Raw genomic sequence first — 72,089 nt, 5'->3', positions numbered from 1 at the left:
GTACATTTGACTGTAGCTCCAGTAAATGCTGCAGCGCTGTGGAGATATCCAACCTAGAAATTTTGACTTGGGGTGCCTTGGAAAAAAATTTGAAATATTAAGGGCGCCTTGAACCTAAAAAGTTTGGGAACCATTGGTCTAGCAAATTTTGTAATCTTTCTGTTGTTCCTTTGTTGATTTTTTTTTCCATTATAGTTCTTCCTATCTTTTAAAGATTTTATTACGCAGTTGAAATCACCCATAATTAATAGCACGCCCTATTTGATCTGATCGATTTTCTTCAAAAAATTAGTTATACATTTTATTGTAGACTTATTTGCTTCGTATATGATAGCTAATGTAAAATTTATTACTGTATATACTCGAGTATAAGCCGAGTTTTTCAGCACATTTTTTGTGCTGAAAAACCCCAACTCGACTTATACTCGAGTCAGTGTCTGTATTATGGCAATTTGCATTGCCATAATACAGACAGAGGGCTGTGGGGGCTGCAGAGCTCTTACTTACCTCTCCTGCAGCTCCTGTCAGCTCCCTCCTCCTCCGTGCCGGTCTGGTCAGCACCTCTGTCAGCTCCCACTGTAAGTCTTGCGAGAGCCGCGGGGTCATAGTGCGGCTCTCGCAAGACTTACATTGTGACCTGGCAGAGGGAGCTGCACAGAGCGGCGCGGAGGAGAAGGGAGCTGACAGGAGCTGCAGTAGGAGCTCTGCCAGCCCCCTCCTACACAGCCCATCCACTGGACCACCAGGGAGTGAGAGCCCCCCTCCCTGCCATGTATCAAGCAGGGAGGGGGGACGAAAAAAATTAATAATATATAAATAATAATAATAATAATAATACAAATAAATAATAAAAAAAATTACAAATAATTTAACAACATTTTTTTTAATTAAAATAATAATAATAAAAAATAATAATAAAAATGCCCACCCCCCACCAAGGCTCTGCAACACACACACACACACACTGCATTCATACACACACACTGCACTCATATACACACACTGCACTCATATACACACACTGCATTCATACACACACTGCACTCATATACACACACTGCATTCATTATATACACACACTGTAAATAAATATTCAATTAATATAATTTTTTTAGGATCTAGTTTTATTTAGAAATTTACCAGTAGCTGCTGCATTTCCCACCCTAGTCTTATACTCGAGTCAATAAGTTTTCCCAGTTTTTTGTGGTAAAATTAGGGGCCTCGGCTTATATTCGGGTCGGCTTATACTCGAGTATATACGGTATTTATTTTGCACACCAAGATGAAAAATCTTCCTTTAATGTTTAAGGATATATTTTTGGAAAACATAAAGGCCACCCCTTTTTTTTTTATATATCTTCCAGAGCCGCAGATAATTTATAGAATTTATGTTAATTTTGTCAGTTTTCTTCCAGTGTGTTTCTTGTAACGTGCAAATTTGTATTTGATTTTTCTTCAGGAAATCTAGAATCAGGGATCTTTTAAATGGTGAATTACCGTAACATACCGAGTATAAGACGCCCCCTATTTTTTGAGCCACAAATTAAGAAATCAGTATTTTAAACATCAAATAGAACAACTTTAATATTTTGGAGGTGACTTCTGAGGAGATCTACACACTTATGATTCCCATGCCTCCCCTGTGCTACGGTACTGTCACGCTGCCAGCTGGGTCCACTCCTTCCAGAGAGCAGTCTGGGACCGGCAGGCGCGTCTTATTGTGGCGGCATTCCCACATCGCAAGGGGAATGCCACCAAATACTTACCTTGTGATACGGCGCCCGCCGGGTCCGCTCCTGCCAGAGAGTGGACTGGGACCTGGGGGGTGCATTTTGTTGCAATGGCAATGCTGCCGATTACTCACGTCCTCTTGCGGCGCCCGTTTGCCCCACTCTGAAAAGTCTCGGAGCTGACAGACGCCCCTCCCTTCACACAGCGGCCAGGTCTACAAACATTAGAGATGCCAGCCACTGTAAGTCTGAATCTTTTAAGGTTCTTACTTAACCCCTGCAATGCCTTACTACTGATCATATGTTTCACTTTCACATGCTCCTCTACATCCAATCAAGGAGCACCTCCGGCTATTAAAACCTTTTTTGTCCATTTCTCTGTGCCCTGTTGTGGTTTCCATTCTGGTTATCCAAGAACGTGTTTCTGGTATTGATTCTTGTGTATTTTGACCTGGGCTTTCTCACTAACTATTCAGATTTCTGTATCCCTTGGACTTTTGCTTATTTCCTGACTATTCTGACTTTTGTATTCCTTGACCTTTGGCTTACCTAACAGTTTACGTATACTCTGTATTTCTGACCTCAGCCTGTATTGTACTTTTCTTTTTATACATTAAATATGGCCGTTTTAGGCTCATAATATGCCCTAGGATTTTCTTTATTATTTTTACTTAAGTTCTGCATGCTGGGGCTATTACTGTATCCTGACAGATACTCTGTGAAGTTACTGGCTCTATAGTGCATGCTGGGAGACCATAGCTCCCACAATACAGTGAGGGCATGATGGGACATCAAAGTACTATTCCCTTAATATAGCTGTTCCTTTTATGGTGTGTCATGTCTCTGGAGCTCCGTAGGTGGTGGTAAGTGCTGTCTGCTGCAGCTCCCACACATTTAGGGACCTCTTCCTCCTTGCCACAGCATTCCGAAGTAGATCGACGGGATAACTTTGTAGCCCTTTGCCAGCCTCTTCTCTGATTCTTAAGAATAAATCATTAGCACCAATTTCTTTTTTTTTTTTTTCTCTTTTCTCTCTTCTTTCTCTTTTCTCTTTTTGTCTTTCTTCCCTCTTATTTCCTAGAGTTGTAGTTATTATAATGAGTTGGTTATGTATGTCTCTTTAATCAAAGTCAACCATCTTTTGAGATGCTGGAATATCTTTAGTGTTTCATACTTTCCTTAAGGATTCATTCTAAGAGAGCTCAGCATCTGTAACTTGAGTTTAAAAGAGGAACGGCAAACCAATATATCTCTTTGGAGGTGATCTGGTACACCTTTGTTAACTCTATGACACCGTTCCATCATTGGGTTTTTGGTGTCCATTCCACTTTCATATATTTTATAAATTCTTCCAAATATGTTTCCAGTTCTATTGTCTTTATTTGTTCTGATACGCCTCTGATTCTTAAGTTGTTCCTCCTTGATCTATCCTCCAAATCTAGAATTTTATTTTCCACATCCGCCATTCTTCTATCCAAAACAGCATGTTCTTCCTTTTCGGAGTTTCTCATGTGTTCTATCATTTCTAGTTTTTCATCTATGCCTTGATTCTGTGGGGTTAATAGAGAGAGATCTCTCTTGATGTCCAGTGTGTTTGTTTGAGCACAACTTCTCTTTGCTCTCCTTTTGTGAGTATACCTCCTTTTATCCTTTTTATTTCCTATTTATCCATATAGAGAGCACTAATTTCTGTTTTTATATTTCTCTGCTGGTGTACCTTTGCTGCTGAAATACAATGCACTGAAAGAAAACATCCCCAGCTACTGGTAATTTCTGCCCACCACTGACAGGCCTGAAAATATCTCCTAACAGAGACCAGGGCCAATACCAGCATATCTATAGACGGGGATCATACCTTCCAAGCGAATACATCTGGGACTGATTTCAGAAAATTGTAAGTGTATTTCTTTCTTTTCATCTAATATCACCAGCAATGAAAATACTGCACTATATTTTGTTTTATTGTCTAATTATCATTTCATATCACCCTATACTCAATTGGATATGAGGTAATTACTGAAGGCACTGCACCCCTACATCACCTTTACACATTTATCTACAGCCAGAAGGAAGAGACTCTGGTTTGGGAAATCCGAACAGCCATTGCACAAGCGCTAGAAATCCAATTTCTTCTATCCATATATAGAGTTGTGCCTTAAAATCAAACAATGCAGCTAGAAGCTCAAAATCAAGTAAAGGCCAGGGGTATATCCACTAAATAGAGCTGAGACTAGTTATAACAGCATATGAGTCTATCAGGACATTCGATAAATATTGTCTCCTTCTTATTTTTGAAATACACTGTTAAAATGGAAATATATTGTACTCTCTAGTGGGGATAATAAATAGATGTGTTATCACATCTTTGTTGTAGTTTCTCTTTTAAAATATGCTACTATACTTTGTTATTTACCAATAGTTATTATGGAGCTAATTTATCATCGTTTTGGATTTTGAATTTACCCCCATGTCTTCTTGTGTATATTTATTATTTCTGTTTTTATTTCTATTTGTATGTATACATTTTGTATCAGGGTGTTTACTTTGTGTGTGCACTGTTGCTTGTGTCCATTATTATTATTATTATCTTTTATAATATTTTTCTTTTTTATATGTATGTTATGCATTTACTATATGTTCCGATTTTGTTTATGTCTTAGGTGCTATTTAGTGGATATGTCCTTGGCCTTTAATTGATTTTGAGGTTCTAGTTGCATAGCTTGATTTTCAGGCACAACCCATATATTTTCAGGTACTTTGCATTATGCATCTTGTGAGGAGCATTATCCATTATGGGGCTATAAGTGGAGCTTGGTTAAAGGTTAAAAGTACTAAACATGTATAAAGCTGTTATCTATCAGTTTGTATGGCGCATATTACCCAATTAATTTTTATACCCATACTTGGTTGTATAAAGATTAACTTTTTATTTTGAAATCCGATTGCTGTTATTCATCTATTTTGTGCATTCCTTTGTGTGTTTGGACCACCACATTCCATACAGCAAAGGATTGAGGTCACCACAGAAAACCAGGTATGAGCTGCTTGTGCACTTAAGTCCTGTGTACATATATCACTCCAGCGTTTGCAGATAATGTTTTATATTTGAAGATTGTTATGAAATTGACTACTTGTTTCAGGTTAATCACTACCAGGAAACAGAATATATGAGTCAGGACCACCCTATTTAAAGAGAGCTCTTTGACGCGTCTAGTTTTTAGTCTAGTCCTGTTACTTCTTATCCCTCTGTATTTGCCTTTGTTAGGTCGCTCCCTCTCTCACCAAGAATCCTCTAGCCAACCCTGACAGTGACAAAGTCATTGAAACACAGTTTGGGATTAAAATTAAACACATTAAACATTTTATTATGTGTGTTTGTAAAAAAAAAAAAACACAAAACCCTCAAATTTGCTACAATTTTAAACACATTAAACATTTTATTATAAGTGTGTTTGTAAAAAAAAAAACACAAAACCCTCAAATTTGCTACAATTTTAAAGTAGATAGGTAGTTAAATAGCTATGTAAAAATTCTCAAAATAGCTAAATACCCTGTGATTTTGTTTTCTGAAATGGCTATTAAGTGTAAAAAAAAACCACAAAACCCTCAAATTTACTACAATTTTAAAGTAGATTGGTAGTTAAATAGCTATTTAAAAACAGACACCAGCCTTGATTTTCTTCTTAACCATGTTGATAAAATAAAACTGGGGGTAGACAATGCCAAGGTAATGATTTATTAATCATTAGACATAGTATCTAAGTATCCTGTGATTCTGTTTTCTGACATGGTTATTAAACTCAAAAGACAAACATACCAAATTCTAAAACTGTTCCGTATTGAAAATTAATTTTACTTGTATTTTGTGACCTGTAACTACCAAAAATAAACTGAAATCCTAGACATATGTTGTACTCTATAGCCAGGACAAATAAATTAATTTATTTTGAATTCCTTTTCTTTAGCTGCACTAATTATGTACACATCATTATTGCCAAAACTGTAAAAAAAAGATATAATGTGTGCTGCTGCAATAAATGCGAAACATGAAGTTGTGGCTTAAAACACAAATAGCCAAACTTATAAAATTGCTTTTGTTATTAAGTAAACTGAAGCTGTGTCACTAAGAGGTTAAATAATATTCCGTGACAATACAGTACAATTCAGTTGCTACACCTTAAAAACAAACGTTTCTGTTTAATCAATAATCTGATTGAGGTGTGTAAAATGCAAGCATTACTTGTGATGATTATATATCAGATATGGTATATGTTCAGCTATATCTTCTTCGTGCAAAACACGTCAGAGGTTCCGTAAGTAGTTTCTGTATATTTTGTGTCATGATCTTAATGTAATAGTTTTAATGTATTGATATAATTATTGGCTATTGATGAGAGAAGCAGACCTTTAACTTCAGCTCAGGCTTCAAGCTATTGCTGTAGTTTTAGATTAACTGGTGAGTTGTCATTTATATCTATCTATGCTTGTTTCTTAGTGAATGAACTGTGGGTTTTTTTCAATCATTTTTATAGTTTCCTGAATATGTGGGTCTTTGTTGAGTTTAATTCTCTTCATGGAAAGTGCATCAATTGGGTTGATGGCTTTCCAAACTCTTAGTACCTTGGTGGAGTTGACTGTGACATTTGCATTCACCTCAGGTTGTTTAATTTCCATGTTTACAAATGAAGCACCCAATATTTACTACTAAGTTAACAAAAACTGGCCACATAGATTTTTCTGAATCACCAATCTAATAATTATCAGGATTTCAAAAGCTAATTTCGGTCTCAATTTAATATGCTTGGACAAGCTTTTCAAATGATCTTGTTCAGGAGAAATAGGGCTTTCATTCCACATAATATATATATATATATATTTAAGTATAAATTTACAACAAATAAGAATTGTACATTCTTACAACAAACACACAAATAAACATGACAGTAATCAAACACTATCTGCGGGGTCAGGGAAGGGGGAAGGCTTTGTCTGAGCTCAGGTGATGTTATAGTGACCAAATAACTTTTCCACTTCATTCTATCTTATTGACCCAACCTTGCCAGAGGTCGTGTCTGTTTGGGACATTCAAATGCTTAAATCTCTTTCCATCTTAATTTCTACTACTATTTGTTCACTGATAAGTGTCCAGTTTACTTCGTGGTTAGTTTTCCATTTCCGTGCGAGTATAATTTTATATGCAATGAAACAATGGATTATAAAACTCTGAATCTTATGGGACATGTCTGGCCGATGCATATGCAGTAAAGGCACTTCTGGCTTCCTGTCTAGTTTTACTCCAGTCATGTCCCTAATGAATCTAAACAGTGAATTAATTACGTTCTGAATGCCTGAACAACTCCACCATATATGAAGTAATGATCCCTCTTCCTTGTCACATCTCCAGCATCTAGATGAAACCCCTGGATACATCTGTGACAATCGAATTGGCACCAGGTACCACCTATAGATAACTTTATAGTATGTTTCTAGTAAACTCAAGCATTGAACTTGTTACGAGTATTATTAATAGCTTTACACCATTCCTGCTGCTCTAATGAGCAGTTTAACTCCTTTTCACATTTGAGCTTCTGAGGAAAAAATATTGAATAGTTGATATTTCTGACAACCTCTATTGCTTTAGCTAAAGCCTTAGAAATAACCTCATTCGAAAAAAGAGATTTTAGCAGCTTTGAGGGGTTGTTAGTAACAACAATAAGGTGTTTCTGCAGAAAAAATGTAAGTCTTAAGGAATGAAAACGCCTCAGCCATGGGAAGATTGAACCTTTGCACAATAGCTTCAAATGTCATTACCTTATCCTGATGTAATATCTGTGACACCCTATTTATACCATATGCTTTCCATCTAGCTAGGGATGCATGTTTAAGACCGATTTTCTTTTTAATTTCCTCCCAAACCGGGAATAGCTGGGACCAAATCTTGTAATTATTGATATCAATACCCATTTTATCTGTTTTTTTAGTATTCCATATAAAGCCTTCTGGGTTTATTAACTCTAGGTCTTCCATTTCAATTTTATTACAGGACTCTTCTTTAGCTGTTACAGTCTGGGATCTATAAATATGAGCTATCACTCACTGCTAATTCTATTTTTTTTTCCTCTATTAATAAAGCTTTCCAGATTTTTTTGCTATATTGTTAGCCAGTTGTCCGGAATTTTAAGGGGTATTATTTGGAGTAAATTATTCCATTTGGGAATTAATAACGTTGATGCGGCCCCACCATGTAATCTGCGAGTGTCTCCAATCCCTAAGTAATGAATTTGTAGATTTTAACAGATTTAAAAAATTTACTTCCATCATTCTGTCTATGTTCTTAGTAATAGATACCCCTAAACAGTCAGATTTCTGTGATGTCCAAGCAAATGAAAATGTATTTTTAATCTCTGCTATAACCTTCTTATCTACCTCAATGCTCATCACCGTTGTTTTTTCGTTGTTTAACTTATAATTAGCTAATCGGCTATATTCCATAAACTCCTTCAGCAAATAATTCAAAGAGTTTATAGGGTCCGTTATTGATAAAAGGATATCATCTGCATAAAGACTGATTTTAAAATTAGTATCTCTTATCTTATATCCCTTTATTCTTGCGTTTTTCCTAATATTTGCGGCTAAAGGTTCAATGGAAAGTATGTAGAACAAGGGGGATAATGAGCATCCTTGTCTAACTCCATTATTTATTGATACCCAGTCTGAGCAAACATTAGGTCCCACAGTTCTAGCTGATGGATTTTTATATAGGGCTATAATTCCCCTTAGTATCCAACCCTCTATTCCATATACTTCTAAAGTTGATTCCAAGAACTTCCAATTCAGCCTATCAAAGGCTTTTTCTGCGTCAACAGCTAAAGTCAGGAGGGGAATATGTTTCTTTCTTGCACAGTCTATAATATCTATTATTATTCTTGTATTCGGCCCAACCCATATACCAGGAATAAAGCCAATTTGATCGTTATGAATTACCGTTGTGATTATTTCCTTAAGACGGTTAGCTAAAATGGAAGAGAAAATTTTAACATCAGTGTTTATTAAAGAAATGGGGCAGTAACTTGAAACAACTGTTGGATCTTTCCCTTGTTTCAAGATCGGAAGCACATTCGCTCTCATCATTTCTTCAGGAAAACTACCTATCTGAACCGCACTATTAAAAACTAGGGTCAAATGTTTACTCAATAAAGATTTATATGTGTGGAAAAATAAATTGGGGAACCCATCTGGTCCTAGTGTTTTACCTTTCTGGAGTTGGGAAATAGCCGAGTAGACCTCTGCCTCTGTAATCGGGGCATTAAGTCCTGAGTTTGATACATTTTTGGTGGATTTGTCCTAAACAGATACTGCTTTATTTTACTTATTGAAGTTTCAACTGGAAGGTTATACAATTTCCCAAAGTAGTCCTTAAAGCAATTGTCGATATCTTTTGGATTTATGTATGTCTTTTGGTTATATACAATTTTAGTTATACGAGAATTAGCTTGCTGTTTTCTCAGTTTATTAGTCTACATTACTGATGTACCGAACTGTTCGCCCGAACCGCGGGCGACACATGCGCGGTTCGATCCGCCCCCTATTCGTCATCATTGAGCAAACTTTGACCCTGTGCCTCACGGTTAGCAGACACATTCCAGCAAATTAGCAGCAGACCCTCCTTTCCAGACCCTCCCACCTCCCTCCCAGCATTCATTTTAGATTAATTCTGAAGCTGCATTCTTAGTGAGAGGAGGGAAAGTGTAGCTGCTGCTCATTAGATAGGAAAATTGATAGCTAGGCAAGGGTATTCAGTGTCCACTACAGTCCTGAAGGACTCATCTGATCTCTGCTGTAAGAACAGCACCCCAAAAAGCCCTTTTTAGGGCTAGAACATCAGTCTGCCCGCTTCTGTGTAAGGCTCAGTGGATACTGTGCCCATTTGCCCAGTGCCACCACTCATATCTGGTGTCACAATAGCTTAAGCTTGACATTTAAAAAGAAAACATTTTTTTTCACTGTAATAGATTGAAGAGCAGTTCATTGCCTGCCAGCTTCTGTGTCAGGCTCACAGTGGATACTGTGCCCATTTGCCCAGTGCCACCACTCATATCTGGTGTCACAATAGCTTAAGCTTGACATTTAAAAAGAAAAACATTTTTTCACTGTAATAGATTGAATAGCAGTTAGTTGTCTGCCAGCTTCTGGGTCAGGCTCAGTGGATACTGTGCCCATTTGCCCAGTGCCACCACTCATATCTGGTGTCACAATAGCTTAAGCTTGACATTTAAAAAGAAAACATTTTTTTTCACTGTAATAGATATATCTGGTGTGACTATAGCGTGCCTTTAAAAACAAAAAAAGTGTTCCACTGTAAGCTAATAGCAGTTAGTTGTCTGCAAGCGTGCGGGTGTCAGGCCTTCAGCGTGTGCTCTGCCAACCTCAGCAAGTGTAATTTGCCACTCATATCTGGTGTCTCTATTGCGTGCCTTTACAAAGAAAAAACTTTTTCACTGTTATAGATTGAATAGCAGTTAGTTGTCTGCAAGCGGGTATGTCAGGCCTACAGCGTGTACTCTGCAGACCTCTGCCATTGCACATTGCCACTCATATCTGGTATCACAGTAGCGTGCATTTGAAACCCAAAAACTTTTTTCACTGTTATAGATTGAATAGCAGTTAGTTGTCTTCAAGCGGGTGTGTCAGGCCTACAGCGTGTACTCTGCCAACCTCTGCCACTGCACAGTTCCACTCATATCACTATAGAATGTAAGCTCGATCGAGCAGGGTCCTCTTCAACCTATTGTTCCTGTAAGTTTATTTGTAATTGTCCTATTTATAGTTAAATCCCCTCTCATAATATTGTAAAGCGCTACGGAATCTGTTGGCGCTATATAAATTGCAATAATAATAATAATAAAATAATAATCTGGTCTATGTCTCAGGCAGGCAGCATTACACACATGGACGTACGGTGTGATGATGATGATGTTGTACCCGCTGCTGCTTCCTTTGCTGAGTTGTCAGATACAAGTGAAGCGGTTGATGATAACGATGTGTCCATGGATGTCACGTGGGTGCCCGCTAGAAGAGAAGAAGAACAGGGGGAAAGTATAGATGGGGAGACAGAGAGGAGGAGGAGACGAGTTGGAAGCACGGGGAGGTCGTCGCAAGGAGCTAGTGGCATAGTCAGACAGCATGCATCGGCACCCGGGGTCATGATGCGGTTGATGATGACGATGTGTCCATGGATGTCACGAGGGTGCCCGCTAGAAGAGAAGAAGAACAGGGGGAAAGTTCAGATGGGGAGACAGAGAGGAGGAGGAGACGAGTTGGAAGCACGGGGAGGTCGTCGCAAGGAGCTAGTGGCATAGTCAGACAGCATGCATCGGCACCCGGGGTCAGCCCGACAGCACGCCAATCAACGCATGCTGTGTCCACCACCAGAACCTACAACTACCCCACTACCACCACTCTCCCTGAGGGACTCCCTGCCAGTGCCAGCCACAACTACCCCCCTACCACCACTCTCCCTGGGGGACCCTACACTGCTCTCCCTACCAGACATCATTTGCTCTCTCTCACACACTCTCACTTGCTTCTTCACACACAAATTGCTTTCTCTCTGCTCACACTCTCTACTCACTCTCTGCTCACACTCTCTCCTCACACTCTCTCCTCACACTCTCTACTCACACTCTCTTTGCTCACTCTCTTTGCTCACTCTCTGCTTACTCTCTGCTCCTAAACTCTCTGCTCCTAAACTCTCCACAAAGATGGTGTCACAGGGGTGGGTTTATATAGTGTGCAGAATGTTGCATGCTGGTAGTGCTCCCTGATTGGCTGCACTATCTGGCTGCAATATCATCCATTTTGTAAACTGTATAATATATTACACTAACACTACACTACTAAGTATGAGCAATTATTAACTAAACCCAAACCCCTTCTTTAACCCCTTAAGGACCAAACTTCTGGAATTAAAGGGAATCATGACATGTCATACATGTCATGTGTCCTTAAGGGGTCATGAATCCCTTTTATTCCAGAAGTTTGGTCCTTAAGGGGTTAAGATTAAGTGGTCTGGGTGCTGCTGTGGTCCACTAGCAGTGTAAAAAAACAAAAAAAAACACACACACATAAATGCCTATTTTTCCGAAGTTCCGAAGTCGCCGAAGTTGCCGAAATTCCGAAGATTCAAAGTGCCGAAGGTCCGAAGTTCCGAGGTTGCCGAAGTTATGAGGTGTCGAAGTGCCAAAGTTCTGAAGGTCTGAAGTTCCGATGTGTCGAAGTGCCGAAGTTCCGAAGTACCGGAGTCCCGAATTTCGGAAAGCCGAACCGAAACGAATTTTTTCGCCATGCACATGCCTATTGTTCACACTTGTGCTAGCTTTATTCTGTCTGTGTATCTTGATATTTTGACTCGTCTTCATTCTGGTATCCTGACTCGGCCCATTTTCGCGTTCATCCTGTTTTGTGGTTCCTTGACTCGGCTATTCCTTATCGGAAATACACTGAAAGTAAGGCTTGGGGCGGCAGGTAATTAATGGGGTCATATGGAGGATTGGCAGGTAATTAATGGGGTCATATGGGTGATACTTCATATGACCTCATTAATTACCTGCTGCCCCAGCCTAACCTTCGGTGTGTTCCAGATGAGTGCCTTCTCCACAAACCGAGTGCTCACTCACACATCCAGAGGAGACTGGTATTCCCCCAGTTCCAGTAGGACCCCATCTGTTACCAACTATCCCTATTGTGCATGAATTGCATTTATAGTTCAGAGCCAACTTTTATGGAAAGAGTGTTCCATTTTAACCTTATACTTTAACTATTGTGTATTCCATGTTACACTATGATACTCTTTATGCTTATGCTATACAGGATCTAATAATTCATTTTATTGAAAAAAAGGATTTATTTGTCATATGTCAAAGGTAAAATATAACCACTGTGTGCGCTTTCACCTTCTGTGCCTAGTTTAGTCTATCCAGAATGCCTATGGACTTTGAAACAATGATGAAGCAGGGTACAGAAGAACTCTCATCTGACTATGTCTAAGCAGCCATCCAGGCTGTTGAAGCACAAGACTCAAATGTGTCATGTACAACAGCGAGCTCTCTTGATAACTCAATGGAGTTTATAAAGCTATGCTAGTCACTTACCAAGGAAGATATATAAGAAACACAGAGAAACGATCTGCACAGTGGACCAGTAGTACAAAGTAAGATGAAAGTTACAACACCAAACAAGTGGTGTGGTGGTCTTAAAAAATGTTTATACACTAATTTTAATGTTATTGTCAGTTAATTGTTAATGATAGAATTGTTTCATGACGTGCTCTATTGCTTTACCCTTGGAAGTTTTTTGACAGTTAGCCTATACTCTTGTGGCACAGCAGCAACAGTTATGTGCGCTTGTTAAACATTTTTATACCCTCATCAGGCAGTGAGGGTGCTGCACCTGCCTTACCTTCAGAAGATACCTGGGGGACCAAGGGGCAGGCACAACTTTTTGTAAATCAGGTGGGGGTATCCAAGGGAGCCATGTGGCAGGCACCGCTGTCTGTTCATTGCCTACCTAAATTACAGAGGGAGGGAGCATGACCCGCCAGCTTGCTGCCAATCTGCCTTCCATTGCTCTCCTCAGTCGACTCCCTCCAGTGTTGCCTGACTGTAGATCATACAGTCGGATGTGTGAAGCGGTGCCTGTCTTCATAAGCTCTACAATCAGGCAGAGCAGGGTAGTGCACAGAGAGAGATATGAGCATCAGGCACCTCATCAGGCACCTCATCAGGCCATGCCTGCCGCCATTGGTGGGACTTTGGACCAATTATATGTTTTGGATGCAACCACTGCCAGCCTGTTCCCAAAGCAGTGTCTGCTTGTGTAGGGGACCTGGGGAGGAAGCTGTGCTGGAGTCCTGGGGGGAAGGAGCTGGAGATGTGCCTGGAGGGAAAGAGGAAGCAGACACATAGTGTACATATGTGTTATTGCAATGTTATTGCTACAATGATTTTGTATGAATACGACAGGACTATCTTAGCTATAAGAAAAGGCCAGGGACTAATGAAAGTATTTAGAAAGTTGGGCAGACTATGGGCCAAATGGTTCTTAAACAGATGCAGATACTGACACACAATCCCACATATATAGACACATACTAACACACAAATACACACACAGATATCCACACTGACACATAGATACACACACATAGACACAGATACACACACACGCACACCCTCACACAAAGATACACAAAGATACACATGCAGATACACATACAGTCAAACGGAATAGGTTGTGTAAACTTCGGGGTGTCGACAAAGTCCCTTAGTAATCCGCCGCTGTTCTTTCGCCGCTGTAGCTGATTTCGATTTCCGGGAGGAGGGGCTTCCAATCGTGCGTAACGTGGTGCGTAATTTGCGTGATGACGCGTTTCGCCGTACTCACGGCTTCATCAGATCTGTCCGTTCACGTCCTTTTCAGTCCTAGAGGCAAACTTGCTTCCTTGAGCCTCTGGCAAAAATATTTTTAGCTCTTTACACTTTATAAGGTGCAGCTATTTCTATGTTATATATTTCCTGATATTTGCATTTAGATTTTAAGACAACTTTTACTAGCGCCTATTTTTACTTGTTTTTTGGTATTTATAGTTAGGATAGCCTTATGCCTATCCCATGCATGCTTAAACTCCATCACTGTGTTAACCTTTACCACTTCAGCTAGAAGGCTATTGCATGCATCCACTACCCTCTCAGTAAAGTAATAATTCCTGTTATTATTTTTAAACCTTTGCCCCTCTAATTTAAGACTATGTCCTCTTGTTGTGGTAGTTTGTCTTCTTTTAAATATAGACTCCTCCTTTACTGTGTTGATTCTCTTTATGTATTTAAATGTTTCTATCATATCCCCCCTGTCTCGTCTTTCCTCCAAGCGATACATGTTAAAATCCTTTAACCTTTCCTGGTAAGTTTTATCCTGCAATCCATGAACCAGTTTAGTAGCCCTTCTCTGAACTCTCTCTAAGGTATCAATATCCTTCTGAAGATATATGAAATACTTTAATAATATTGGCTACAATTTACTGTTTAGTTAATTAAACCCATTGACTTAGCTATATTAATCTTAAAAATGCATTTATGAGACAATACATTACAAAATAACAAATACGTATTTTTATTGAAGGTTATTCACATTTGTAGTTCTTTGACACTGTAAAGACAAAATATTTAAAATTGCCACAATTAGATTTTTTTTTTTTGTCAAAATGAGCAGTGGTTTTGTTGAAGTTGTCCAAATATATAGAGAAAACTGCTTTTATTGTTGTACAGAGGGGCAACAACTTTTCATTTAGTCCATGCAGCACATCTTAATACGGGATTCTGTCAAAAGAAAAAGAAAACTATCTTTAGTTACTTCAAAAGTGATCTTACAATAAATCAATTTAGTACACTTTTCAGCAGCTTGTGCTAGTCTCACGCTCACTCCAATAGAATTAATAAAACAATTATTGTAGTCAAAAATCTAAAAAATGTTAGACTAAAATGTTCTAAGTAATCCTGGTAAGAGTGATGGAACTGCATCCATCCACAGGGACACTGTATTGCACAGCGCCTTCTGTTGGCTGAACACTGTAATGGAACCACAACCATCCAAATTAAAATTATGTGTGACAGTGCCATCTATTGATTGTATGTTTCTTGTCGCAAATAAAACTTCCATTCCTTTGCAGTTATATTTTATTGTTTTATTTGGTTGCTTGTATGATTTCCCATATAATTTAATATTTTATGTATTATATTGATTGTGTCACCATGTAATGTTGATAGGGTCTAATCCTGGGTGGAAATAATATATGATGTTGTAGTTCTGTTAGGATCTGTGTGTCCTGTCTGGTTCTTTCAAGGACTCCGGTACAGGAACGCACAAAAATTCGGCCCTGGCATTTAAATTCAGCCCTCGGAGGGGTGTGGCCCAAGAGGGTGCATGTTGTGTCATCACCAATGACATTCTTGCCTCTCCAAAGTGGGCATATTTGTTTAATACCCCTGAGGACAGTCTACGTGTAGCGTGGGCTGATAGGCAATGTGTGTGTGAGGGGGAGACAATAGGGGATGTTGTGTGAGGGTGGAATAAGAGATCTAGAGTGTGAAAGGGAGAAATGGGGCTGCAGAGTGTGAGAAGGGGACATGGGGCTGCATGGTTTGAGAGGGGACATGGGGCTGCATGGTGTAAGAAGGGGATATGGGGCTGCATGGTGTGAGAACGGACATGGTGCTGCAGGGTGTTGAGAAGGGACATGGGGCTGCAGGTTGTTGAGAATGGACATGGTGCTGCAGGGTGTAGGAAGAGGACATGGGGCTGTAGGGTGGTGGGGCTTCTGGGTGTGAGGGAGAAAGGGGATGCAGGGTGTGACAGAGGACATGGGGCTGCTGTGTGAGAGGGGGCAGGGGCTGCTGGGTGAGAGGGGGGACATTGGGCTGCTGGGTGAGAGGTGGGGACTGTGGGTGGGGGAGCACGGGCTGCTGAGTGACAGGTGGAGACGGGTTACAGGGTATGAGACAGGCTGCTGGGTTAGAGGAAGGGCAGGGTGTGAGAGGTGACATGAGGCTGCTGGGTGAGAGGGGGAGACAGTGGCTGTAGTTTATGGGGACATGGGGCTGCAAGGTGAGAGGGGGCAGGGGCTGCATGGTGGGGGGGGCAGTGGCTACTGGGTGAGAGGTGAAGAGGGGGGTCCTGGTGGTAGTGCTAAGTGGAGGGACAGAAGCTTCTGAGTTAGAGGGGGAAATAGAGGATGCAGGGTTTGAGAGGGGGAGACAGGGGATGCAGGTTATAAGAGGGGGAGACAGGGTATGAGAGGGGACATGGGGCTGCAAGCTGAGAGGGGATGGCAGGGTTGCTGGGTGGGGGGACAGGTGCTGCTGGGTGAGTGGGTGAGACAGGGTATGCTTGGTGAGAGGGGAAGATAGGTAGTGCTGGGTGAGAGGGGGAGACAGAGGCTGCAGTGTATGAGAGGGGCAGGGGCTGCAGGGTAAAAGGGGGACAGCGGGCTATAGGGACAGGGGGACAAGGGCTGCAGGGTAAGAGGGGGACAGCAGCTGCAGGGTGATGAGGGGGACAGGGACTGCAGGGTTAGAGGGGGACGGGGCTGCAGGGTAAGAGGGGACAGGCGCTGCAGGGTGAGAGGGGCACAGGGGTTTAAGGGTGAGAGGGGGACAGGGGCTGCAGGATGTGAGGGGAAGACAGGGGCTGCAGGGTGTGAGAGGGGACATGGGGCTTCTGGGTGAGAGGGCAGCAGGAGCTGCAGGATGTAAAAGAGGGAGGGGCAGAGACTGCTGGGTAAAGGAAGGGGGACATGGGGCAAAATAAACCCATACATACTCCCCATCCCTCTTCCTTACCTTGAGCCTTGGCAGGAAAGCTGGGGAGGAATTATTTTCCCTGGTGGTCCAGTGGGAAAAGCATCTGGTTTACACCCTTTGACAGCTGTAGACCATGTGTACAGGGCCTGCGCTGTGCATCAGTGTGCAGGCTGGTGAGAGAGATCTTTGATCTCCCCACCGCACAGAGCTCCCTCTATGGGCCAGAGGCCAGGCATCACCATCCCTAAAGGGGCCGGTCGGGGAGATCCTTTAATCTCCCCTGTAAGCCGCGGCCCACCAGGCATTTGCCGGTTTCCCTGATGGCCAGTCTGGGCCTGCTCTATGCCCTATACCCTGATACCAGGGAGCTTAAAGAAGAATTAGCCTGAGAGCCAAAAGCATCTCTGTAATAAACTGTACCGTTCAATCCAATAAATAAGTGGTAATCTAAATTATACATATCTCAAAAATTACCTTTTTCCATTTATTAGTGTTCATTTATAGAAACCTTTCTTCCATTTCTAGGCTGTTGGGGAATATAGATATAAATGCAATTAGTAGGTTCTGCTACAAACCATCATTCATATTCCGGGTTTTCTAGTATTTCATTCATTCCATTGAATTCCATTGAATATTAGAGGACTTTTAAAAAAATAATCTAATGCCATATTACCGGTGTAGGATGGTCACTTTTGTTGATCATTTGAACTCCTTTCACGATATATGACATTTCCTAGTGTCATGATATCAGTGGATTTACCTAACCCGTGTCCTAAATGCAGAAATATTTCATATAACTACTGACTCCCTATCGATTATACTATTCTGGTAGCCACAATAGTGTTGCCTGATCAAAAAGAAAATGAAACAAGTTTGAGTTCAGCTCCATAATGATGAATTATCCTCATTGACCCACGTTTAGGTTGCTACCTCAATATGTATTATTTGGTTGAATATGAGAATTATTATTTTTCCTGGTGGTCCAATTATTATTACTATATCAAAATGTATTTTGTTTCATTTTGCATGTTTCATTAGAGACCTTTGCTGCCAGAGATGTAATTTAATCTCTAGCAGCATCATTTCCCAAATTTTTTTACCGGGGAGGACTGTGCCAGAAAGGGTTATTCTAACCAAAACCTGTGTTTTAATAAAACACCATTTTTGGTTTGAGTAAACCTATTATTTATAAAACTGAGCAGGACTCTGGTGGTTCCAGGATTTTCCATTAATAGAATGTAAGTAGGTCCATGCACGACCATACTCATAAGCCGAGAGCATCAGCTGAGCACCCTCCGCAAATGAGTACAGTCCAGTATTGTCCATGCTTAGCTCTATGAAAACATATGGCTTCTCCTACAGGAGCAGGCTGGATGCATTGCGGTAAGTTGTAAAAAACATTCCAAAACTGTTTGACAAGCACACTGGGTTGGTGCCTGGGTGCTCCTGCTTGGAGTATTTCTTCAAACATAATTACATTTTTTTACTTCTCTTTTGTTTGTTACATTTATTTTTGTTTCATATTCTTTTTTATTTGTTTTTTTTTTTTAGTACATACCAATTTCATAGCAAACATAGATGAACAAAAGAAAACATAACAAACAAAGAAGAACTGTTATTACTGCCAAGTAATATGAGGTCCAAATATTCAGTAAGATCATTATCAGAGTGAACGTTTTTACTTAGGGTAATCAAGTTGTGAATGTTCTTTTATTCTTGTTAACCATTGTTCACAAAAATCCATTTTTTTTATTGAAGAGGTTAATACTAACCCCTTTCTCCATCTGAATCTGACCCATTAGTTCATTACATGCTTTGTCCCACAGCAGACTAATAGTGGATTTCCAATTTTGTGCTATGATTAATTTAATTGCTAGTAGTATGTATGTAAACAGCATTTTATCTTTCAAGAGCATAATTGGATTTTGGTGAACCAGTGGGATGATTTATTCCAAATATCTTTAAGCCTATCACATTCCCACTATATGTGTAAGTAGGTGCCTTTTTGTATGTTGCATCTCCAACATAAGTCAGACTCAGATGGGGAATTTTTTACAGATTTTGTGGGGACCCAATACCATCTGTTAATAATTTTGCATCTCCAAAATAATTAAACAATGAACAAATGGTGTAAAGCTAGTTAATGTTTTATTCCATTCCTCTTGTTTAATATTTAATTTCAAATATTTTTCCCATCTGGATATAACAGGTCTTTTTTGTATACTGTTAAGATTTGTAATCAAATGTCTAGTTTTTGACAAAATGTTTCAAATTTTTGAGTGATTAAATATTTTAAAAATATTTGAAGTTATTACGAAATCATGGTAAATAAGATATTTATTTAAAATATTTTTACTCTAAGGTAATTGAAGATTTGAGAGATAGGAAGATTAAATTCCTCCATCAAATCTTCAAATGATTGTAGGGATGCATTAATTATCAAATGAAATATATTGAAAATATTATTTTTTTTCCAGAGTCAAGTTAAAATCTTCTGTAGTTACCACCAAAATTCCGATTTTATTTATTGGTAGTAGTTTTGACTTGATTTGAATTAGTTTTTTTATGGTTACCCAAGCTTGTATTAATTGAGTTAAAACTGTGCTTTGCTGTTTTAGAGAGCTTTTAGAGACGTTTCAATGTCTTGCCATGCTTCAAATTCCGGGGAATGAGATTGTAGATGATATAAGTGGGTCATAACACTAGCGTAATACATTTTTTTATATTTGGGAATCCTAAACATCGTTTTTTCTTAGGCATAGATAAAATCTTATGGCTAGTCCTAGGGGACTTTGCTTTTTCATATACAATTTGATATACTAGATTGTAACATTAAAAGCCAAGGATTAGAAATTGAAAGGGGTATTATCTGAAACATATATGTCCATTTAGGAATAATTTAACTGTTTATTAAATAGATGCGACCCCACTATGATAATTCAACCTTCCTCCAGTTTTTAATAGAATGATTTGTTGATTTTAACGTTTCTATGTAGTTTACTTTAATCCATTAATCTATCTAGATTTTTTTATTTTAACTCCCAAATATACAAAACTATGTTTAACCCAACTAAAACGATATAAGCTTTTTAAAACGTTTAGTTTATCTCGATCTATTTTTGTGGGGAGAATCATAGATTTTTCTATATTAACTTTATAATTGGAAACGTTACTAAATTGTTGAATTTCTTCCAATAAATTTGGTAATGATTCCTGTAGGTTTGCTATTGTTATAAGGGCATCGCCTGCATATAGACTGATTTTAAATAGTTTTTGTTTAATGCAAACTCCTTTTATATTTCAATTACTTCTTATCTCATTGCAAACGGTTGTATTGATAATATGTATAAAACGAGCGAGTGGGCAACCCTGCCTGGTACCGTTTTTTATAGGGAACCATTCAGAAAGAATACCATGATTAACTTTTGTTGCTGATGGAGTATGGTACATAGACATAATTGCTTGGAGCATCCAACCCTGAATACCAAAACTTTGCAAATATTTCCTTATAAATCCCCACCTGACCCTGTCAAACCCTGTCAAATCGAGAGGGTCAGGAGGAGAGTGCCTTGTCTCCCTTAGGTTGAGTATGTCAATCAGTCGTCTAACATTCGAACCTGAGAATCTATTAGAGACAAAACCTATTTGATCTGCATGTATTAGATCATTTAACACTTGTTTTAATCTCTCAGCGAGAATAGATGCAAATAAATTAATATCGGTATTCAAGAGAGACATTGGCCTATAGTTTGGGATTTAAGAAGATATTTTCTTAGGTTTCAAAATTTGAATTATATTAGCTTTTGTTAGTTCTGTAGGAAAGTATTTTTGGTCTACTATACCATTGAATGTAACTGTTAATTGAGATACAAAATTTGATTTGAAAAATTTATAAAATAGATTACTTAGGCCATCAGGCCCTGGTGATTTTTGGAATTGTAACTTAGATATATTTTTATCTACTTCATCAGCAGATATAGGTAAGTTTAATTTAGTTTTTTATGTTTGTGAAAGCTTTGGAAATTGTATTTTTTGAGATATTTATCTATATCTGATTATTTGGAATAGTTATTTAGATTATATAAATCTTCATAATAGTTATTGAAAGCTTTACCTATAGTTTCAGGGGATAATAGAGTTTTGTTGTTTACTATCAATTTAGATATCTTTGATTTGGAGTCTTGTTTTTTAAGTCTATCAGATAATATGTCTGCTCTATTTTAATGATATTTTTTTAATGATGTGTACTGATTTAAAAAACAAAAACAAAACAACAATTAATTGTATCTGGCTGAGCAGCCATGTTGGGTCAGACTCCCCTGTAATCTGACCACCTGCTGTTCAACCTAGCATGCCTGCTGCTGTGATTGCTCTGTGTAAAATTGCAGCAGCAGGCAAATTAGGTTTAGCAGCAATTGGTCAGATAACAGTGGAGTCAAACCCAACATGGCTGCTTAGCCAGATAAAAAAAAGTGAATTTTCTCAAAAATCAATATACATCATTTAAAAAAAATATCATTGAGTTTCAGTAAACGTAATAAACATTAAAATAATTTGATGACAATTGTCCTTTAATAAACCTTATCATGGAAGTATATGCTTATGCAATGGTGAGGCAGTAATGGTAATTATATTGCTATGAAAATAAATGCACAATCACTAGTCTCAAACTTTTCCTTCAAGTGCATGTCCATGACACATAAACTCATGGTCATTACGGTAACCAGGCTGGACTGGCCATCAGGCACACCGGGCAAATGCCCGGTGGGCCACGGCGGCCATGGGCCGAGGCCGGCATGGGAGATCACAGAACCCGGAGGAGCTCTATCTTGCAGCTCTGCCGGGTTCCTCTTGCGAGATCTGGAGTGTTGCCATGGCAACGCTCTGAATCTCAGCGAGAGTGAACTCTAGCCTGTCCACAGGCTAAAGTTCACTCACCACTAGCACCACCAGGGATGTCAGCAGCACGATCCCCCCTCCCAGGCTAAAAGTAAGAAGAGAGGGAGGATATAATCACTCACAGCACCCTCACTCACACAAACACACTGCACCCCTGACACTCACAGCACCCTCACACACACACTGCACCCCTGACACTCACAGAACCCTCAATCACATACACACATTGCACCTCTGACACTCACAGCACACTCACACACACTGCACCCCTGACACTCACAGCACCCTCACACACACACACTGCACCCCTGACACTCACAGCACCCTCACTCTCACACACACACACACTGCACCCATGACACTCACAGCACCCTCACTCTCTCACACACACACTGCACCCCTACTCAAACACAGCACCCATCACTCAGACACAGCACACACACCCTGCACCCTTCACTCACAGCATCCTTACTCACACAGCACCCTCACACACCTACACTGAACTCCTCTTGCACACACACTACACCCCTAACACACACACAAACACACTCACATACACTGCACCCCTGACATTTACAGCAGCCTCACACACACACACACTGCACCCCTGACACTCACAGCACCCTCACTCACACACACGCACGCCTGACACTCACAGCACTCTCACTCACTCACACACTGCACCCTCACACACAGCTTCCTCACATGCACATAGCACCCTCATGCAAACACAGCACCCATCACGCACACACTGCACCCCTCACACACACAGCACCCTTACCCATACAGCACCCTCACACACACACTGCACCCCTCTCGCACACACACACGCACACACAAACACACACACAGCACCATACTATTTCCTGGCATTTTTGTCTCCAGGCATCCCATCTATGGAGACACCAGAGACAAAATTCAAGCAAACACAGTGCAAGCATGTTATTAATTTGCTTGCGCTGTGCAGCACAAATACAGGGTCTTTTTCTCATGCTAGAGCTCTTCAGCAGAGCTCTGCACATGGTCTGCCCTGGAAGAGCATTGAACCAACATGCTCACTTTGTGATGGGGTTGTGCTTGCCATTGTTGATGAAAAAAAACACCCTATCTGGCCCCGCCCCTTTTTAGTGGGCCACTGTAATTAAAAAATGCCCGAGCCGAATTTTCTTCCCAGTCCGGCCCTGCTCTCAACCACATACATATTTTTTACCTCATGAACTTTTAAGTCCCCTTATCTACTACAAAATTTTTCACATTAAGATCAGATTGTTTATATTACTGAGTACATACCCTAAATAGGAAGAAGGGTCTTCCCAGAGTTCCCGAGCTATCCTGAAAAGGAAAAAGAATGCAGTCATTCAAATGTTTATGAATCGTGACAATATATAATCATTGTGCATATCTTCAGCTGATATTCCAGGAAATCTATACTATTAGATATACTATGTAAGTGGAAAGCCACATTTTAAAATAAAAAAAATGGTTTTATATCATAGTATATTCAAAATCAGCACAGATTAGTAATGGCAATCATTTAAAGGTTATCGTACATACTGTGTTGACTAATTTTGATTTTTATGTCATGATCTTGCTGTGCCTGGACTGTCAAGCTCACAATGTAAAATAAAATATAAAAACAGAATTTTTTACACAATCTATAAATGTGAGAGTTCCACTCTTTGTAACCACTCTTTGTAACCTTTTGAAATTAGAAACTTGGAGCAGCCAAGGTTTTATTCAGAGAGAAAAGTGAAACTGTAAAGTATTTTATTATTTTAAGAACTATTCATCCAAAAAATAATATAAAGCTCAGTAGGATATATATGTAATAAGCATACCTTTTTTGTAAACTCTTCAGTGGTTATCTGTGATTCCTGTAATATGACATATTCACATAGAATTATATAGCACTTTATGGCCAGATTAGTTTATGCCGTGCAAACATTCAGGCTAAATACAATTCAGAAGGTTTATTTATAAGCAAAATATTTAATTATTAGGTCATACTGCCTGTGCACTACATGATCTGCCTGCAATACATAGGATCCTTTCTCTTGTGCTTTGTTTGTTTTGCAAGCTGCAATCTCAAGTACTCTTTTCAGACTTTCACCACCTGCTTATTAAATGCACACAAAACCATAAGGGATTGTGGTGGGACCCTTTGATCCAGGTGACATCTATAGGTGGAACATCTTGACACTCTAACTTAGTGAATTGGTACCATAAGGCAATACACCCTAGTTGCAACGGCAAAATTCTGTCCCCTTCTAGATACCACCAGAATTTTACTGTGTTGCTGAGTATGAGTCATAGCAGTACTATGGTGCCAGGAGCTATGAAAAGTGATCGAGATAGCAAAGATTAGTTTGGACACCCATGTCCACCTAACAAGCATCCTAAAAAAGAATGCTTATTCCAGAACTCAGTGTCCTGTGCTGCTCTGCCACACGTCTGGAGGGCATTCCAAAAAGATGGAGCAACCTGAGAAGATCTGCAGGTGAGAGTCAGCGGTGTGGGTGCAAGAACAGTACAGTAACAGCTTGTTAGCTGAGTGAAGTAGCTGTGCTGGAGTAAATCTGCTCATGGGTGGTGGTTATGTATTCCTAATGAACAAGAAGCCAGTGTAGAGAATGTTCGTGTGGTGAGGTGTGAGAATTCCTGAATACAAGATAGATGAGTCTGGCATAGGCATTCAGTGACAGGATTTGGTGATAGAATTGGTGTCATTGGTGAAGGTAAGGTCAGAGTCAAACAGCACACCAAGGCAACTCGCTTGCAGGGTAAATATTTATCATTTGTTGACTTTAAGGGAAACAGACACAGACGTGGCTTTAGAAGGAGGAAGGACAAGGAGTTCAGTCTTGGGTAGGTTGAGTTTTAGGAATTGCAAATTTATCCAGTCAAAAAGAGAAGACACAATACAGCAGGCGGGGACAAAGATCAGACGAGGAGAGGTAGATTTCGGTATCATCAGCATTCAGATGATATTGAAAGCCATAGGCTGATACAGAGAACCAGGAAAGAGCAGTGACACAGAGGCAAAGGCTGTGAAGGGTGAGACAGAGAAGCGGGTGGTCAACAATGCCAAAAGAGGCAGAAAGTTTAAGAAAAATAAGTAGCAATTAATAGCTGTTGTATCTGGCTGTAACTAAGGCATTAGTGATCATAGTCAGGACGTTCACAGTGGAATGATGGAAGATGATTGTGTAAGGAAATGGAGTTTAGATTTGCGTCTGTTGAGTATGAACAAGTCTTACAATGTTGAAGATGTCTAAAAGGTTTTTAGGATATGGCAGAGACAGGAATCATTCAACAATGACAAAATCCCTACACTTCATAGTTCCATTCATAGTTATAAGAATGAACACCTCAGTCAGAATATGTATAGACTAGAGGATTCTGAACAAAATAACTATTCTTAATTAGTAGAGCATGAACAGGATAGAAGACTTGTTCGATGCTCGATCTATGAGTGCGGCAGATGTCACTGTGGATATGGATAAATACCAATGAAACAGGACTAATTAGAAAAGACTCAATTAATTCATGTGTAGTCAATCCAGATGATTTGATAATCTTTTTAAGGATTCCTGAAAACACACACATGACCGATGCATGTTAAATTATAAAAAACTGAAGGACTGAAGTTGTCTTTAGGCAAATTGAAAATTGAAGTTCAGTAAATTATGTGTTATATATTCCATCAGCAGAAGTGGAGTGGCAGCCATTCCTGCTAAGTGGTGGTGGTGGTAGCTACTGTCTTCCAGTAAAGATTTTTTATACTCCTTGGGGATTTGGTGGCTATTATTTCCAAATTGTAGAGTGTTTACATGTCCAGAATTCTTTGTAATCTTTTGAAATTAGAAACTTGGAGCCGCCAAGGTTTTATTCAGAGAGAAAAGTGAAACTGAAAAGAAGCTCTCCAATCAAAGTAAAGATCATCAATGCTTCTGATTTGGAAAGACCAACCCTGAGAAGATTTTCGTTTTGCAAACAGATGCCAGTATGGAGGGACTGGGAGGTGTTTTTCCACCAAGTGTACATTAGCAGATGTTTTTTTAGAAAGTTAACTCAACCAACCAACCAACCAACCAACCACCCTGCAAACTATTTTTTTTACCTTGAAATTGACTATTAAGGATAAACTATGTAATTGATCCACAATAGACAATTTCAAGTTAAGAAACTTATATTCTATTCTGAGCCTCTATTCTTTCAAATATGCTTTTCAAATGATTTATTTACAAAATTCCCAAAGGTGTTTTATTGGCTGGTTAAGTATAGGCTATACAATTAGTGGAGTTCAGATTGATGTTTCTGCGGGAACACCATAATATTTGCTGTTACTAGAGTTTCTCTGTATCTGTCTTGGTTCTGCCTCCAGTGATGTGTCAACCAGTTTAATAGCTGGAAAATGATTCAATTCCTCTTGTTGATGCTAGATTGTATTTTAAGTATAGTTTTATATGGTTGTTTTAATAAATACTTACATATAATGCATCATACATCTCTCTTTTACAGTATAATTGTGAATGAGGCATATTTATTCTACGAAATTGGGAATATTAAAGCTCAACATATAGATCCTGGGCATGGTTCCTATGAAAGTGAGTATATCTACGTGCTCATAGCATTTTCCCACATTGTAACATAAGTATACTGTATATTTTTACATTTAGTTTTAGTCATCAAGTCTGAACAATGAACATATGTTTGATAATGTATGGCCGAGAAGATTTATCATTGTTGGATAAGCATTTTCTTTTTTGTTTTCACGTCACAATGCATTATTCAAATGCAAGTCAAGGAACACGTAGAAGCATAACAATGCAGATAATATATCGAAATAGCAAATATATATGCAATGTGGAAGGTTTTTTGATTATAGACAGGTAGGACCACTGGAGCTGCTCATAAGTCAGCATGATACAAGCAGCACACTACAGTAGAATAGAATAAAGTAAATAAAAAAGGCAAAAAAAGACATGAAAAAGACCATTTAAACAATCATAAATCACAATTCCCAGACACAAGTCTGGTATAGCCAAAAGTCAACTTCACAGGTGGATAAAATGCAGTCCAGCAACTAATGGTGTTCAACCAATTCCTCGGTCAGGGAAAAAGCTAGCATCGTGCCTCTGGATCCATATAGCCATACAGGCAACCGATGCTCATTTCATTCTGGCTGCAGTATGTCTGCGCCCATTTCACCTTGCCAGAGGAACTGTAGATAATAATCTGTCAGGAATTGTCAAAGACACCTGGCTATTCCCCACATATGTTGTTGTGATATAGCTTGGTTAATCTCAGCAGCTTTTGGCCTAGGTAAGTGGTAAGTAGGTAAGGAACTGAGTCACTGGTTGGATCCGTGATTGAGCCTCAGTAACTATACTCCATGGGAGGCAATAGAGGCATCTCAGTCCCAGATCATTGGCCTAATTTAGCCCCAAATTGGTCGCCTAAGGTGTCAAAGCTGCTAAGAGAAGCTTCTAATCTTGCCTGTATGCATGAAACCCACAACGGTTCAGCGGCCATCTTGATGTTTGGGGGCACGCTTGAGATATCAGCTGAATGGAAGGCTCACAGGTAAACCAGGATGACCCTCACAAGTCCAATGGGGAGGAGGGAGGGTGACAGCTAGCAATATTCCTTATTGGATAACTGGTGCGTTGCACTAAGATAGCTGTACATGCCACTCTCTGCCTTGGTAGCTCAATATTGCAGGAGCTGCAGTTCTCCCATGGAGGGTACAAACTCACAGGAAACAGGATCTGAGGAGGCACCAGCACACCAGTATGCCAACAACCACGGCCTACTGGTGCAGGGTGAGTGTATTTGCTGTTATTTCAGCTAAAATATCAGAAAGCTCAGGAGCTGCTCTGCAATGCAACCAGTCAACATGGCGATCAACATTTAATGTTTTTGGATCAATATTTAAAATTATCTAATATTATAAACATTATTTTAATTCTGTAATATTTTTATATTTTTATATTTATTTATTCATTGAGATATTTTTGGTATTTTAACATTTTGAAAAAAATTATTTTAAAAGTTTATCTAAAAATAATACAACATTTAAAAAGTTTGTCTAACAATATTAATTTGAGGCCTATGTTAGAAGTAAAACAGTGGAGGAGTACCTTGTGTATGCAGTTTCTTTATTCTGTATCTCTAATGCTGAAGGAGTTGGCCAGCATTTCAGATCTGGACTCCACATTATGGTGGGAAAAAGTCTTACATGCAAATATTTCAGGTTCTCTTTATAAATACTTTACACCAATCATTGTGGTGTATTCTTCTATTTCATGTTATATTGACTATAACTGGATGATTTGCTCCTCTTTGCTCCTCTTTGTAATTGAAGATTCTCAGTGTTATATATTTTTACACGTATACAGGGATACATGTTTAAGATTAACTTAATGATGTCCCTGCTTATTTGAAGCAGGTTTCCATACCACATTTAATTTTTAGGAAGCTTATATCTAATAAAGAATTGACTGGCAAATTGCAGGTGGGAATTACATCTAATAAAGATTTGAATTGCGAGTTTCATGTAGATACATGAAGATTCATTGTATTTTTTTTTCACTTTTGCAATTTATATTATTGCATTTAATTTATTCTAGTCTATTATTATTTTTTAATAAAATTTTCTGGTTGAATTTTCACAGGCAATTTATTTAGCATTACTCACAATAACCTTCTATCTCGGAACTCTAATTTAAATAAAAAAAAATATTTCCATGGGTTTTACATAGCATACTAAACATTTAACTTTATCGGTTACCATCGTAACACGAGTTAACATTAGTTTTAGCAACACACACTACATCCTTATGCAGCTGTTTAAGATATAAAATGATATAAATAGAAGAATTCTTGAAAAAGGTTTCCTATTTGAAAGAGTTCCTTAACATTTTCTTTCAAGAAGTTGTGCACAAATAATGTTAATAATATGTATTACTTACCCCAGCTTTAAGAGCAGGGTCCTTGGCTCTAGAGTAGTGAAATAAAAACTAGAAAAAATAATCAATTAATTATATGCTTAAGATTTATATGCATCGGTTAATGTATTATATTCATACTTACTCTTTTGTATATTTCTTGGTTATTCTCCTAATGGAAATAATCACATAAAAGCATTACAGATTAGTTATTTGGAGAAATACACTAGTTATTTCTAAATGTGAATAATTCAAAGCATTATCCTTACCTCGTCAACTTTCATCCTATTATAGATGGAACTACAAAGGTCCATAATAAAACTTGAAATCTGGAAAACATTAATGTGAAACTTTAAGAAAATAAGTGTTCTGGTATCTACCTAAACCAAGCTGGTAGCTGATGGGTCACACTGAGCACTGCTGGCTTTCCTAATTAATATAAAACATTGGTTTAACTACAGCATTGGAGAGGGGTGGGAGGGCACTCCTGGCACCATAACCACTACACCGTATTCTAGTGGTAACGGGGCTAGGAGTGTTCCGTCAATGCCACTCAGATTACCTTCCTTAGGATTTAAAATGAGATCAATAAATTGTGTGTTCAGTACTATCTACTAGACTTGTGCAGGGTGAAAAAAGTAAGTTAGTCCAAATCGATTTATCCAGGAAAAGATTTTGCTTTGCCTCCAACAAATTTTAATGAAAACGACTCGAATTAGCCAAAAATGGCACACAAAAATGTGCCTAGTTGTAATGGCCTAAATTTTTCCCACACTTTTTAATAGCTGATATAGTGTTGGAAAACCTAAACAGGGGCTTTTCCCTCTACCAGAGCACCATCTGTTGTGAGCACTCAATAGGTGAAGATTAATTAATTTGTCTTGTGTTGCATTTTTTTCCCAGCATTTTTTATTACAATTTTTTTTTTGTTTAAACTGTTGTGTTGGAAATTCTGGGTTTTAATTTGGTCTTTTTTTGGACTTTACAGAAGAATAATTAGAAGAAAGATGGTAAGTGTACAGGGAGTGCAGAATTATTAGGCAAGTTGTATTTTTGAGGATTAATTTTATTATTGAACAACAACCATGTTCTCATTGAACCCAAAAAACTAATTAATATCAAAGCTGAATATTTTTGGAAGTAGTTTTTAGTTTGTTTTTAGTTTTAGCTATTTTAGGGGGATATCTGTGTGTGCAGGTGACTATTACTGTGCATAATTATTAGGCAACTTAACAAAAAACAAATATATACCCATTTCAATTATTTATTTTTACCAGTGAAACCAATATAACATATCAACATTCACAAATATACATTTCTGACATTCAAAAACAAAACCAATATAGCCACCTTTCTTTGCAAGGACACTCAAAAGCCTGCCATCAATGGATTCTGTCAGTGTTTTGATCTGTTCACCATCAACATTGCGTGCAGAAGCAACCACAGCCTCCCAGACACTGTTCAGAGAGGTGTACTGTTTTCCCTCCTTGTAAATCTCACATTTGATGATGGACCACAGGTTCTCAATGGGGTTCAGATCAGGTGAACAAGGAGGCCATGTCATTAGATTTTCTTCTTTTATACCCTTTCTTGCCAGCCACGCTGTGGAGTACTTGGACGCGTGTGATGGAGCATTGTCCTGCATGAAAATCATGTTTTTCTTGAAGGATGCAGACTTCTTCCTGTACCACTGCTTGAAGAAGGTGTCTTCCAGAAACTGGCAGTAGGACTGGGAGTTGAGCTTGACTCCATCCTCAACCCAAAAAGGCCCCACAAGCTCATCTTTGATGATACCAGCCCAAACCAGTACTCCACCTCCACCTTGCTGGCGTCTGAGTCGGACTGGAGCTCTCTGCCCTTTACCAATCCAGCCATGGGCCCATCCATCTGGCCCATCAAGACTCACTCTCATTTCATCAGTCCATAAAACCTTAGAAAAATCAGTCTTGAGATATTTCTTGGCCCAGTCTTGACGTTTCAGCTTGTGTGTCTTGTTCAGTGGTGGTCGTCTTTCAGCCTTTATTACCTTGGCCATGTCTCTGAGTATTGCACACCTTGTGCTTTTGGGCACTCCAGTGATGTTGCAGCTCTGAAATATGGCCAAACTGGTGGCAAGTGGCATCTTGGCAGCTGCACGCTTGACTTTTCTCAGTTCATGGGCAGTTATTTTGCGCCTTGGTTTTTCCACACGCTTCTTGCGACCCTGTTGACTATTTTGAATGAAACGCTTGATTGTTCGATGATCACGCTTCAGCAGCTTTGCAATTTTAAGAGTGCTGCATTCCTCTGCAAGATATCTCACTATTTTTGACTTTTCTGAGCCTGTCAAGTCCTTCTTTTGACCCATTTTGCCAAAGGAAAGGAAGTTGCCTAATAATTATGCACACCTGATATAGGGTGTTGATGTCATTAGACCACACCCCTTCTCATTACAGAGATGCACATCACCTAATATGCTTAATTGGTAGTAGGCTTTCGAGCCTATACAGCTTGGAGTAAGACAACATGCATAAAGAGGATGATGTGGTCAAAATACTCATTTGCCTAATAATTCTGCACTCCCTGTATATATATATATATATATATATATATATATATATATTTTCCAGTGGATATTAGTTTAATTGGTTCCCACTCACTATTATTAGGGTAAGGAGGGTAAAGTAAGGTAATTTAGGAGGCTAGGAGTTTGGGGAACTCTGGCTATCCGGGAGAGGGGCAGGGTGGCATGCCATCATTATCCCATCATTATCCCCCTCCACAGCGGCAGCCCAGTTGCTATTTTAAAAATTAAACAGCCATGCCCCCCACTTGCGACATGGCAGGTGGGGGCATATGGAGGTAAAATATCTCTATTATAGTAATATGACTGTCTTATTGACCCCCAAGGATTATTATGTATTCATTATTTGTTTAACTTTTTTAACGTGGTGGCTGGCTAATAAGTGTTGGCCATCCGCCACATAATTAACCATCAAACTGCTAAGGGTATTAAACTATTTGCTTGGTGGCTGCTAGAGCTGCAAATAGTTCTTCAAATGATCAATTCACGTGCAAAAAGCAAGTGAATGATCATTTTCAAATGTGCATCCTGCCAATTCATTCAGTTTATATTCGGTTGCCATGTGGTTGTTGATAATTGTCCAATTATATTGGTTTGCATGTGGACAGTACTGATTTTCCAAACGCTTCTGAACAAATGCTACTTAATCAGTCAGACCGACCAAATACTGACCATACTTGGCTTTAGAATATCTGCAAAATACCAATGCAGTTGGAATTCAGTAAATTTCACTGTATTTAATCCACTCTGACAAAATTCTGGTGTTTGGTCAATAACCCTGAAAATATTATCCCTAAATTGGATTGAATTGGATTTCAACAAACAAATTATAAGATTTTAATATATAATTATGCAATGACTATTAAGAATAAACAAATCAATAAGTTCTCAGTATATGATTCTTCCAATTTTTTTAAAATATTTGTGCACAATTTATCATAGTCCATATAACTTGGCAAAGCTTCAACAGAATTGTAATTCTTAAGAGCTAGAGGTCCAATTATGCTGCTTTAGAAAGATACGATGTAAGTTTTGTGTATGCAGTCATTGATCAGTAGAAAGACTGTCTTTGTCTATTGACTGAACTGATGTATTACATCTCTTTACAAAAAGATGAATAATTGATTATTGTAGTGTTTTGTAAGAGTATTTTCTATATAGTTCACAGATGATCACTTCTGAAAAACATTAGTGCAGACCAGGGGTAGGTAACCTTCAGCACTCCATCTGTTGCAGACCACATCTCCCTTGATGCCTTGCCAGCATTATGGCTGTAAGAACATTATGGTAGATGTATTCCAAAACATCTGGAATAGACATTGCTGTCTGTGATGTATTTCTTTTGTCTCTCCACTTTCTCAGTAGTGGTCATTTTTGTATTTAGAATTTCTGTTTGTGATTTTTTTTCATTCAATGCTGAAAAATAATTTTCACAGTAAAAAGAAATAGTAAACATAAACAACACTTCTACTATTTATATAACAATTTATGTATTATCTCTTCATTATTTGCTACTCACAATACCACTGAATGCTGTAAGCCTGCAGAACATGCTCATGGTATAAGACCTAACTTCTCCCCAATAAAACCAACTTACGTGTACTTGAGATACAACATTGCATAAAGGGGGTGGGGCCTGACATCCAAGACCTCTGGTGTCAAATAAAGCTGACATTCTGACACCAGAGGTCCTGAAATGCATGCAAACTGTCATTTAGCAGAGTGCAATTTGATAAACCTGGCCTGGAATATCATGCTTACCAGCATTCATGTCCGATTTGTTTGAGGCAAAATAAGCTGGCACGCGGGCAGAGGCGAGAAGCAGCTGATCTCCTGATGCAGTGTGCAAGCCTTGTGGTAGCTTTCAAGGAGCCATATTTCCCACATTCTTTGGACCGGCGAGGGTAATCCCGGTCTCCACTGGGCAGACTTCATCCCACATTGCCAGATAATCCTGTGGCCTCTGAAGGCCACCATGCACAAGCCTCAACAATACAAAGCGGGCCCGGAGGGCTTGAGGTGGAGAGAACATTTCAATGCAAGATTTGATGATATCTGACGGAGGTTTTGGGAGCGCATTACCCATACATCTGACACAGTGCCATGTTGGAGTGCAGTCTCAGCTGCTTGATCCTCTTCTGCACCAAGGGCCCACTTAGAGACACCTCCATGCGTCCAATCATCCGACGGGTGCCATGTTCCTGCCACATCTGGAAGGAGGATCCATGTATTTAAGGTATAGGCTCCCTTTCAGGCCTGCAGCCGAAGAAACGTGGAGCTGTGGTCCCGGAGGCACTTACAGCACTACTTACCTGGTCTGGAGGCTGTAAAAGTGTGAACTACAGATGGACTCTTACACTCATGGGTCACAAGCCTCCCATCCACGGGCATCGGCTGAGACAGTTTGTGACAGATCAGCAGATTTTCCGTGGCTGTACATGCTCTATTTGCTTATTTTCTGCAGTACTGATATCTATGTGCTGGACTCTAATTATATGGGTCTAGAGCTGTTGGTTCCTAATGCATATTCTCTCAGGCAGCTGGCTAATTTCGTACTCTAACACTACATGCCTAGATATAAGCTGCAATATATTTTTGCTAACTTTTTGATTGTGCCCTAAATACATATTACCATTAATTATCGGCAAAAGTTAGCACTAACCACCCAGTGGTATTTACCTCCTGAATGCTAGCTACAATTCTATTCAACAGTTCTTTGAATTATTTCTCTGCTTTCCTGTCAGGATCGGGACAGGGATCCAACACGCAGAGTACAAACAGGTACAGGGTACGTATACCGGACCTTAGAATGGCCGGACTAACGTAAGTAGTAAGTAAAGAATGGTCTAGAGACAAGCCGAGGTCGAGGGAACGAGAGAGCAGGTAAGCGAGAGACAAGCCGAGTCAAAGGGTAATAGAGGTAAACTAGGTAGAACAGACAAGCCGGGTCAAAACCAAAGAAACTAACAGAATACAAGAGCACTGAGTGACTAGACAAGCTAGAACCACGACAGGGCAATGAACAAATGTAGAAAGCCCTATTTTATACCCTGGTTCCAAACAGGTAATCACGCCCCCGACGAATCCTCATTCGTGCTTGGGGCTTGATTGACAGATCGGGTTGGGTTGTCGTCATGACGTCGGCTACTGAACGCCGCGTCATAAAAGGAAGTGGATCCCTCGAGGCCGGCGTGTAAACGACCGAGGGAACCGCGAGGAACGAGTGATTCAACCCTTTTGCGAGGAAGAACGTCCAAGTGTCTCACCTCCACAGAGGTAGAGACAACAGGTACCCTGACATTTCCATACTAGAATTGTGTTTCTGATGTTTTCTCTCTTTTTCTATGGAAGGTGCATTGTTCCTGACATTTCATGTTTTATCTACAGCCTTTCATTGTCATGTATAATATTGTGAAATATAGGGGTAGGTAGAATATCAGTACTTGTAATTATAGTATGTGGCTGCTAAAACTTCCCAAAAACCAGAGTCTCTTCTTTTCTGGTGGTACGATGGGTGTAAATAGTAGGATCAGGGAGCAGCGCCTGTGATGGAATTCCCACGCTCAGAGCGGATATAGTGTAGTATGTTAGGATCTTAAGTGATAATAAGTGAAGGGAAAGGAATTGCACTTACAATTTTCTGGAGCTTATACTCAGCTCCAGATATGTGCGCCTGCACGGTATAATCCCCATCTATGGATATGTAGATGGTCCTTGGATGTCCTCAAAAGGGGGTCTCCAGAGGTATTACTCCTTTACAATAGCAGTGGGCCGGTATATATTATGTAGTTCTTGATATAAAAAAGAGGGTAGAAACACAAAATAGTGCTCTCTGGATGATACAGAATAAAATGATAAAAGATGGAGGTATACTCACAAGTGAAGAGCAAATGGGATATTGCTCAATACATGTAGGAATAGGTGGTATGATTCCCACCAAGGATGTCACTCCTCGAGTCCTCCAGTGGGGGTGTTGGAGAGAGTTGAAGGGAATTATATATTTTTTTAAATAAATATATTGGAGCCGCTAAGCCTATCCTTTTATTCTATTTTATTTTGTTTATTTCAAAAAATATATATAATTCATCTTTTCTTCCCATCAATCATCTTTTTTTCAGTGCCATGGGCAGAATTCAGAATTACAAATCAAAATTACTTAGCAACTTTTTTGGTTCTTAATTTTTGTACATTTCAGCTGAGTGCTCAGAAATTATTATTGGACTAATCACTCAATTGGCCCACATTTGAATGAAACAAAGTTTAATTCGAAACTAATCTCTAAAGCTTCTAAACAACTGTTTAGTCAGCCACAGCAGCACCTCCCGAGACCCCAGCCTAGTCCCTAATTCCTAACATCAATTCCAGCCTTGCATATCTATCCTCATTCCTCAACCTAGTGTGTCCATGGTATTCACTAAACCATGAATTGCCAGGAATGCACCAAGGAGCAAATTTAATTTTCTAAAAAATAGTCAAACTGGAAATTTATTTTTCAACATATAAAGCAGTATTTACACATATTTATTATAAATGATAGAAATCAATTATGATGGTTTTAATGAGAGCATGAAGTGGGATGTCCCTGTTACTTTGTGCAGAAGTCGAAGATCTAAGAACCACCATGCTGCATAGTGCCAAGTTCAGGTGTTTATACTGAAGATCATTAGCTAAGTTGAATACTGTTAATATGTAAGTTCTTATTTGTCTGACTTTTATGAATTAATTATAAACTACAAGAAACACTAGGGAGAAAACATAGGGTGTCTTACTACACTTTGAGACAAATTTACTGAAATGTGTTCTCAAATAATGATGGCTCCAGGGAACAGGGCCTGACTCCAAAGATGGTCGGAAGTGCTTGTCGCGGTCTTCCCTTCCTATGCCTGTTGACGAGCGGCGTCCTCACAGCCTCGGACGCCACTCGCATCCTCCTTCTCGTCTCCCGGCAGCAGCGTGTATAACGCTGTACGCTGGGAGACCGCGCATTTATGCAAACGCCGGGGTCAGCCACGTGACCCGGCGTTAAAGTCACAGTATGACAATCACAGTGGGAGGTATAGATATCTCCCACGTGTGATTGTTAATTCTGATTGGAAGTTATCCAATCAGAATTAACCACAGGGTTTAAATACTTACCTTTCCTGTCCCTCAGTGCCCTGTTGTGGTCTTTGGTTACCTGTATTGCTGTTTGCTTGTGTTTCTCTCTGGTTACCGATTATTTGGCTTGTTCCTCCGACTCTCCTGTATTCTCCATCCCTTTGACCTCGGCTTGTTTCACATTCTCCTGTTTTCTGGCTCCCCTTACTAAGCTTGTCTCCTGACTATTCTTGGTGTGCTTAACCCGGCCATTCTAAGGACCGGTACTGCACCTTTGCCTCTCTGTGACCTGTTATCGTGTTAGGTTCCCCGAATCGTGACATTACAACAGGGCCATAATGGAACCTGCGGTCATTCCACAGCTATTAGTTGATCAGGAGGCTAGAATGGATGGTTTAGACCACCGTATGGTTCAGTTTGCTCAAGCTTTACAAACCATACTGGCTCGTACTGCACACTTGCAACCTACCGTTCAGGAGGCTGCTGCTACTGTGCCCGAACCCATTCCCACTCCGGTACCCGTTCCTGCTCACGTAGTTCATATGACGCCGCCACAGCGCTATAGCGGTGATCCAGCGTTGTGTCGTGGTTTCCTCAACCAAATTGACATCCATTTGGTGATGAATCCACGTTCCTATCCCACTGACAGAACCAAAATTGCCTTTTTGATAAACCACTTGTCCGGGAAAGCTTTAGAATGGGCCAACCCCATGTGGGAGAATACATCTCCTATGTCCTTTGCAGATTTTTTGACAGCTTTCAAACGCACGTTTGATCAACCCGGTAGGGTTGCCTCTGCTGGCAAAGCTCTGCTTAGGGTCCGACAGGGTAACAGATCTGTAGCGGATTATACTATCAAATTCTGCACTCTAGCAGCTGAAGTGGTTTGGAATAATGACGCCCTCGTAACAGCCTTTCAAGAGGGTTTTGCCGCTTACATACTGGATGAAATAGCATCCAGGGAATTGCCTGTTCTTCTGGATGATGTTATAGACTATATAATTCTTATTGACAACCGTATTAGAGAGAGGCGTAGTCAAAGACGGATGAATACACGGGTGTTACCTGCTCTACCCAGTACTGCATTACTAGCATTACCCGCTCCTAGTCAACCATCCCCCAAACCCATGCAATTGGGTGCTACGTGGTTAACTGAGGCTGAAAGAGCGTATCGTAGAAGGGAGGGGTTATGCCTTTATTGTGGAAAGAGGGGTCACCACTGTAATACCTGCCCTAAATTACAGGAAAACTTCAGCACCTAAGGCCTAGAGAGGGGTCGGCCTCGGGTGTTATGACTTTGTCCCCTCATGTGTCCATCTCCAGACCGTTTATTACGGTTTCTCTTTTGGTCAATAAAACCACTATAACAACCAAAGCCTTGATCGATTCAGGTGCGGCAGACAACCTTATGGATGAAAACTTTGTTAAAACCGCAGCCTTGACTTTGATCCAAAAGGCCACACCCTTGGCCATTGAGGCCATAGATGGTAGACCACTTGAGAAACCTCTGGTGACCCATGAAACCCAAGAAATAGTTATGTCTGTGGGTGCTTTGCACAAGGAAAGGTTAACCTTCCAAATAATTGACTCCCCTACTGTTTCCATCGTTCTTGGTTTTCCCTGGTTAGTTAAACACAACCCAGTACTTGATTGGGGTTGTTTAGATATACTCTCTTGGGGGGAATCTTGTCAACGAGACAGTATGGCCCATGTACGTCCTGTTTGTTTACTCAATGTGCCCGCGGCTAAACCACTTTCTGTTTCTGTCCCTTCTGTGTATGCAGACCTTGCATTGGTTTTTGAAAAAAGGGAGGCAGATAAGCTACCTCCACACGGTGACTATGACTGTGCCATAAACCTTTTACCGGTTACTATGCCACCTAGGGGTAAGGTCTACCCTCTTTCTGAAAAAGAAAATCAGGTTATGGAGGAGTATATACAGGAATCCTTGAGGAAAGGTTTTATCAGAAGGTCCTCCTCTCCTGCTGGTGCTGGTTTCTTTTTCGTTGCCAAGAAAGAGAGTGACTTAAGGCCATGCATAGATTACAGGGGTCTGAACAATATAACAATCAAGAACGCCTATCCTATCGCTCTCATCACTGAGTTGTTTGATCGTGTCAAAGGTTCTAGATATTTTACTAAACTAGACCTCAGGGGGGCTTATAACCTTGTTCGTATAAAGGAGAATGATGAGTGGAAAACAGCGTTCAATACACGTAGTGGACATTATCAGTATCTAGTCATGCCTTTTGGACTGTGTAATGCTCCTGCTGTGTTTCAGGACCTCATAAATTATGTCCTTAGGGATCTACTGCATGTCTGTGCCGTGGTATACCTTGATGACATACTTGTATATTCTCCTGATTTAAAGTCACACCATACTCATGTGAGGATGGTGCTTAAGAAATTGTTGCAGAACGGTCTTTATTGCAAGTTAGAAAAATGTTTGTTCGACCAGACTTCTGTGCGATTCCTAGGGTATGTCATTTCTGAACAGGGATTCAGCATGGATCCTTCTAAATTGGAAGCCATACTGTCCTGGCCTCTTCCCCAAGGACTTAAAGCAATACAGCGCTTTATAGGGTTTGCCAATTATTATCGGAAGTTTATTAAAAACTTTTCACCACTTATTTCCCCTATTACGAAACTAACTAAAAAAGGTTTGCACCCCAGGGTTTGGACTCCTGAAGCCCTTGAGGCCTTCGAGACTCTCAAAAAGGCATTTACCACTGCCCCTGTGCTACACCATCCTGATCCTTCCCTTCCCTTTGTTATGGAAGTGGACGCTTCTGAATCAGGTGTAGGAGCAGTGTTGTCCCAAAGATTATCGTATGACGAACCCCTCCATCCCTGTTGTTACTTTTCTAAAAGGCTGTCTGATTCAGAAAAGAATTACGACGTTGGGAACAGGGAACTATTGGCTATTGTGATGGCTTTTAAAGAATGGAGGTACTTATTAGAGGGATCTAGACACAAAATTTTGGTTATAACTGATCACAAGAATCTCTCCTATATAGCAGATGCTAAAAGATTGTCCTCTCGGCAGGCTAGATGGTCTTTATTTCTTTCACGCTTTCAGAACGTTATTACATATAGGCCTGGTTACCGTAATGTCAAAGCTGATGCTATCTCCCGACAGTACAAACCTTTGGAGTCTATTGCCCCCACTCCCGAACCCATTGTACCTGCGTCTCAGATAATAGCTGCTACTCGTTTGGTTATTTCGTCTCCTTTCCTTGATAGTATCAAGACATACCAAACCCAAGCACCCTCTGAGACACCTGTTGGTAGACTATACGTGAAAGTAAAAGACAGAAAAAAGTTGTTAGCTTTATTTCACACTGCCAAAACTGCTGGTCATCCGGGGATTACCAAGACGTATAAGGGCCTCCTTCAACAGTTTTGGTGGCCTTCACTTAAACAAGACGTGGTGGATTATGTGCAGGCTTGTCGTGTCTGTGCACAGTGTAAGTCGCCTAATGTTAAACCCCGGGGACTCCTGATGCCCTTATCTGTACCCAAGAAACCCTGGACCCACTTATCCATGGATTTTATTGTGAATCTTCCTTCCTCTGATGGACAGACAGTAATTTTGACTGTGACAGATAGGTTCTCTAAAATGGCGCACTTTATTCCGCCTAAGAAACTTCCTTCTGCGGTTCAGTTGGCTCAGGTGTTTGCCAAAGAGGTGTTCCGGTTGCATGGTATACCACTGGATATCGTATCCAACAGGGGTTCTCAATTTGTCTCTCGGTTTTGGAAGGGCTTTTGTGCTGAGATGGGGATCTCCTTGTCGTTTACGTCCTCCTATCATCCACAATCTAATGGAGCTGCTGAACGAGCTAATCAGTCTGTGGAGTTGTATTTACGTTGCTTCACGAATGCACACCAAGACAACTGGTCTCATCTTCCCTGGGCTGAATTCGCCAGGAATACTGTGACTCATTCGTCTACTGGCTTAAGTCCTTTTATGGTTGCTTATGGGTTCCAACCCTCTGTCCTTCCCCGTGTATTCTCCGACAAGGGAATGCCCGCTTTGGACGAGCACCTCACCTCATTACGGAAGATGTGGGATCAGGTCCATGTTGCTCTCTCTCGTGCAGCGGTTGCTCAGAAGAGATTCGCTGATCGCTGTAGGTGTGCGGCTCCTTCTTATGCTCCGGGTGATAAGGTTTGGTTATCCTCTAGGAATCTCCGCCTCAGGGTTCCCTCGATGAAATTTGCGCCCAGGTACCTTGGCCCCTATAAGGTATTGCGTAGGATTAATCCCGTGTCCTACTCCCTGGCATTGCCTCCTTCCATGCGTATACCTAACACTTTTCACACCTCCCTTTTAAAGCCCTTGCTCTGTAATCGGTTCTCTCGTCCTCTCAGGCGACCCGATTCCCTCCGCGCGGTCTCTAGTGACGTGTACGAGGTGGCTGCTCTCCTCGATTCTCGTTTTTCTCGGGGTCGGTTGCAGTATCTGGTGGATTGGAAGGGTTACGGTCCTAAGGAGCGGTCTTGGGTTTCTGTCTCTGATTTGCACGCACCATCTTTGGTCCGCTCCTTTCATGCACGGTTTCCTTTGAAGCCTTCGGCTTCCCGCCCTCCGGGCGGTCCTCGAGGGGGGGTAATGTTCTCTCTGGTTACCGATTATTTGGCTTGTTTTTCCGACTCTCCTGTATTCTCCATCCCTTTGACCTCGGCTTGTTTCACGTTCTCCTTCTTACTCGGCTCCCCTTACTCGGCTTGTCTCCTGACTATTCTTGGTGTGCTTAACCTGGCCATTCTAAGGACCGGTACTGCACCTTTTCCTCTCTGTGACCTGTTAGCATGTTAGGTTCCCTGAATCGTGACAGTGCTTTACACTAACTCCGCGCACTTGGGAACAAACTCTGGCTTCTAGCCACACTGACCCATTTGATAACAGGACGGTGGGTATACCACACCGTCGGGCGACTACTGAAGCCTGCTCAGCAACGCACAGCCAACCTTCTAACTCGTCCAGACCAGTGGTATCAAGATATTGTTGCTCGGTAGCAGGGAGAGGCAGACGTTCTCCTGGTTATGGAGGGGATACTCCAGTCCCCACTGGGGCACTCTGATCCTGAGATGGAGATTCACCTGTAAGAAGTTATTTGAACCACGTGGAGCAACCAAGATGGCCACCACATCGGCTCTTTAGCACTGCCACATATGCCCTGAGTGTCAAATTTGGAGAGCCTCGTTCAACTCCAAATTCAACGCAGTCTGCAAGGCATTCTGGCACCGAATAAGCAACAAACCCAATATACTCACTCCCCCTGATAAATGGATGCCCAAAGCAGCAGACCACACATCAGTTTTACTTCTAATCCATGGACCCACCTGGAGTACCACCCAGGCAGCTGTCCATACACCCATGGAGGTGCCCGAGATTTGGGGCCCTTGTGGGCACAAGATTCTATCACCTGGAGATGGAGGATCTATGAATACAGAGCACAAGCCCCATTTAAAGCCCAGAGCTGCAGCAACAGGGAATTAAGGCAATGTGGACTTGTACACTCTATGTCCCATGACACCCAGCAGGTCCTGAACAGTCCTGAAATGGAGGAATATAACACCATCAGTCCTGACTTGGCTCTGGACTCAAACATATGGCCTATCTTTGGAATAGGGTGACCTAGACTTAAGGCATCTAGACAAACAGAGTGTTGTCCCCTAATTTCTCATGTGGAGAACCCTGCTTACATTCTGTGCCTTTTGTTCATATCCATCTTGTGTCCCATTACTTCCAGATTAGGGAGCCCAGTGGTAACATATTCTTTAATTCAGCCTGCCAAGTTTATAATCTGTTTGCATACGCATATATTGTCCAAGCATGATTTAATATTTCATATTATTAATAATCCCTATGTCTAGCAACCTTATTCAGCCGTAAGTTCAAAATACCAGCTAGGACTAGACATGTATATTCAGCTTGATATTTCGCCTGTAGTTCTATTGTTTTTCATGTTTTAAAAAAAACGAGAAATGGAGCATAATATGACCATTCATATCTATATCTTGATATTCTCTCTCATGCTAAATGTCATTACTGGAACATCTATTCCACTCTGCTCTTCAAAAATAAAGAATATAAAAAAAATAATATTGATGGCTCCTATAAATATTATAAGAATAACTCTCTACAGTTTATCTGCATTTCATCCTTTCCAGATGAAATTAATACTATTATAACTGGGTGTCACTGACATTAGCTAGTAGCAACTGCTTCCATACTAGAAGACCTCTCCCGGCTGAGAAGTTTAATATCTTTTATAGAGCATAACAAGATATTTTAAGTTCTACTGTTTAAATTCATTCTTTCTTACTTGCTAAATTTTACCGGATGCCACTATCTTGTAAAAATTAAACTGTCTCAGCTAGGTATCAAGAGACAAAGTCGGGGGGCGTGGCCTGGATCCGACCGCGAGCAGTCGCATGGTCTGCTAGCTCCGTGATTTTTTAGGCCCTCACACAGCTTTAAGAGACCCATAACGAACAAAACAAACGGGGATAAAGACCCCCATAACATGTCTCACCACAAGAGCAAGCGAGCATCCGAAAAGCAAGACAAATTGCATTTTTTCAGCGCCAAACAGGGGCTTTCAAAAGGGGCCCTGATAACAGAAGAGTCACAAGATGGCGCCGAGACGGAGGGAGACCGAGAAATGCACATTGATGCATCAGGCCTCGTACTCACCACAGACGGATTACAAGCTATGTTTGACAGCATGGCGGCTAAACTGCAAGGCACGCTGCAGAAATCATTCACAGACCTCCGCATGGACATTCAAAAACTGGGGTCCCGTACCTCGGAATTGGAGAACACAGTGGAAGCGCAAACAGAGGCACATAACCGCCTAACTGTAAGAGTGGATGAAGCGTGGGACAGACTTAACGAATATGAAGCAAAACTTGCCGACATAGAAGACCGCGCGAGACGCAGTAATCTAAGATTGCGAAATGTGCCTGAACAAATAGGCCCGTTGGACCTAACGGCCTACGCCACTGGGTTGTTCCGCCTCCTGGTACCTGATCTACCACAAGATGTTTTGCTCAGGGACCGCATACATAGGGTTGCAAAACCACAATACCTACCTGCAGATACCCCGAGAGATGTGGTGCTCAAGATGCATTATTTCCATGCCAAGGAAGCGGTTCTCAAGGCCAGTCGCACACGAATGGACTTACCTGTAGAATACCAAAAAAACAACATTTTTGCAGATATCTCCGCCATGACACTCAAGAAGAGGAAATCCTTTAGCACCGTTACGGAACTTCTCCGATCCAATAACATAGCATACAGATGGGGATACCCGACCAAATTATTGATCCACCGCAACGGGACTCTTACAGCCATTACTTCTCCGGAAAACGGCATACAGACATTAAAAGATTGGGGTATCAACCTGCCGGCATCTCAATTGGAACCGACATCGGATAGCCGCATGCCTACAGCATGGAAGAAAGCACGGAAATAACTACCACCATACTGCCAAAATATACTTTCCTAAGCTCGCAAGTATTCTAGGATAGCGCTCTTGTTCATAGTTATGTTATAAGCAGTTAATGTGTTAAGTGTACACTACCTTAAATAGAGGCCTTGGATTAGCCTTAGCAGGCCGTGAGGCATACTAACTGTAAAAACGCAGGTTGAGGTGAGGGGCAGCGATGGGGATTTAATTAGCGTATGCATAGACGGGTTGCCGTTCAGCACCAAAAGACCTTACAATTAGTGATGGCCATGAGCCATCTGTAATTAATACAAGCACGGTTACCCCCAAGTACGAACCCTGAATCACCCAGGCGACCTCACGGTATAACCTTACTGGTAGCGTAAATTAGTTATTTAGAGTGTAAATGTATTGCAAAACGAAAAATGTATAGGGTCATTGAAAATGTTAATGTATCAGCGAGGGCCTACCTCGCGGTAGCACCAACAACCAGGATCGAAGCTTTAAGCTCCGACCCCCAAGGATCCCGTTATGGGAGCCTAGCCAACGTTTTGGCACTTATGTTATCGTTTATAATTGTGTCGCAGAATAGCAATGTGAAGTGTTATGTCATTTGTTTTTTTATTGTTATTTCACCTTTCCTACCCTCCCTCACCCCACGCATGGGCCTAGTGGGTGGCCCAACCACACTACACGACTTATACGGTTACACATCTGCAGCAGCCCGACAACTGGAGCTGGACTCCAGAATGGGTCTCATGATAGTTATGCAAAGGGGAATACAGAAAGGGATATGCCTGGCTCGAAATAGCTGGGGAAGGCAGAGCCCTCATATAGAACTACCTACACAGGCAATATACAGAAACTTCCCTTATATGACACCCTAAAGTTTTATAGCCACAACGTGAGAGGACTAAACCTCCCAGTGCAAAGACATCTTCTGGAGAGGGATATCAGGTCCCAGGATGCGGACGTTGTGTGCTTACAAGAAACGCACTTCAGGAGCACGACACACCCACGCCCTATGACCACTAGGTATCCACACCAGTTCCACTCCACGGCGACTACCAAATCTAAAGGGGTATCCACCTATATAAGCAAGAAAGTAGCCTTTGATCTAATATTGGAAGACATAGATAAGGAAGGCAGATATGTCATTATAGTAGGGCACATTAACCATGCTCTATACACGATAGCAAACGTTTACGCCCCCAACACCAATCAAAGAAACTTTATCCACAAGATAATCTGTAGAATAGAGAAAATACAGCAAGGGACGACAATCATATGTGGGGACATAAACCACGTTCTCAACCCAACTCTCGACACCACATTGTCCCGACACAGCCCTAGATACAAGCCACTCAAAAGGCAATGTGCAGCGTTAGTAAAATTACTGTCACTTCACCATTATTACGACGCATGGCGAGTAACACATGCAGAAGACAGAGAATATACCTATCACTCAACAGTCCACAACACATATTCCAGAATTGATGGGTTTCTGGTAGGGGGGGCGGCATTGGGGCAGATAGTAGACAGCAAAGTGGGACAAATTGTGTGGTCAGACCACGCCCCTGTGGAATTAATTTTAAAAGACAATTATGATTTTAAGCATAGGAGCCCCTGGCGACTAAACGAGACCCTCCTCACTAACGACACATTCTCCACTACTCTATCCAACTCCCTTAAAATATACTTCGAGGAAAATGCCAACCCCGCACTGTCGCATCACACTATATGGCAGGCTCATAAAGCGGTAGCGAGAGGAATACTCATAAAACAGGCGTCACACATAAAACGAGAAACGCAGACAAAAGTGCTTGGTTGGCAGAAAGAGTTATACTCCTTGACGGTCCAAAACCAGCTCCGCCCGACCGTACAATTAAAAGAGCAAATATCCCAGATTCGTCACGGCCTACGCCAACATGCGCTGGCTAAAGTGGGTTACCATTTGAGAAGACTGAGGGCAACACAATATTCCCAAGGAAATAGGGCAGGGAGACTCTTGGCGTCGAGGCTAAAGAAACGACAGTTAGCACAGAAAATCGCGTACTTGAACACCAGGTCAGGAGGGAAAGTTCTGACCCCCATAGAAATAGGCAACGAGTTCGCACATTACTATTCAGACTTATATAACCTCAAACATGACCCGGCCACACACACTCCATCAGATACAGAGATTTCGACTTATCTGGACAGAATAAAAATCCCCACCTTGACAGCTCAACAACAAAACACGCTAGCGAGGCCAATAACCCCAGAGGAGGTCAAAGACACAATCAGAACTCTTCCAAAAGCCAAAGCCCCGGGCCCAGATGGCTTCGCAAATTCATACTATCATAAATTTGGGGAAGTCCTGGCACCACACCTGGCCGCAGTATTCAACGAAGCGGTACATACTGGGTCACTGCCTGAGGAGATGCAAGTTGCCCACATTATCACCCTTCCCAAGCCAGGCAAACAACCGACATGCCCGCAAAACTTTAGGCCAATTTTGCTTCTTAATACGGACGTTAAACTCCTCGCCAAAATATTTGCACTAAGACTGGGACCTATACTCCCCCACATTATACACGACGACCAAGTAGGGTTTGTGAAGGGTCGACAGGGAGCAGACAATACTAGAAAAGTCCTCAGCATTATGCATAGCCTCAGGGCGACAAAATCTGGAGGGGGGGTGTTACTATCCCTAGACGCAGAAAAGGCCTTTGACCGGCTGGGATGGGGGTTCCTAGAGGCGACCCTGCATAAGTTCGGGCTCCCGGGGAACTTCATCTCGGCGGTCAGGGCCTTGTATTCGGCACCAGCAGCCCGAGTTCTGAACTCGGGATTTGTATCTGATAAAATCGGGATAACTAATGGGACAAGGCAGGGGTGCCCCCTTTCACCGCTGTTGTATGTGATGGCGCTGGAGCCCCTAGCGTTGGCTATAAGAGCACACCCATCCATTCATGGGGTAGAAGTAGGGGACAGGGAATACACCCTAAACCTCTTCGCAGATGACATACTCCTAACGTTGACGCAACCACAAATTTCTCTACCCAACTTATTAACGTGTATCCAAGACTACAATAGAGTGTCTTATTATAAGCTCAACCTGACTAAAACGCAGGCGATGGGCATTGACCTACCGGGCCAAATCTTACAAACGCTGAAGGACTCCTTTACCTTCGACTGGAGGGAAGATCACATAACTTTTCTTGGTATTAAAGTAGCTAGAACGACACACCTAATGTTTAAATATAATTACGAAAAGCTGTCTCATGAAATATTACAAACACTTCACCAATGGAGCAGTGACTTCCACTCGTGGCACGGGCGAATAGCTGCATTTAAAATGTCACTACTCCCCAAACTGCAATATCTGTTCAGGACACTGCAGATTCCTATCCCCAAACAGTATATGATAGCTCTACAAAAGAGCGTTACACGATTCGTCTGGGCCAACAAAAAACCCAGAGTGGCGATTCAGGTAATTAAAAGGCCAACATCAAAAGGGGGAATGTCCTTCCCTGACATAAATTTATATTACAAGGCTGCACTCCTCTGCACAATGGCAACTACACATAGGACGGATTCACCACCACAATGGGTAGCCATAGAATCGTACTGGGCATGTAAAGCGGGACTACACCACCTATTCTAGGTGCCAAAAAAAAATTGAGACCTGACGCACCGGACATTCTAGAACAGACCAAGCTGCTCTTACAAACATGGGATACACATCAAGCAAGCATTAGTGGCCCACTGACACCATCATTAGCCACCACAATGTATAGCATCCATTTGAGGAACCAGACATTTGACCACAGACTTTGGGTGACAGCGGGATGCACACATGTACACCACCTATATAACGGGTCGTCCCTAAAGCAATTCCCAGAGTTACAGGAGCAATTTAATCTACCAAATAGAGCAATTTTCCCGTATCTGCAGCTCAAATCCCTGCTACAAACGACCACACCCACAATATCTAGATTTGACACTTGATGTCTAAAGGGGATACCACATAGGAAAATCTTCTCCATGGTGTATGCAACACTGCTAGAGGGCAAAACGAACTCTGTAGACAGATTCAAACACGCTTGGCATGTAGACTTAGGCTGCACTTTTACTGAAGAACAATGGTCTAAAGCTTTCACGATTCACAAGGGTAATACATCCTGTATCGCACACTTTGAACAAGTACGTAAATTACAGTACCGGTGGTATCTGGTTCCTACGAGACTTGAGCACATATACCCTGGTACCTCCCCCAGTTGTTGGAGATGCGAGGAGGACAAAGGTTCTTTGCTCCATGTGTGGTGGACCTGCCACCGTATCCACCCATACTGGTCCATGGTGAGCGAAATACTCACACACCTGCTGCCCATGCCCATAGAACTCACACCGGCAATATGCCTCCTATACATATGGCCAGAAGGCCTCACCAAGATACATACAAAGCTATTGTTTCATACTATAATAGCAGCTTGCACCCTAATTGCTAGGACATGGAAATCAAACTCAGTCCCCACAAAAAAGGCACTACTTAAACAAATTCAATCAAACTGGGAATACGAATTAATGGCTTATCACCAAATTGACAAAAAAGGGGCGACGCTGGAGGCGCACTATATATGGGATAAATATTGGGAAACGGTGAAGGCTCTAGTGGATGGGGAAGAGTAGAATCAAGAAAGGATGGAGACAAAGAAAAGTGGGGGTGCTAGAATGTTTTGAATGAACATAGGACCTATGTGATGAGGTCAAAACATACAAACCTGTCTCCTCCCTTTTTCCCCCCTCTCCCCTCTCCCCAACGCCAACACTATATCACGTGTCTGATGAGAATCGTAAAAGTGCCGTGCAGTGTCGACCTTATCAAGCTGACGATGTTGTATAGATAAAATATAAAACCCACTTGTATATAAGTTATACCCTGACCCTTCCCCCCCTACATGCTCATTTCCCCCCCCCCCTCCCTCCCGCCAATTCATTGACAGGGGTATGCAGTACATCTGTAAGAAGTACCTTCAAGTGTGTACTTACATGTTGATTAGTAGAAGTCACCGAGAGTGGGGTACCTACTTGAGCTGCCCGAACCATACCCGAGTACCAAACTTAATAATACCTCATGGAGAGGGGAGACAATTAAGCACAATCGAGCGAGTATGTAAGGGAACTCATACTTTCGGCCCTAGTAGGCAGTACTTACCTTCCGGGTATTCCACGAAATGAACAACGTATATGTATCAAGTGATGTACAAAATGTATATATAATTGTTGATAAGAATGTAACTGATCGAAATTTTTGCACCCCTCCCCCTTTTCTCTTCTGTACCCAAATACACCTAAGAAAATAATAAAAATTGTCAAATTGGAAAAAAAAAGAGACAAAGTCCAGTTATTTTTTTTATTTTTTTTTTATTCTTTATTTTGTCTCACTCCACATCAGCGAGTACATCATAAACTATAAACAAGTCAGCACACATTTAGATAATAGAAATTTGTTGTCATCACATTAGTCATATAAACGTGTTCATAATGAGTGAGTGCGGTGAGTGTGTGCATGGACCGAGGATGATTTGGAGTGAGTTTTTAGTTTTATAGTGAGAAGAGAAGTTCAACAGTATATTAACAAGAAGGTATGTGCCCCATGGGGTTTCTGGAGTGATCCACCCTGTGGAGATGATCCTCCTAAATCTTGGGAATAGCAGCTGTTATTACGCTTTTTTGGATAGGAGGGAAGGGGGAATACAAGGTGCGTCCAGGAATGAGTTTATATCTTGGCTGTGAGCCAATTAAACAAATTGCCCGCAGGAGCATACGAATAATGTGAGCCTGAGCTAAGATCGTTTCTATGAAGTGTCCCCTGTGTGTAGATCTAATGAGGTTAAGCAGCAGTTGGTGAGACCAGAATAGATGTGAAATGTAAAACACAATAGAAGGGAAACAATAACAATCATAACAAATTGAGAGGTTTTAAGCTGATCGGTGGAAAGCATGGGCAAGTCTCTAGGCATGCAGTAGCTAGGGTTTGGCTATCCCATCAGGTCACTGGTAATTAGGTCACAGAACTGGTGGGTTGGGGGGTCGTGTTACTTGAGGTGATAACTCCGGGATCTCCGCTGGGTCTAGGTGGGACAGGTCTATCTTGCCGTTCCCCGTCGCCTGCAGCATGCCCAGAGCCTGGTATGTTCCAGCTCTATGGGATGTACCTTGGATGGTGTATGAGATTGCTTGAGGTGATCCCCATTGGTAAGAAATGCCTCTATCTCATAGGTTTTGCAGGAGAAGTCTCTTTCCTTGTACCGCCGTATGCAGCATTGCCTTGTCTTGCAAGGATTGTTACCTGAGGATAAGATCTGGAGCTGCGAAAGGTGGCGCGCCTGCTGGCTTTGGTAGGCAGAACATGTTGTCTAGTTTGACTGCCCTGGCATTCTTAGACGGGAGAAGATTGGCAAGGAATCTCTGGATAAAATGAGGTTAGTCCACCATAGGCTTCGACTCCGGGATTCCCCTAATCTTCAGATTGTACCTCCATCTGTGATCTTCCAGGGCATCTATTTTAGAATCAGCTTGCTGCTGTCACCACTGCAGTTCTTCTGTTTTACTTTCAACTGCAGTGATCCTAGTGTCATGAGTGCTGTGTGCGACCTCTAGTTGGGTAATCTGAGTTGCAGCGCCTTCCACGGCTTTCTGGAAACAGGCCATGTCCCCAGTTATATTTGTGTGGAGCTCGTCGAGCATCGCCTTAAGTTGTGTTGCGGTGACCGGTTCTCGGTCCGCTGCTGTAGAAGAGCTAGGTTCCATCTTCTTGCTTAGTGAGGCCCCTTCTCCTGGATCAGAGGCAAAATCCTCAGAAGAATATGAGGATCCTTCACCAAGGGACGCCATATTGTTCCATGCGGCCTTCTGTGAACTGCAGAACAGATCGCCAATGTTCTGTCCCAAAGGACTTTTGCCAGCCTTTGTCTTTTTGTGCTTGCAGCCCATGATGTTATCTCTGGTCAGGTGGGTAATTTCAGCTGAAAGTTTTGCTGGTTTCCACCTAAAAATAGCTTATTTAGGTCTATTGTTTCAGATCTGAAGAGAAGTTAGTCCAGTTATTTCTAATATTATTTATAGTTATGATTATTTTTTAACAAATGTATTTTAAGTCACTGGCGTAAGCGTAGATTACTACTGTTGGTATTTCTTGGGAACAAATACCTACCAGCTCTTAGTTATGGCAGCAGTTTATTGTCTAAAGAGAACCTCCCGACACCATAACAACTTCATCAGAATTAAGTTGTTCTGGTGCCAGGAATTACTTAGTGTCAACTTACCTTTAGGATTGAATCATTCACAAATGGTTTAACCCCAAAGTCTTCTCTCCACAGCAGTTTAACTCTGCCCCAGACAGGTATGCCCCTGATTCACTTAATTCAGATGGAGTGTTCCTTTAACACAAACATTGGAAATGAGCCCTCAGTTGGGTAATAATATCAGGATTACAGGATGAATTTAGAAATGATTGAAAGCTAAATCTACTCTTCCTAATTAAATACATTTATATAATGTTTATTATCACTATTACTATACTTTGAATGTGTAACTGCACTATTGCCAGTGAAATAAGTGTAATATAATGTAACATTGGAAACAAAACCTTCAGGCTGTAATATAGAGCTGTTGCACTGTACAAATTAAATCAATGGCTGTCAGTAGTAGAGAAATAGAAGCTGTTTTGGAAATGCTCTTGGGATTTTATAACTGCCTCTTAAAATCCTATAGTTAGAAGGGAACACGTTTATCTTCAATATGAACACTTTGCCACCATTAATGGATTTAGTTTACCTGTGATTGCCCCTTAAAATAAACTCTGTGTATTTGTCATAATTTTTTTGACAACACAACAGGAAACCATTACATATTAAATATCTTTAACAGTTTATATTCATTTAACTAGGAGAATACACACACAGTATACACATTCTTCATTGCGTATACATTAATTTCCATTGAAAAAGCAACATATTGCAAATGCTGTTAACACATATTCCTGATCTTATGCCTAAAAACAACGTGATAAATGGCTTGAGATTATCTGCCAATAAAAAAATAAAAACCTTAGCTGGAAAATAGGATATGTATATATTTCTATGTGGTTAGTTATAGAAAATGTTTAGATTTGCTAATTCCAATTGATGGCAGCACTTTTGAATGGCCATGAACTGTCTGTTTCAGTGTAATTTATACTGGACGATCAATCTCCTTCAATCTGAAACATACTGTAGGAGGTGCTTCTCCTTCAATCTGAAACATACTGTAGGACTTGCTTCTCCTTCAATCTGAAACATACTGTAGGAGGTGCTTCTCCTTCAATCTAAAACATACTGTAGGAGGTGCTTCTCCTTCAATCTGAAACATACTGTAGGAGGTGCTTCTCCTTCAATCTGAAAGATACCGTAGGAGGTGCTTCTCCTTCAATCTGAAGCATTTTGGAGGAGGTGCTTCTCCTTCAATCTGAAGCATACTGCATGGCTTATTACTGCTACATTCTAAAACATACTGGAGGAGGTGCTTCTCCTTCAATCTGAAACATACTGTGGGAGGTGCTTCTCCTTCAATCTGAAACATACTGTAGGACTTGCTTCTCCTTCAATCTGAAACATACTGTAGGAGGTGCTTCTCCTTCAATCTAAAACATACTGTAGGAGGTGTTTCTCCTTCAATCTGAAACATACTGTAGGAGGTGCTTCTCCTTCAATCTGAAACATACTGTAGGACTTGCTTCTCCTTCAATCTGAAACATACTGTGGGACTTGCTTCTCTTTCAATCTGAAACATACTATAGGAGGTGCTTCTCCTTCAATCTAAAACATACTGTAGGAGGTGTTTCTCCTTCAATCTAAAAAAGACTGTAGGAGGTGCTTCTCCTTCAATCTGAAACATACTGTAGGAGGTGCTTCTCCTTCAATCTGAAACATACTGTAGGAGGTGCTTCTCCTTAAATCTGAAACATACTGTAGGAGGTGCTTTTCCTTCAATCTGAAACATACTGTAGGAGGTGCTTCTCCTTCAATCTAAAAAAGACTGTAGGAGGTGCTTCTCTTTCAATCTGAAGCATTTTGGAGGAGGTATACTGCATGGTTTAGTACTGCTACAATCTAAAACATACTGAAGGATTTGATGTTCTTCAGGCTAATGCATACTGGAGGACATGAACCTGGCTTACTCCATAGCATACTGCATGGTTAGTTTCTGCTTCACTCCAAACCATATTGGAGGATGTCTCTGCTTCGCTTTACAAACTTTTGGAGGATCTGCATGTGCTTCAATACAAAGCATAGTGGATGGATTTGTTCCTGTGTCAATCTAAAGTATAGTGGGTGAACTGATCACTTACATTTAGTTTCACAGGGAGTTAACAGAGAGGTCTTCTTTCCTGATTTAATAAAGAAACAGAAAGCTCTAACTAACTGAAAGAGTAATAGCTGAAGCTGGCTCATTTAATATATGTGCCTCTGCTGATTTGCTAGATGTTTGCATTGATTTGGGCAGCTCATGTCATCAGCTGTGAGCTTTGCAGGAGGAAAAATAGTATGTATCTTAAACTTGAATTACCACATTTCTTTTGTTTGCACCAAATAATAAAAAAAGTATTTTTTTAAAAGTTAGTTGATCTGGAATATTTGATTATATTTATAATGGATATAATACATTCCCAAAAGGTGCATTTTCATATTAACAGAATACAATATTCAATTTTGATCATTATAATGTCTATTACTGTTGCTATAAATCCTTTAGAAAAGCTTGAAATAGAATGTCCTTCTTTAATTGTGTACATCCAACAAAAACAATATATTAGCTGTTGACAGTTACAGAAAGTGGTGCTTAATTTAATTTAAGTGTTTTACCTCTGGTTGATCTGACAATGCTATCCACTGGTTGAAGCAGAATGCTAATCTCTTTAAACAAAACAAAGAAAATGTCTGTTAAGCTAAGTCAATTATTATGCTAAGAAGCTTTAATATCTATGTACTCTTAAATCACATGCTGCGTAGATCAAGAATATCTTATAAGTCATAGTTACACTTGGGTGCAACCGTATGGGCTGCACATTAAAAGGGCAATATGTAATATATTACAAAATGATTAATATACTATATGTATTTATTTAATTGTGAATAGTGAAATAAAATAATACATAAATAATAGCCTAAAATTTGCAATACTCGTATTGACACTGAAATATCCCCAGTTCAGTCAATATGTTTATTAACTCTTCATTGGTGGGGAAAAAAACCATGTAGGTGTGTTTAACCCCTTATGTGACTAAGTGGAAATCAAAGGAGGGATACACACCTGTAGCTGACCTAGAAGTCTACAAGAGAGAATATTTGACAATATATTCTCAGCCAGTTTAACAGAATGTGGTGTATTCGTCTTTTAATAGCAAGATTTATGATTTAAGTCATCTTAAAGGGGAACTGTCTCATATTTGGAATTTACATAACCAAATATAACATTAAAAATCACATGCAGATTGCATTAATCTATTATTATTTTTTTCTTTTCAGACAAGGCAAAGGTAGGGCAAAAATGACAAACAAAGAGAGAAATACAAACATTGTTTCTTGGCACTTCATGTTTCTTGTCTCATTGTCTCTGTATGCTTTCTCTATGCTGACTGCCATGTGTAAAGGACAGAGCTTGTAACAATGACTGATAGAGAGCTAAGATGGAGGCAACGAGTTGGAGGATATGGAGGTGTGGATTTACACATTATATTTTTTTCTTCACACCTCGTACATATTTATTAATTTTACTTATAAATAAATACAATAGAATCTAGCAAAAATGACAGTTCCCTTTTAAAAACTACTAATAGCCTATGTTTAACACTGGCAAGGGACACAATCTTTATTGCTTATTGATTACTTATTGTAGCTTCAGATCTGAATCAGCCTCAGAATCATTTAAGTACATTAGCATTAATCAGTATTAATTAAAAATACAATGTTTATTAGCCTATTACCCATTAATTATTGATGCTTTACATTGTTTTCAGATGGTGTCGTAAATAAATGCATTAATTCTACTGTAATGGCTAGTAACACATTTAATGTTATGTGACCTCGTGCACTAGTTAATTTCAAACATCAAATATCATTGATGTAAAAATGTACCTCACTTTCAGGAATATCCAGACTTTCCACGTAGTGTGGCAGTGCTTGTGGGAAACCTTTTATGAAAAATAAAAGACAATAGGTTTATTAGAAATCTTGCATTAGAAATGAATTGTGTATTGATGTATGAATTGCATTACTCTATAATCCTAAGTAAGTAACTAATTTATGGCAATATTTAAAACCCTGTGGAAATTGTGAAATCTATTTAATTGTTATATAGAGAGTGTTGGTTATCAAGCTTGTGAATTAGCCAAGGAACACTTTGATAATATGTAAACCTATTAAAGGGGCACTCCAGGTATCTACACGTGCCCTGGGTAAGGCAGATCACTATTTTGAAGTGCTTTTTTGAATTGCCCATTAACAATAATGAAAATAATAATAGTTTTCACATTACTGCCTCTTCCAAAGCAACCTGTAGTGTTTCCATTTGCACCTTAACAATAGTGCAGTATATGATGTTGAGATTTAGATTTGTTACAGTCATTGTCCACCCATTACATTTCTAGAGCAAAAACCACTGATGTGCCCACAGAGCATTGTCTATGGGATAAGCTCAGTAGCGCTGTAGAAAGTTACATGAATATGATTGGTGATTCACTCCTTGTTATGTAAGAGTTCACTGCAGAAGCTGCACTGAATGAAGATTTGCAACAAATGCAATTTATAATTCAATCATTCTACTTTTAATGAACTATATTTGTATAAAGATGAGTTCTGTGACAAACTTCTAAACCTGCACATTCCATTGGTTTCCATGGTGATTGCTTAACATTCAGAATGCCAATCAAAGATTACATGGCTGAAAGGTCATAATATAAAGTGATTGACTTACTTTTTGCTAGATATTATAGCACTATATAATTCATGCATGTACGTAAATAATCCTCTAAATAGTGTTTCATCTTGAAATACATGGTCTATTAGTATAAAAAAAGTATAAAAGCTGCCCCTTAATAACTGGGACAGAAAGAGATTGAAAAGCTATAGTTTTCCAGTACACTGTGCCTGACTTGAAAATTCGATTGTGGAATGAGGGAGGAGTTTTGCAGACAAATTCGGTTAAATAACTAAATTTACAATGCAATCATGCATACAGTATATAGCAAGTGAGGTTCACTGTTATCCATACAGCCATCTTTAAATTATCATTGTTTAGCATTGTTTTTGTAATCCTTTTCAAAATCCTCCAGACAACGTGTTACACTATTTACATGAGTCCACAAAGAATTGAAGTTAATGTACATGAGCAGTATTTAACCCCAAGCATGTTAGAAATATTTTGGTAGTAAGTACCATCCGTTACTTTCAGATTTCAGCACCATGGCTAGTTCTCCAATTAACACTTTTGCATTTTACAATTTGGGGGAGAAATTCTAAAAGTGGACCATGGGAACCAATAGAATGTCCTTACTATGTGCTTCACTTTTAGAACTTTGCCCCAGAATTGCCATGTGTTAATAACACCCACAGCATCATGTAAGTTCAAAGCCACATAGTATACACTTCTAAACACTGAGCAATGTGTGATTATAGAACTTTATGTGTTGCATTCACAACTTACTTGTTGCCTGCCCTAGCTACCCCCATACCCAGACTGTGTTAAGATGTGTATGTTTGTATGTTCCTTACCTGATGAAAGGTGCAATGCACTTAGGCAGCAGATAGCAAACATCAAAGGCAGTGGATGGTGGTGCTTTACAGAGCTCAGCTTAAGCATCTGAGTTCTTCTGTCTGTTATGGACATGGCTCTGTTGTGTTTCCAAGACTTGATCATCTTATCAGAGACTCCTGAAGGTTAGGTCTGTAAAATTGTATCTGGCTCATCAACAGCGTAAATCTCTTTAAATGTATCAGTGTATCCCATAGGAGTCCAAGCAATCAGCACCTGGCAGGATCCTACATTCTCTCCTAGAGTTGTGCTGTGCTCTTATTTATGAGGCAATACCCCCCCCCCCCCCCCTTACATCCCCCCAATCAATGTTGACTGATTAGCTAAGGGATGAGTAAGTAGGGGAGAAAGAGGATCTATATTATTGCACAAGAGGGATTCTTCTTACTCATATTGGCTTTGTAGTGGAGAGGAAGTGCTGCATACGAACACTATATGATTTCTCTATAAGAAATGTAATAGCTTTTGTCTCCCCCAGGGAGTTCATCAATAATTACTGTTTTATGACATTTGCAAATCTTTTTTCCCTCACCATTTCTCACTAAACTAGGTTAAAGAGCTGTAGTCATTGGGTCAGCTAATTCATTGTGTGCTCTGCTTCTGTTGTTATGTTGATTAACAGTATTGTTTTCTAGGAGTGTCTTGAGTCAGGTAAGGATTTTTTCCATTTATTTATATCCACATCATCTTGTATGGGGTCTTTGTCTGTAGTTTCCAACATCACATGCCAAATCATGCAACTTTAAATGCTACATTTTTTAATAGTATCTAAAACCTTTTTGAAACAAACAAAATACAAATCCAGAATATGAAAATTCTGTGTGCTGTATTGCATTTTAATACTTAATGCGGTTTTGCAAATGGTAAAAGGAAATCATTTATTTACTTATATTTGACAGTCCCAGGAAAATATGTATGGGTTTAGTTGCTAAGTTCCAAATTGAACCAGACTTAAATGTGAATGAAAGGATGTAAGCAAAATAGTTGATTTTTAAAAATTATGAACTTTGCTATAGTAACATCTTGGCTATCTCCCACCCAATTTTGCAATTTGATTAATTCCAATTAATTTTAGTGAATAAGCAGCTCAGGATTATATAATACTGTTGGCGATTTCAATCTCTTCACTAGCGATTGTTTATTTTTACCTGAATAGCAAAGACATAAAAAGAAAGGTGAAATACACAGCAAAGGCATAACATAACAAACAGCAATTTTATAAAGATATCTACAATTTTAAAAGTATAAAAAGCTGCAGAATGTTATATATTTTCTAAGTTCATTAACCCTTTGCTGAAATACTGGTGTTCTTATTTTTTAGAGATTATGGTATGTCTTTTCTCACAATACTTATAAAATGCTCTGAATAATTATCCTAAAATCACAAATGTCAGAAAGGTCTTTAAAGGGTACTCCAACCTTTTTTACTGCATAAGTTTTCATAATGAATTAATTCTACCCGTCCGCCACCCCACCCTCTCCCCCCCATAACTATATTAAAAAAAACAAAAAACTTTTTACTTATGTGGAATCCAGTGCCGAAGAAAGCTCCCGGCACAACTTTCCATACCCCCTTATGATGTCACGGCAGCAGCGCAAGTTCCAACCAAAGGCTTCTTATAGATTTACTGTCTCGGAGCACATGCGCACACTCTGAGCTGGTGAGGGCTAAAGGTGAGGGAGGCTGGAGGGAGGTAAAAGTGCAAATAAAAAAATTGAGCTGATTGGGTAGGCAGTAAGGTGTAAATAAAAAGGGAGGAAGGTAGGGGATACCCATGTTTCTCCTTGCAGACAGTGCCTGCAAGGGGAAGCTCAATATATCCGTTGTCAGCGTGCTGTGCACTCTAACAACCAATGTATTTTATGCACAGAATTGACATAAAATGTTCCGGGATGCCAATGATACATGTGAGAAGGGTGTAACTAGCCCACTGCACACCAGTGCCAATATCTCAGTGTGAGCAGTATTTCAAGCAGAATAACTGCACATTCTAACTCCTACCACCATGGTTACTAAAAGCAAAAGCAGTCATGCTGGTTAGAGTAATGTGTATGAACAAAAATGGGATACAGCTGAATAACTAGAAAAAAAAGAATACATAGCACATAGTGAAGTACATTAACAATAATTGGATTTAACCCACAAAGATTGCGCCTTTAAGCCCACAATGGGCTGAAATGGTATTTGCCTTCCACGGGTAGGTTGCTCTGTCTTTCACAGGAATGGAAGAATGCCAATTGAAATGTAAAAAAATTCTTTATTCAAAAGGCAGTAAATAGCCTTGAAGAATCAATCGATAAAATTTAAAAATAACTGCAATCTAACGCGTTTCGTCCATACAACTTGGACTTCATCAGAGAAAATTCTGCAGTTTAAACAATCACATAAAATACAAAGCATGCAATCTCTGATTGCTGTGAGGAAGTGACCGGGGGTGCAACCCATGGATGCGGGCACCCGGTCGCAGGGGTCCGCAGGGCTGCTGGGCCCCCTGGAGTGGCGGGCTCGGTCGCAGCAGCGACCCCTGCGACCGTGGCAGTTCCGCCACTGTCAGTTACATCTAAGGTGATGCCTGGATAACACCTGACTGAAATAATGACCACTTGTTTATTAAATGGGTTAAATTCCCTATGTTTTAATTACCTATTTTACGGCACCTTTTAAAACTGTATAATCAGAGATTAACGGAAGTGCAGCAGAATTTAACAAGTGCAGTGAAAATAATCTTTGATATCAGAACCATAGAGAATGTGATTATACACGTTGTTGTAAGTATCAGCGTTCCCAGAATTATTTCTGCAAACATGTAGACCTTTTACGAACGCGTGATGCTTTTTGTCTACAAGATTAAATCCCTAGAGTATACCCTAAATTGAAGCATGAGAAAGGATTTGTGTCAGTAATTATTACATAAGATAAGATGAGAGGTATGTGTTAGACTGCAGAAAACAACAATTTGTCAAGTGAAAGAACACTAGTAGTTGTATTGTCGATTGGATGTGGGTTGGTTAACCTGTATATGTAACCTTTCATAATCACCCAGATCATCTGTTACCATTAGAAATGAATGATGACATCTCCACAATAGACTATTTATCATATGGAGGAATTAACGATCTTCCTTCCTTTACATATTATATACTAATGATTGCAAATAGATAAATAAAAGCACAGATACACACACAAAGCATTTTGAGCCATTCAGAAGCTCAACCTGATCTCCAGCATCAATTCAGTATGTTGCAAGAGTATTATTCAATGATGGCTCTACTTCCCATCATATTATGTATGCATTTTCTTATAATTCATGTATCTGATTAAAGGCCTTTTTCAACAATGTTTTGCGACGTGTGACTGGCAAAACATATCACAAAAAGCATTTAATACACCATACAAACCCAACGTTGCTTTTTTTGTCTTCTATTAATCACTTGATGAACAGAACGACATTATTCTTAATTTGTGCCACGTTGGGTGTAAGAATACCTCCCCTGTTATCTGATTCCTCAGTATTCATCCATTTATCTTATCTGTAAATTCTGTAACCCTTTGAACTATGTGTTCTGTAGTACAGTGACCTAGCCTGTGATTCGCTATCTTATTGTCTTACTGGGCTGACTATAACGCCAGAATGTTCCTCCACCATCTTGGATGTACCAATGTCAAGTTGAGTAGATGTGGGTTTTCGTTACTATTTTTTTATTTTTGTATTCTGTTTCTGGTCTGGATAGAGGAGGCAGCAATTTCCATATGGAAGTAATTCTAGAATTTACTTTGATATTTAAGTTCTAAATTCACCATTTTAGTTTTTTGCATAAACATACTGACTCCATTGGAGAACAGAGTTTGGAAAATATAAAATGTCTTCCCATAGTACATGGCATAATTATAAAAATACATATTTATAAAAGTTGTATGAAAGGTTTTATGCAGTTTAAGAACATATTGCATTTCCTCCATGGGAACCTGTTATTTGTTAATGAGACACTGTGACCAGAACCTGCACTTTTAGGAAGCATTTTGTCAGGAAAGCAGGGGCTAACATCAAGTACAAGTGTCACCTTTTCAAAGTTAAAAAAAAATGTCATAATTTAGATTTAGTAGATATCTCTTAACAAAAATTCATTTACAGATATTTAATTTTATTGACCACATTCAGCTTTTATTAGAGTTGGAGATTCACTTTGGACCTAACTGCCCTTTGGCAAAATTTGGGCTGGTCAGGTGTTCGTCAGACTTGCAAAATTCTGAGCTGAAATATGCAAGAATTACGAACTAACCAAACCGCGCAATGCTGCACATGTTCAAGGGGGAGGTCAATATTATGAATGCCGCCCGTGATAATTGATGTGGAAAAAAGCTAATTGTTGGCTAGTCACTTAAAGTTGATTTTGTTCACAGATCAAGTGAAAAGTGAGCAATAGAGGGAAAAATTGGAGGAGCAGTAAAACAAAATCCTATATTGATGTATTATATAAAATATATATATATATAATAGTGGGAAATGCCCTTATTGGTGTTCTGCAACATATATACATAATATTATAGTGTGTATGCATTTTGCAGGACAATGATTGGCCCATTTTAGTCTCTATTTGGTTTGCTCTCCTTATTTGGCTCTCAAATTGACATTTTACAGATATTTAATCTTTCAGTGATATTAAATACCATTTTAACAAGTGTAAATAGCTACTTCCATTGAAAAGGAGAATACTGTTAAATAAAGAAATAGAGAATATTACATTTACTTTTAACTTCAATGTGCTTGTGTCATACCTTCTCCCAGCCCGCACTGCACCGGTCCCGCTGTCCGTCCTGTCCTATCACGCTGTGCAGATGCCCAGCTGCACAAACACTGGCCAAAGTTAGCGTTAGTATTTGTTTGTGTGTGAAAAATGCAAAAAATGCCAATTTGGCTAGTGTTTGCGACTAAGTGGCTACTAAAAAAGACTGGACATACCCCATTTGCAATACCTTGGGTTGTCTACTATTGCAAATGGTATGCCATCATAGGGGTCATTTTCATTCTTGGGCTACCATAGGGTCACAAAGGCAACGTAAGCAATCTGGCGAATTTTAATGTGAAAAAAATGAAACACAAGCCTTATATTTGATGCTGTAACTTTTGAAAACACAATAAAACCTGTACATGAGGGGTACTGTTGTACTCGGGAGACTTCGCTGAACACAAATATTTGTGTTTCAAAATAGTAAAAAGTATCACAGCAATAATATCGTCCGTGTAAGTGCTGTTTGTGCGTGAAAATTGCAAAAAACGTCACTTTTACCCCCCCATGTACAGGTTTTATGGTGTCTTGGAAAGTTATAGGGTTAAATATAGTGCTAGCAAATTAAATTCCCTACACTTTCGGCATGGGTTGTCAGGCAGGTCCCGCTAATTGTAATTAATTAGGATACCTAATTATGTAAAAATATTACATAAATATATGTGTAGAATTAATATATGTATATATATATACATATGTGTATATATGTATATATATAGAAAGCAATGATTCAGAGCACTCCAAAGGACTTGTTTGAAACAAACTTTATCTGTGTGAAAAGATCGACGTTTCGACCCGCAGGTCTTTATATATATAATTGTTTTAAATATTTTTATTTATATATAGGTATATATATAGTGATATATACGTATATATTTATGTATATAGATATATATATTATTTCGTTCTACGTGTATTTTGATATAAATATATATATATATATTAATATCACAATACAGTTAGAACGAAATAACACACATCTATATATTTTTAATCATTTATTTTTAATTATTTTGTTAATTTTATTTTTTTACGTATTTACATATTTGTTTATATTATATATAAATATATATATAACAATAATTATATATATATATTTAATCAGTATCAGTCTACGTGTAATTTGATATTAATATATATATATATATATATAATTATATATATATTAATAGTAAAATACACCTAGACGGTGTATGTGTGTGTGTGTGTATGTATATGTGTATTTATATATATACTTAGATCATATATATATATAGCATATATATATATGATCTAAGTATATAATTTTTTTTTACACTTATTTTAATTATTTTTATTTTATTTCCAGCCAGCTATACCGGCCATGTGATTGTGAGGTCCTCTCAAGGACCTCACTCTCATATGGCCCGGGGGGGGGGGGGGGCTGAAGAGGGCGGACGTGCCGCGGGGGGCTGCCTGTAATGACAGGTAGTCCCCCTGCTGGCTGGAAATAAAATAAAAATAATTAAAATAAGTGTAAAAAAAAATTATATACTTAGATCATATATATATATATACACTATATATATATATATGATCTAAGTATATATATAAATACACATATACATACACACACACACACACACACACACATACACCGTCTAGGTGTATTTTACTATTAATATATATATAATTAATTACAATAATGTTGTCACGTTTAAACATTTGTTATGAAGGAACACAACTGCAGATTTCGTATAGTTTGAATATTTATTATAAAAAGTAAAAGGTATTGACTTTAATTCCAATTTACAGGTACTGTAGTTTTAAGTAATAAACGATAACTGAAGTCCACAATTATAAGCACTGTAGCTTTAAGTAGTAAATGATAACTGAAGTCCACAATTACAGGCACTGTAGCTTTAAGTAGTAAATGATAACTGAAGTCCACAATTACAGGCACTGTAGCTTTAAGTAGTAAATGATAACTGAAGTCCACAATTACAGGCACTGTAGCTTTAAGGAGTAAACGATAGTAAATTGCAGACACTGAATCAATAAAGAGTCTCTTAGTAGAATCAACGGTTTAGGTGATAAGTAATTACAATAGCTGTTCCATACTTTAACTGAAGCAAGACAGATGCAGATAACTGATATGAAGTATGAGTTGAAGTTAGCTGTAACGGGATTGTTTTTACCGAAGGACTTTTGGAGACAAGTAATAACAGCTTTTAGATGCAACTCTTATCACATTGGTTTTACTTAGCTTCCGGCATATAGAACACTGGTTCCCGAGATCTCCTCAGAGGCGTATGAAGAGTGTTTAATCTTTAGTTGTGGATGAGGAGAGGTGAAGGGAACTTTGCAGAGTCTTTCAGTCCGGTCTGGTAGCAGAGGCTTTCACAACGAAGTTGTAGCCGGGTTGTGAGTAAGGAACGTAGTTCAATAATCCAGCCCTGATCAGCTGGTGCAGTCAGATTAAATAGGCAGACCGTGTCGTACAGGGGTGTGGCTAGGCTCCGTGGAACCAGGAAGTAAGAGGATACCATAGTTAAGGCATTACAGTACCCCCTCTCTAATGAGCAACCTCTGGGTGCTATTGATTTGGCTTAGAAGGGTTATGCTTGTGAAATTTGGAAATCAATTTATTAGCATGAACAACAGAGGAGTTTTCCCATGTATCTTCATCAACACCATATCCTTTCCATCTGATGAGGTATTGTAAGGAGCCACGATGGATCCTTGAATCCAGTATACTTTGAATTTCGTATTCTTCTTCACCCTGGACCAATATGGGATCAGGAGAAGTAGTGACATTTCTTTGGAAAGGATCAGGATGATGAGGCTTCAACAAGGACAATTGATTGGATCTTTGGCATACAGAACAAGATTTGACATAAGATTCGATAGTTTGGTCTTGACAAGGCCACCAACAGTATCTTTTAGACAATTCAAGGGTCCTTTTCATACCTGGATGACCTGCCAGAGGAGAATCATGAATAAATTCAAGTACTTTAATTCTGAAAGAGGGAGGTACATAAATCCGGTCTTTAAAATAGTAGAGACCGTTTTTCTTGGATAATTTCATTGATTTAGGAAGTTCAAGAGCATCTTCACTGAGACCTTTAATGTCGTCAATAAGAGAAGATAAGATTCCAATGACTTTAGGCAAAGGAGGTTCTTGAGGAGTTTTGTGTTGAGAAAGGACAGCTCCAATTGCAAATTCCGAAGCATCCGTTTCAAGGACATAAGGATATGAAGGATTTGGAAGTTGAAGGATAGGAGCTGTTGTAAACTTTCTCTTTAATTCACCAATGACTGTAGGAGGAGGAGACTCCAGTTCGGTGTCAGAACAACATGAGGTTTTAGCTGGTTCTTTCGTAGACTGAAGAATTGGAATTTGCTGTAAACATGTTTCTTTACAATAATGTGAGTTAAAGGTGAGAGAGAAAGGAAACCATGAGATTTGAGGGTTGTGGTTCCTTAACCAGTTGATCCCTAATATAATAGGAAAAAATGGTGATGAGATAACATCAAATATAAGACTTTCCGTATGAGTATGATTGATGGTTACTTTTAGAGGGATGGATTCATGAAGTATTGGTCCCGATGAGATGAGGGACCCGTCAATCACTTTAATAGGTACAGAAGTTCTTTTACGAACACAAGGAATTTTATTCTTTGTTACAAAGGCTGAGTCGATGAATACTCCATTTGCACCGGAATCGATAACAGCCTTGGTTATAATTCTTTTATTGTCCCACTGTAATACAAGAACGATAGGGGACATTTGAGTATTTGCTGTAGAGGGAAGTACACTTAGGATGGAAGAGGCATGAGACTGCCTTCTGCCTTTTATCCGTTTCAATGAAGGACAATCAGAGACTAAATGAACTTGAGAGGCACAATACATGCATAGGTTTAATTGACGTCTTCGATTTTTCTCTTCAGGAGTGAGGGGACTTCTTATTATCCCTATTTCCATAGGTTCGATTGGTATGGAAGTCTTATCTGGAGCTTTTGAGGGAGTGAAAGGTTTGCGGTCTTTTGAATGTGAAAGGGCTTTTTCGGCCTTTCTTTCTCTTAATCTTCTGTCAATGCTGATTGATAGGCGAATTAGAGCGTTCAAATTAGTAGGGAGTTCTGTTCTAGATAATTCATCTTTTACAGCTTCCGATAAACCAATTCGAAACTGGTTGCGCAATGTGATGTCATTCCATTGCGTTTCTATAGCCCATCTTTTGAATTCAGCAATGTAATCTTCAACTGGTCTATTTCTTTGCTGTAGTGTTCTGATTGTTAAATCAGCTGTAGCTTGTTTGTTAGGATCTTCATAGAGAAGAGACATGGCTTCAAAAAATTCATCTAGTGAATTTAAAATGGGGTCATCGTTTTCCAGAAAGGAATGAGCCCATGACATAGGTTCACCTCTTAGAAAAGAAATAACCGAACAAACTTTAGTTCTTTCTGTAGGATAGGATCTAGGTTTCAAAGCAATTAAAAGTTTGCAAGAGTTGAGGAACTCCCTGTATCTGGAACGATCTCCATAGAACTTTTCAGGGTTACACACAGCAGGATCACTAGCCGAGTGCAGAGTAGTATGAGGAGTATGAGTTTGTAAATCTCTGATATAAGTGAGAAGTCTTTCATTAGTAACTTGCAGGTCTTGCACACTTTGGGCTAGTGCATTAACTCTTTGATTCAGCGTAGCTATAGTAGAATCGAAATCTGCTGGATCCATTACAATGGCTGGATTATTCTGTCACGTTTAAACATTTGTTATGAAGGAACACAACTGCAGATTTCGTATAGTTTGAATATTTATTATAAAAAGTAAAAGGTATTGACTTTAATTCCAATTTACAGGTACTGTAGTTTTAAGTAATAAACGATAACTGAAGTCCACAATTATAAGCACTGTAGCTTTAAGTAGTAAATGATAACTGAAGTCCACAATTACAGGCACTGTAGCTTTAAGTAGTAAATGATAACTGAAGTCCACAATTACAGGCACTGTAGCTTTAAGTAGTAAATGATAACTGAAGTCCACAATTACAGGCACTGTAGCTTTAAGGAGTAAACGATAGTAAATTGCAGACACTGAATCAATAAAGAGTCTCTTAGTAGAATCAACGGTTTAGGTGATAAGTAATTACAATAGCTGTTCCATACTTTAACTGAAGCAAGACAGATGCAGATAACTGATATGAAGTATGAGTTGAAGTTAGCTGTAACGGGATTGTTTTTACCGAAGGACTTTTGGAGACAAGTAATAACAGCTTTTAGATGCAACTCTTATCACATTGGTTTTACTTAGCTTCCGGCATATAGAACACTGGTTCCCGAGATCTCCTCAGAGGCGTATGAAGAGTGTTTAATCTTTAGTTGTGGATGAGGAGAGGTGAAGGGAACTTTGCAGAGTCTTTCAGTCCGGTCTGGTAGCAGAGGCTTTCACAACGAAGTTGTAGCCGGGTTGTGAGTAAGGAACGTAGTTCAATAATCCAGCCCTGATCAGCTGGTGCAGTCAGATTAAATAGGCAGACCGTGTCGTACAGGGGTGTGGCTAGGCTCCGTGGAACCAGGAAGTAAGAGGATACCATAGTTAAGGCATTACAAATGTATTGTAATATTAATACAATTAACCTTGACAGCTTGAAACCCAGGTTTTTCCCAACAGAGAAAAAACAGGGAGAAAAAAGGAAAAAGCAGCTCAGCACTACCAACAGTATAAGTAACTAATATGTGACCCCTAACAAGCACACAAAAAAGAAAACAATATATAACATATACCAACAATATACAACATATACAGGGTTATTAACTAAAATTAGAATTGCTAGTAATTTAAAGTGAATTTCAAAATGTAGGCCAGAAAAGCACATGCTGATGGGCTGCATCAAGCGTCATGGACCAGGACTCGGAGCATCTGTTAGGGGTAAGCCTGATAATCTTATCACAAATGGGTATATATTGTGTGTGTGAGGGGGTGATGGTTCATTTGTCTATTTGTCCTGATGAAAGTCCCGGTGGTGAGACTGAAACGTTGACTCTCTGTTTAAGATGAAACAATAAAAGTTAAGTATTATTTAAGCTTACTACCTTGAACTGTGAAGTCCTTTGAGTGCAGTCAATTTTTGGGATTTTTGTACTTGGTCAGACCAGCACCAGGCACGAACAATACTTATATCAGGAGTGCAAGCAAATTGAATATATATATATATATATATATATATATATATATATATATAATAGAAGGTAAAGGGTAAAGCACACTAGGACTCTTCTCAGTGGAAAAAAATAGTATTTACTGTATCATCACATAATACATATCCTGTGCAAAGTACAAAAAATCAACGTTTCGACCTTCCTTGGGTCTTTATCAAGATCACGATAATGATCTTGATAAAGACCCAAGGAGGGTCGAAACGTCGATTTTTTTGGTACTTTGCACAGGATATGTATTATGTGATGATACAGTAAATACTATTTTTTTTTTCCACTGAGAAGAGTCCTAGTGTGCTCCCTTTACCTTCTATTGTATATTTTATGCGGGATTGCACCTAGGCAGTTTAGATTTTGAATATATAAGCTTTAGGAGGAGTGCCTTGCCTATCTATTTTTGTATCTATTTTTGTATATATATATATATATATATATATATATATATATATCTCATTACCAATATTATTTATTTAAATATTTGTGTGCAGCTTGGGGGGGGGAAATCACACTTTTGGTGATTTGTGCTGTGGTTTTGAGGTTTATTATCCTTGCATGGTTTATTTTTTTACACTGACTCTTATTGCTGCTCTTTGTCTTTGTGGTTTTCAACATCGGCAGATGTTTATCCAGAAAGGCCCACTTATCTTCCCCTTAGGTCTACCCAGGTTTCATCAAGCAAATAAATACTTTTCTCTGCAAGGTTCCACTATTCTCCGCTTCATCTCTGCAAAGTGAAAGTAAATGGCGAATCTCTCTGTACAGATGCTTTTGTAGATTCAACTTTATGGATGTGTTCCAGCAGCCAAAGCTTAGGACATCTGTAAAGCTGGTCAAGTAAATGAAACGTTGTAATGGCATACATTTATATATATTTTTTTGTAACCCTGAAGAACAATTTATACACAAACATACTTTTTTTTTTTTATATACCAAAGGTTTACATCCTAGCTATATGCTATTCATTTTAAAGAAAAGAAACTTGGGTGCGAAATGCTTAAACAGTAACTAGTGTTATTTTAGAAATTTACAGAAGACTTTATTGTTACCTCTACCGAGCAAATTGTAGCCTCATTATTACTGGTCCCGACAACAGCCTTGTTGTGTCCACAGGATATGTACATGTCTTTGTCATGTGATTAGAATTACATGCCTTTGATGATGCAGTTCTAGAGTAAAAAAAATAGTCACATCATAAAATAATGTTCGCAACAATTATTGGCAGTATAGAAATAAATAGATAGCAAGATGAAAAATTATTTAAATATTAAAGAAAGTTTCCAATTTTAACGTAATCACCATAAACAAATTCCATAGCCGTAAATATAATAAACAGACAGATAAATTGACAGATAAAGATTCTGCAGATTTTGAAAGGCCTTCCCATAATATTATTTTTATTTTCTATATTGGTAAGGAAAGGCAGTTGATAATGAATTATACATATGCTTACAGTCATCATTAAAACTAACACATTTACGCTCTTAATTGTCCACTTTCTGTTGTCTGTCTGCAGTAATAATGACTGAAATGTCAGGAAACCATAAAGGACAAACTCGTTTGCTTTTAAGTATCATTATTAACTATCCATATTCTCTAGTTCCGCATACCACTGAGTTCTTTAGTATATAAACTGCAAGAAATATCTAGCCCTCCTCTTGGGTTTCATTCCCTAGGAATAATAACAAAGAACATTACCAATAAATTTGCCAGCGCCAAGCCAATTTCTTGAAGATTTAATTTTACCTTACAAATGAAATGCCTGCTAGGAGCTACTGAGCTCTGCAGTTAACTGCCAGGAGATGTAATCTTTAACCATTGGCAAGTCAGACAAATCATGTAGGAACAAACTGTTTTGTATGATTTGACATAAAATCATGAATAATTGGACTGAAATCAATAAAGCAAGGTCACAGGCTGAATGTAAGTAAAGCATAATAAATTATATTCTTTTTATTGATCATTTGTTTTATATTTTGCATATTGTCATGTATATGAAAGGGGCTACAAGTTATCAATTCACCTATTACATCCTACAAGTGGTTTTAAAAGGATCTTTTTTGAGCCAATAGCTTTAATTATTTAAGCGCTTTAACTATTTCGATGATATAAATAATATTAAAAAGAAAATGCTGTTATATTGGTATTTGGTGCCCCCCACAGATGGCAGTAGTATGGAAAGAATGGCTTTTGTAAATTTGGTCCTCACATAAAACATTTATAAATATTGAACTATAATCTAGACACTCTTTTAACTGATATCAGGAGCAAAAATCAACATATTAAGCACTTGGAGCCACCTGTTATAATTTGTATTATTAGGGTGTGTTTCTTTAAAGCACTGACATATTCCACAGCTCCATATGACAGAAATTTTGTACATAAATACTTATTAAAGAAGAAAATCAAATTGCATAGTTTAAAATAGCTATACATATTTCAAACAAGAACTAAAATCTTAAAGAAAATCATGATCATATTGGTATTTTTCTGTCTTCTTCACAATGCAGTGAGTTTCATGTGTGTCAAGGACTGATGCCCTAACTCGCAAACAATGGGGCAAGTAAATGCCAAAAACACTATTTCCACAACCAGTGTGTAGTAGTGAGGGTGTGTAGCGCTAGATAATGTTCACTTACTCCCCAGACTTCTTTAGGGGTACAGATAATATTCGGGTAGATAGGACAAATTGCAGAAATATAGTGTATTCCGATTTATAAATGTGATTATACACCTTATAATTAAGAAGCACTCACGTGGTTCAGAGCCTATTGGGGATTGGCTCTAATCACTCTCGTTTTGTGTCATTAAGGTGACACACACCTCTGAATCCAGATAAAGTATACGCCTCAAAACAGAAAAATATATATTTATGTCTCTCATTCGGGAGTTTATTCTTACCGAACGCTGTTCGATTCCCATTTGAATAGCCGAACATCAGTGGAAGGTATGTGTTTTGCGGTATTCGCGCCGTCGAGTGTCCGATTTGAGTTCCATGTACTCAATGACCAAACACAGCTCATTGTGCTCGTGGCTTAAGATGGCCGCCGCCACGTGTTTGAATGAAAGCCGACTGCTTCGACCTTCTTCGAATCGTTTGAAGTGCCGCTTTGGGAGTTCGAAGTGTTGCTTCATAAGCAGTGTCTTTAACCACAGTTTATTACAGGGGCCATGGTCACAGGGCAGGAGGCTGGCAAACAGGCTCCTCCAAAAGCCAGTGGTGAGGTTACTTTCGCCACAGCTGTATATATATATGCAGATAGGCGGCCGGACCCTGCACAGCACACTGGGGCCTATGGACGGACCGGCCCTGGGTCAAGGATACCAGAATAAAGCATAGTCGAGATACAAACCCACATACAGATACCAGAAATACTGATGATACAAACAGCACTCTTGAGTTACAAAGACCATGACAAGACAAGGATTTGGTGATAGCCTAGGGAGATAATTAGTGTAAGTATAGCAAAGACATAAATGTTTATTCAGCCCATAAGTATTTTGGAATACTTTCACTTGAAATTTTCAAACAGGTACACCTCCTGGCATGCATCTGCATGCGTGCATGTGCACACATGTGATTTTGGTCGAATGTTGGGACGCACCATGAGAGCAGAGCTGGCTGAGGCTGAGGCACGAGGGTCAGAGCGACATGGGCCAAGATTAGGTATGACAGAACCCCCTTCAGGAATGCCCACTGGGTGTACAACAGAAGGGCAAGAAGGAAATCTAGAAATAAATTCATGAACTAGTCTGGGGGCATCAACAGCAGAGGCAGGAACCCAGGCACATTCCTCAGGACCGGAACCCTTCAAATGGACTAAATACTGAAGAGAGCCATGAGAGAAATGGGAATCAAGCATGCGCTAGACTTCATACTCTTTCTGACCATGGATTAAAACAGGAGGAGGATGAGACAAGGGCCTGGTGTATCTACTGCACACCAAAGGTTTAAGGAGTGAGGTGTGGAAGACATTAGGTATAGGAAGGTTCTTGGGCAATTCCAAGGCATACGAAACAAGATTAATCTTTTGTAATATTCTGTAGAGACCAATGTATTTCGGGGCAAGCTCCATAGATGGGATACTTTGATGGATATCACGTGTGGACAGCCATACTCTATCACCCACTATGTAGGAAGGTGCTGCTCAACAATGTCTATCAGCAAATGCTTTTTTAATAAGCATGGTCTTCTCCAGGATGGCTTGAACCTTTTTCCATGTCTAGGACAGGCA

At 39.7% G+C, this 72,089-nt stretch overlaps 1 protein-coding gene across 1 annotated transcript; it reads right to left on the bottom strand.

Moving 5' to 3' along the window:
- Positions 1-14,980: 14,980 nt before the first annotated feature.
- On the bottom strand, positions 14,981-57,107 carry NMS (neuromedin S). The gene is made up of 10 exons (XM_063444627.1): positions 56,850-57,107; positions 55,215-55,270; positions 53,943-53,993; positions 29,202-29,261; positions 29,078-29,104; positions 28,957-29,004; positions 23,821-23,856; positions 23,273-23,314; positions 17,558-17,609; positions 14,981-15,103 (listed from the first exon to the last, which is right to left on the bottom strand). Exons 1-9 carry the CDS (start codon positions 56,992-56,994, stop codon positions 17,571-17,573), a joined length of 504 nt encoding a protein of 167 aa, XP_063300697.1. The 5' UTR covers positions 56,995-57,107; the 3' UTR covers positions 14,981-15,103; positions 17,558-17,570.
- Positions 57,108-72,089: the final 14,982 nt, after the last annotated feature.

Source organism: Pelobates fuscus, chromosome 1 (assembly GCF_036172605.1).
Source record: "Pelobates fuscus isolate aPelFus1 chromosome 1, aPelFus1.pri, whole genome shotgun sequence".
In the NCBI taxonomy this organism is placed as follows: Eukaryota; Metazoa; Chordata; class Amphibia; order Anura; family Pelobatidae; genus Pelobates; species Pelobates fuscus.
This window is presented reverse-complemented; position numbering and strand designations above follow the sequence as displayed.

Coding starts and splice junctions, on each gene's coding strand:
- NMS (XM_063444627.1), bottom strand. CDS start 56,994: ATGATCAAGTCTTGGAAACACAACAGAGCCATGTCCATAACAGACAGA. Junction 29,005..29,077: donor ACCAAGAAATATACAAAAGA/GTAAGTATGAAT, acceptor TATTTTTTCTAG/TTTTTATTTCACTACTCTAG. Junction 17,610..23,272: donor GACCCTTCTTCCTATTTAGG/GTATGTACTCAG, acceptor ATTCCCCAACAG/CCTAGAAATGGAAGAAAGGT.